Source organism: Acartia tonsa, chromosome 3, assembly GCF_053477335.1.
Source record: "Acartia tonsa isolate MP-2025a chromosome 3, ASM5347733v1, whole genome shotgun sequence".
NCBI classification, from domain to species: domain Eukaryota; kingdom Metazoa; phylum Arthropoda; class Copepoda; order Calanoida; family Acartiidae; genus Acartia; species Acartia tonsa.
Genome location: NC_137262.1, coordinates 19,124,297 through 19,181,611, shown reverse-complemented (window position 1 = coordinate 19,181,611; position 57,315 = coordinate 19,124,297). Strand labels below are relative to the sequence as shown.

Sequence of the window (57,315 nt, the reverse complement as noted above, 5' to 3'; positions counted from 1 at the left end):
TTTAAATGACGTTATTACATAGTTAATCTCTCTGTCTGTAGATATGTTTGTACCCAAAAGGTCTCGATTTGAAGCTTTTCTACATTGATTTTGAGTCGGTCCATCCAAGATGGATTGCTTTGATCGATTATTTTAGCCATTTTAACCTATCAATATCTAACTTAATGTATGATTATTACAGTAACAATTTTTGTACAATTGAGAAAGCATACCTAGCAACTCTACTATCATTACTAAAAAGTCTAGATTTTATATAGATGATTTAGCTTATCTGACAACAATTTTAATGTGCATCCAACTGATTTTATTTAATTTTTGGAATAAAAAATTCTCTATAATTAAGACTTAGGATGTAATTGTAGTCCGTTATTGCATTCAGTATTTTTGTAATCAGTCTAAAAAATAAAAGTCTGACTTTAAAAGGGGGGAGGCGGTTGTGATACTTTTTCAAACCAAAACTAAAAGTCAAAGGAACTCACATAGAAAAAAAGAGTTACAGCAATGAAATTTTGTAGGTACCTATGGTAGTTGCTTTAAAGAGATACAATGTGGAACTGTTAAGAAACGGCGGCGGAACCGCCGCCATCGCCGAATTGTTTTTAGGCGGAAAACGGCGGTAGCAGCGGTTTCACTAAATATTCTTTTAGTGCTGTAACTCTTTTATAAGTTGAATTCCTGTCAGGGGTGTATATTCATGGGATCCCCTGCTCAGGGAGGGGGGGGGGGGGGAAATAAAAAATAAGTGGTTGGAGGGGAAAAAATGTAAAAATTAAGAAAACTGAAAACATTTTTTCCATTTCCCCCCCCTCCTTGGTGAAAAAAACTTTTAAAAATGTGTGGTAGGAGGGATAAAATAAATAAAATATATAGTTCTTTAAATATTTTTCAATTTTCCCCCTACTTGGTGAGAAAAAACTAGGGGGGGAAGAAAAATAAAAAATTTTGTAGCAGGGGAAAAAAAATAAATCTTGTGCAGAATATACACCCCTGATTCCTGTAGTTTTGGTTTCAAAAAGTGTCACAACCGCCCCCTCCCTATATTCTGCTATGTTGATGTGACTTTATAATTTATTAAGATTCATTTTCATCTTTGTTGAGCATAGCTTTTATGAACGATGTTAAGTTTTACCTACATAATTTTTTAAAAATTACGTGTTGAAGGAACGGAAAACCTCCAGCTGTCTTGAGGCCAAGGGCAGTGCCCAGGAGGCTTAGGGTATGAACACTATTTCTATTTAGCTTTTGATTTCTAATACAATAAATCTTTTCTAGAACCCCCCTCATTAATGGTTTGAACGAATCGTTAAAATAAAGTTTAATCTAAGCTGTCTGAAATTCTGACATTTTAATCATAACATTCAATAGGTTGGGAATTTTAATATGCAAAATATTTGTAGGTACTCAAAATACATGCTTAATTATTTCGAAACATTTTTTCATCAGAAATGCATTTAATCTAAACTATTGCATTGAATTAAGTTTGTACTTATTAATATTTTAGTTATGAAATTGTCTAGGATATGTTTAATAAATTCAAAACAGAAATTTCTTAATAAATAAAATTATCATAATTTGCAATTATTAGTAGGTATTCATTGATTACTAGACTTATTTAATGATATTGATAAGTATGAAAAATACTTTTTACATGATTATTTTTCTTAAAAACTTGTACGTGCCTTTTTTTGGAATGGAAAAAAGGTTGCTATTCTTTCCTGTGTATACAAATATAAACCCGATAATCATAATTGCAGAGAACGAATGAAATCTATTAACCGGTATTGCATCGAAACCGATTCATAAACAATGGATAAGAACTGGTTCAAAACGTTAAATATGTTGAAAATTGAATGCGTTTGATACAATTTCCATAGGTATGAAATATCTATAGAAGATACATTTTCATTTTTATTAAACTCTGAAAATAATAATGATCATAATAAAGGTTTTTGTCACAGTTTTTAATAAAAACTGGTTTTACAGCGACATAATAAGAAAAGAATGTATTCTACATGCAGTTGAATTTCAAATAGGTTGGTGATAAAAACTAGTTTATTTTTATATAACATTCATTTTATGGTTGTTGTTCAATGGTTGAGATCAATACTTGAATCTGTCTAGTCTGGCCTGGATATCTCGGAATCTGGTCAAAGGTAACATTACAAACACATTAGTAAAATTTTCATTTAGTTACATTTTAGTCAAGCAGCTATTTTCTGATTTGATTACATCCGTATGTCAATATAAGATCTTTTTGAATCTCGATTTATTTAAGTAAAACCTGTAACAATAAGATTTGACCATTTTGGTGTACATATATCAATCCTTATACTAAAGTAACAGGATGTTTGTTTGTCTATGTGTGTATCTGTGTATCTGTACCGAAGGATCTCGCTAACCGCTGAACCGATCGGGTTCTCCTTAACAGGGTAGCTTCTCATAGGTCCCGGGAAGGTTTATAACTATTTTTTTTGGAGGGGGGGGGACACCCCAAACCTCCCCAAAAAATGAAAAATCCCCCCCCCCAAAAAAAAATTTAATTTTTTTAATTAAAATGAAAATGAGGGGGGAGGCAAACCCCCCCCCAAAAAAAAAAAATTTTCGCCCCCACAAAATTTTTTTCACTTGTTCTTTTAAAATTTACAATAAGAAATTGGGTTATTAAATTTGACTCTCTCCTCCTCAAGTGCCCCCTAGAGGCCTCTAGTGTTGTAGCCGCTAGTAAGTATATATAAGAAGTAAGTTTTATAAAAGTATTTAATCTAACTTAGGGATAATAGAGTAGCTTCGCTACTAAAAAAAAATTTATAAAAACGCTTTCTAATGCGTTGGCTTTAAAACTTTGAGTACTTTTATTACTTGATTGATTGGTTTAAAATAGCAGTCACAATTGGGGATGTAAACATAAATTTCGCATTCATTGTCTTATCCCTAGCCTTAAGATCCTTGTCAAATGTTAAGTGTTTGCAATGTATCCTTTCCTACTAATCATAATGGCAGTATCTTCTGATTGTTTCATATACAGTTCTCCCAAATAAGCTGATACAGCATCCTAAAATGGATAATCAACATAAAGTTATAGCTCATAAACTAACGACTTAGGGTGAAAAGTGTTCTCCATTAAATATAAAATAGTTCTGAATTGAAAGTATCATAACAGCCGTTAAAATTGCCATGATGTAATATTTCTTTCTGACGAACAACAGTAAACTGGCATTTATGAGGATATACTTGAGGGAGCGTTTACACTGTCATCTGTCAGCATTAAAGGTTACATTAGTGGAAGCATCCATAAAAAAGGATAGGATATTTTACCTGACAAACAACTGTAAACTGTCTTCTATCAGCACTGGAGGTAACACTAAGAGGAGCGTCCACAAACATGGACAGAATGGCGGCCAATACGTGCAGGATGTGCAGCTCGTTACCAGCGGTCAACCATACTGCGTCCTAAAAAAGAAAATAAAGATTTTAAAAAAAGTGTTAACTAATCTATTCTAAAATATCTTTAAACTTTTCCTACATCTATCTTTCAACATAGTGAATTTCCTAACTTTTATCTATGTATTTAGTAGGGTTGGCAATCCATATCCGAATCCGGGATCCGGAATCCGCCTAATTTTTAGCCAATTTTGGAATCCGAATCCGGAATCCGATTTTTTATAGCGGATTCGGATTCTTAATTGGTAGGCTAAAATTAGCGTCTTGGGTTTTTTCTTTCAACTCTGCCTTTTTGAAGGCAAAGATTATCATCATTGTATATAATATCTTTTAAAATTTGGTTCGATTCTCGGAAGTGAATTATAGAGAACACCAAGAACATTAATTTTTAGGACAAATGTAGCACTTAAATTTTTTAATTTAAAAAAAAGCCTTTAAAAATATTGCTAAAATCCGGAATCCGAATCCGGAATCCGCCTTTTTTTGGACGGATTCTTGTAAGAATCCGAATCCGGTCCAAAAATTTGACGGATTGTTGTCCCTAGTATTTAGGGCACTTTAAAAACAAAAAAAAAAAATTAAGTTATCTCACCTTAGCCAAATATATTCTGTTGTAAACATCCAGCAATCTTGGCAGGTCAACTCCAATTTTCTATAAATTTAATTTACAAAATAATAAAAATACAATCTATTGCATAATTCTGACGTTTTTCTTTACCATTGCTTGCATTAATCGTAGTTTACTATATCATATTTACCTACTGTACACTTTCTTTAATTGTAAATATCTATTCCAGTAATCTGGTTTGAAATGTTTTAATTCTTTGAAATATGATACTTGAAATAAAATAATAATGTATTATGTATATTTTCTGTAAAATTAGACTAGGCAGATAAAACTGAAGTTATTCTAATGAAATGAAGGCTAGTTCATTAGAATAATCTCAGAAATATTACTTTTGGATAATATATTTACCAGATTTACTTGAAAATCTCTAAGAATAGAAACACAATGTTAAGATGCCTACGCTTTAATTCCCAGATGTTCCAGAGATACATGGAATAGACCACTTTCCGTGGACATTAAACTGTTTTTAACCTATTTTTTAATCATATATCAAAAATATACTATGACACCAGTAGAATCAGACTGCAGAGCCCAAATTTGAATTAAGTCCCCAATAAACTTTTTTGGGCGGATTTAAAAATTAATTTTATATGTTGCTGTGATCATTTTGACGGGAGCAAAAGCAACTTTTAGTTTGGGGTTAAATTGTTTCTTACAGAACAATTTTATATGATTCAGTTTATATCAATACAATAATAAAAAAACTCTACTCTGTTCGATGGAAATAATTTTTTTTCTAAAACAATCAATTTCAGTAAAAAATTTAACATAATACAATAAAACACATAATGCTAAAGTTAAACCAATAAGATTTCTTGTTTCATTTCAATTATTATAATTTTTCGAAAAAGTGTTTTCACAAAGTGACTTATTTACAATGTAGTTAAATAATTTTTATTTAATTAAAATGAAAAGAATGAAAACTATACACATAAAAGATACATACTTTTTAAAAATATTTAAAAAAAAATAAGTTTGAATAATCTTTTTTTATATCATATTTGTATATATGTCAAAAATAATTTTGTTGTATTGCATAAACATTTGTTGACATCATGTCATCTTGTCATCAAATTTAACCCTTTACAGCCAATTTTTATGTGTTTAAAATAGGTGAACGAACACAAACATATTAATGTTAATTCATTGGTATATTGTAAAGATTGAACTTTTTAGTGAATTTTTATAGTAAAATCATAAGGCCTAATTTTACTCTATACCAGAATACAATATTTATGAAGCAAAACACTCTAAAAGCTACGAATTTTACCCAAATAAAAAAAAGACCTTTTGCTTTGGTAAAAATGACCACGGCAACAGTAAAAATTAATATTTAAATCCCCCCAAAAAATTTTATTGGGGACTTAATTAAAATTAAGGCTCTGCAGTCTGATTTTACTGGTGTCATAGTATATTTTTTATATACGTTTTAAAAATAGGTTAAAAACAGTTTAAAGAGAAAAATCATAAAATTAGAACAAGTTTTGTTAAGCTTCAAGGGGACCAAGCTCGGACTTACAAATCTGAATTGAGAATTTAATTCTAGTAATCGTAGTAAATTGTCTGTAATACGATGCTATTAATGATTTTTCAGTATTACTGAGAACCAGCTCTAATTAAGCGTATTTTAATCGGTTTTGAAGCCAAAAAATAGTTATTATCTCTACCTAATTCGGTACAAGACATTAATAAGTAAGAGTAAGGGAATTGTCTTGAGTTTAAAAAACAAGAACAAATAAATACCATGCATTCTCACAAACGTTATTGGGCAGAAGCTTAAAGGGTTAGACTGAAACAATATTCCTACCTGCAGACAAAGTGGAACCCAGATATATTCTCCGCCTCCCTCCCTGCAGGAAAATAGCTCCAGCTTTCTCACCAGAAACTCCAAGGGAAAATATTTACTTGAAGAACTGTACAGCCGACCTAGGCTCTCGATTTTGCAGCTAAAAAAATAACAGGATATACTTTACCAAGCTTTGAGGGTATTTAACTTTGCTAATGAACCTCTTTGAAAATTGTTCAGATACATTTTTTTTATTATTTTAAGTAAAAAATAAAAGGCATAAAATAAGGGAGAATCTTAAAATGCTGAAGTAGGTTTTATACAAGAATGTAAAGGGAGACATCCTTTTCTAGACAAACAAACACCAGTTACTTTTAGGTTTATATAGATTTCTTACCTTATTCCTCTTTTCTTAGTGCCGACATCAGAGGTGGCTAATCTGTCTAATTCTCTATCAATAATGTTGGTCCAAATTGACTGCAAAAAACCAACAGTTCAATTCGTGTTTTTGATTATGATATGATAGGAAATAGGATAAGCCTTTAAAATAATTTATCACTATAAAAAAATGTTATGTCTTTACTTTACCTCCCATTTTCTTCCACTCCATAATAAATTTTGTTTAAATGAAATGAAATACTTAGGTACTTATTTAGATGTTAGCAAAGGTACAAAATATTTAAAGAATTAAGTTAGAGGCCAAACAGTTTTTACAAACATTTATCAAAAAATGAAACTGTTTGTTTTCCTGGATGAGAAGAGGATCTTGGTGTCCGGCAGTGGCTAAAATGGCAAGTTTACACTCCCACAGCTCATATGGTTCGGCCCAATCCTAAAATTTATACAACGTTGTATTGCCAGAATAATGTTTTTTTTTGTACTTTTAAAATTACATCTACAATAAACTATTTTGAAATTGTTATTCCCTACATAAAATTGTATTAACCCTGAAAGTTTGTAACCTGGTATAGTGTAGTAATATCAAGAAGGTCACTGTTAAGTCTGGTCAGGGAAGCAGAGGCTGATGGAATGTTGGAGGCAGCTTCCAGAACCATTAATTGTACTCTGGCCACCTAAACAAAATAAAAAAAGGTTGTATAAATTTGTACAAACACTACCTACTTCATTTTTACAAACTCCATCTTATTCTCAATTTCATCACCCAGTCTATATTATCATTTTTTTTAAAATTTCGGAGCAACCACCAAATCAAAATTACCTCCATTTTCTCCTCCAGTTCGGTGAGCAGCTGTCCCACGCCCCTGCTGCCCTCTCCCTCCACGCTCTTGACACACATGATAGCTCTGCTTAGGTACTCAACACGGCTCTTCAGATTCAACTCAGTGCTAGAAATTTTTTTATTTTTAAAGATCGTGATTTCATATATCATAGAAACTTTTTTATTCAATCATTTTCTTATGATAATATTGATCAATCAAATTAGTTTTCAGTATGGCTTCGAAACCAATTAATATCCGCTAAATTAGAACAGGTTCTAAGCCATACTGAAAAATCATGTATCGTATCGTATATATCCAGTTTTCTACAAATATAAAAATGTACAATTAAAAAATTAAAACTAGTTTTGTTAGCCTCGAGATGTCGAAAGCACAAAAAGCTGTTTATAATACGATGCGATAAATAACTATTTATTTACCTGTGTCTTCCAGATAGTTTATCCAGAATCTTGGCAGCCAACAAATATTGCCCATTCTTCTCATAATATTTCCAGATTATATCAAACAGGTGCAACCTTTCTGGATTCTGCGCAATGCCGCGTTTTAGATAACTTTCCAGATAGGGTGACTTGATGCTCAGTAGCCTGTCTGTATGCCTACAAAAATTAAAGTTATAGAAAATATTTTCTTCTCAAGATATTATGTAGCCGTATTTAAAGATCTCAAAGTAAAAATACTACAAACTTGTTGGTTGCCTTCAACTTAACTGGCGAAAATGTTGAAATCTTATTATATTGAAGTAAAAAATTGTTAGGTACTAATAAAAAAATAAAATATAAAGCAGCCTACCTATGATCAATGAGCCACTGATAGAGAGTTGCATGTAGAATTTCATCCTCTGAAGCAACCATGAGCTGGAATACCTCTTCAGCCCACTCTCCAGCCTGGGCAGGCTGCAGCTGAGATGGGTCTGCTGGAGGCGCAGGTCCAGGTATCCTAAAATTATAATAGTTTATTAAAAAATTTACAAAACCATCATAGAAATATGCAACAATTTTAAAAAAAATACCCAGTTATTAAAAAATGTCTTGATATGACAGAGTGAACCCTTTTTTATGCTTATTTGAGTTTTGATTGTGCCACAAAGAACGGTAATACAAGTGCCTCGCATTGATAGAGGACCAAAGCTTTTTTGGGCAATAATTTCTGACATTACTCAAAAGAATCATTACAAATTAGAAAATTAATCATCAGCTCAGATTATAGAAGGAACTGCCTAAAGAATTTTTAGTGTTTAAAAGCAAGATCTTACTTTGGAACACTGGGAGAGGTCTGAACATTACTGCTAGAGGACAACAAAGTTTCAAACATTCTTGTGCAGTGCCTGTAGCATTCTGTCCTTGCAGCATAGGCTGCAGAGCCAGCAGTATCATCCAGGTTTTCTCCATGCTGGTAGAAATGCACAGCCAAACCTTGTGGATCCTTTTTGGCAGCTGCTGCTAAACATATCTCAACAACAGCTTTGTAAGCATGTACAGCTGTTAGATGGGAGACAAGAACGTCCAGCCGAATGCTACCAGCAATACCCTTAGCTATGTCAACTGCTTCCTGATAAAAGATTTTAACTATTAGATAAAAATAATATATCTAGTAGTTGTAATTAATACGCTAAGACAAAAGTTTAAAATAAGACTTTAGAATGAAATAATTTGCATACCTGAATCATGCGATTTCTTTCTGAAGGTTTATTGCTTTGTGCGGCCGCTAGGAGGAGCTCATGTGCCTTGCTACTGGCTGCATCTTCAACTCTGTACAAACTTGGGCACACCTTGGGAGTAAAAATTAAACTCTAAGTAGCAAAATATGAAACCATTTGTCTTGAAAAGTTTTAAATTAAAATTTTATTTTCTCTTTAGGTTTTTTATTCTATTTAAGACAGAGGTAGAACAAATAATGGATTTGAGTTAACAAATTCTGCTTTTTGTAGCTTTTAAGATTTCGAGTGAAAACGGGTTGTAGTTAATAAAATCATTTCTACTTTAATCTTTTTATTCAAAATATCCTAGTATCATAATCTAATTAAAACGATACCTCTCTAAGCTTACTGCTAATAGCATCAGTGTTGGCAGAATCCCCCAAATATCTCTGAATAAGACCCTGTACCAGGCTTACACAAATATCTCTGCCAGCTGATGTTACAACAATATCCCTTAATAAGATAATATTTTAATAAATAAAATTGATAGGATATTTTGGCTAGAAAAAAAATATAAAAATGCAATCTCAATAACAACTTTACAAAAGACAGAACAAAAATATCTAGGCAAATCGAATTCTATGATTGTTATCCAAAAGGTTAGAATTTAGGAAACTTAACGGTTAATCTTACTGTGAATAATCTTAATTAAGCAAGTTATAGTTTAGGGGGAAAAAAATTTTATGTGCCTATTTCTGTAGGACTTAAAACTAGAATGATATAGGTATAGATAAAAAAAGTAAAAAAAATTACAAATATTTAATAAATTTTCACCTCAATACTAACTGTCTGAGAAGGTTATTGTTATCATTACTGATACCCTTCAGAACCTGTTCTACTTCATGATCGACCACAACCATCCACAGACCCAAAACCTGAATTTTTTATTCAAATTAGGTATGTTTTTTTCTAATCGGTTGGTAGGACACCTGTCATACTCTAGACAAATCAATCAAGAAACAAAAATATTTCCAGGATCAAAACAATGAATATTAACCTGCAAAGAATGTAAGACCAGCTGTCTGACCAGCATAAGAGACTGTTTCTCTCTGAGCAGAGCATCCTGGTGGCCACGCTGCTGCTGTCCAGCCATCTGTTGCGCCCTATAGACACATCAAGATATATCAGATAACATAAAGTTTAAAAGAGCATATTTAAACAATTTTCATTTTTCATAAGAATTTTAGGACCAACATTTATGGAAACTAAGAAAAAACTAAGAATGTAAACTAGGTAGGTAGGCAGTTTTTATAAATCATAAATTTCACAATACTATTGATCCATATATATTATATATCCTACCTGCTTCCATAATGTCCATACATACTTTGATCTGCTCCAGCCATCAGCGTTGTATTTCCACTCATTCCTCCAATCAGATTTGTATACTGCTCCAGGAACAGTTTGATATTGTGCAGACGAGAAATTATAAATTCAACTTCAGTGCCAGAAACTATTGAAGTTGGCTTGTCGCCCGGTCCTTAAAAATAACGATTTTTTAAAATCACACTTTAGTTAGATACAAAAGCTGATTTTTAAGGTTTTTTCACAAGCAAAAATGCAAGAAGTCAACCCTTTTAATAGTACGTGATTACATTTGTATTTTTCATTGACATATGTATCCTGTATGCATCATTGAAAATGGAATTTTTAGTGCATGTATGGAAAAAGAAAAATCGTGGTCATGGTTTATTTTCTTTCAGAAAACCGTTAATTTCTATATTATGGTTATTTTGTGTATTACTAAAAACTCAGTCATACCTGAAACTAAAGGTTGGGTCCAGAGTGGTCGCAGGACACGAGAAATGTACAGGTACAGGCCATTGTGACGAGCAGAAAACTGGAATTCAATAATTTATATTTTTTTCAAAAAGCAAGCAGTGTTTCATTGAGACAAACATCAGATTTGAAACAACGGAAGAAAGGGAGTGGGCCGGTGTGACAATTTTGAAACCAAAACAAAGTCACAAGAACTCAACTTAAAAAAAAATAGTTACAGTACTTTAATTTGGCATGGCAGTTGCTTTAAAGTCACATCCGCCCTACAAAACGTTAAGATAAACGAAAATAATCGGATCTACTGCAGTTCACGGTAAAATATTGCTGGTAACAAATATTGCTAAAAAATTATGAATTTTAAAGGCTGCTAACTGCCAAACGGCTGAACGTACAGATCATGCCCGCACATAGTTTTAAGCGGCATAAAAAGGCCTACAAATAATCTGGAATAGCCATTAATCAATAATGCATAATTATCTTGCAGTGCAGAGAAATGCGCGAAAAAGACCTATTTTACGCGGTATTTCTTCAGTGAAGCCTTCCCTGTGCATCATTGGATCTTGGCCATTCCAGATTATTTGTAGGCCTCCTTATGCCGCTTAAAATAGTGTGCGGGTATGATCTGTACGTTCAGCCGTTTGGCAGCTAGCAGCCTTTAAAATAATAATTTTTTAGCAATATTCGTTACCAGCAATATTTTACCGTGAACTGCAGTAGATCCAAATAATCTAATAAAAAAATCATTACACTATTCCTAATAAGGTAGGATTTTGCATTTACACCAAATCGAAAGAAAAAGTAAGATATTATTCCTGAAGTTCTGGCATAGGATGGTATCCAGGGGCTCCAGGACCAGCAGGAGGCTGACCTCCAGGTGATTGAGGATGGTGGTGATAGCCACTATATCCAGATGTATTCACCTGAAATCAAAGTAGCCAATAAAATTGAAAAATAATCAGGGACAAAAATAAAAAAAATAATTTAATTGTCAGTCAGTCACAAATGATCTTTTTATGAAAAAATATAATTTTATTTCTTCATGTAGGTACAATATTCTCTCCTGACTTTTATCGAACCAATAGATTTTAAAATATAGTTTAATGTTTAAACTTTTCATCCAATGACTATTTTATCCAAATATATTTATCATAACACTCTTTACCTGTGGTGTAGAAATAAGATTAGGATTGAAACCAGAGGGGCTGGAGACAAAGCTAGGTGAGCCTATCTGATACTGCATGGGGTACCCAGTTGTGTTACCTCCCTGGTAACCACCACCAGGAGAGGTCATGTACCCCGGCTGGAAGGATACCTGCCCGGCACCTTAATTTAATACAATAGGTAATAAAATACATGTTTAATATTATACCTACTTAAATCTTTATAAAAAAAATTTTTATATTTTATGTCATAAGGACAATGTAACAGAAATTCATCATTAGCTTAAAAACTATCACTCAGAAATTCATCATTAGCTTAAAAAACTATGACTATATAAAATTATCTTTCATATGCTAACTATGTACCTATAAACTATGGTAAATTTAAAATTTCAGAATTATTTTTATCCAGAATTTTTTCCAACATTTAGGTAGTTAGTTTCACAGTCTAATATCTATATAAATGAATGCAAAATAATACATAATCAAAAGCACAAAAACTTTACATTTTTAAAAATTAAAATAGCTTTAATATTTTCATCGAAAATGTAAGTTCGAGGCAATTTTACACTCATGAATGTTAGTCTCTTCACCTGGGAAGCCTGGAGCACCATATTGTGCAGGATACACCAGCTTTGGCTCTCCACCATACAGCAACAATGCTTTGGCCGACCATTCAGCAACCTGACGATCAACCAGAGCCTGGCTAGTGGCCAGGATTAGGGCAGTGGCGGATGCCTGTTCAGGTCCCAGCAAGGTGAAGTACGATTTAACAGCTTCGGCCTCGGGACCACCGCAATCAATTAAAAGTTGCCTAAAATAAATTTAAATCAAATGATTTTTTATACCTATATATTTCTTGAACCTGATTTATTTACCTGGTATCTTTTGTAATATGACTTTTAAATTCAAAAGATTATTGGAAGAGAAACTAAAACACCTTTCTATTTTTGTATATAATTCCTTAACTCGATATAAACATATGCAAGCTTATCAAAAACCCTACCTGAGACAATCTACTGGTCTGAGAATGCTGACCAGAATGGAACCTTGTGCGGACAGCAGGATGATCTGTCTGGGGTCAGCAAAGTGTTGGACTACTGCAGGTGGAGGTTCTCGTCCGTTGTAGGAGTTTCTAAAGTATAAGTACTCATGTTATTAACACTTTTTATAAGCATCTCAAAATCGCCTTATTCTTAAGTTACCATGACATTCAAAGAAAAACTAAAAAGAATTTTAACTAAGTAGGCATGGTTTTTCCCTTAGATCAGGTAGTGTACTCTAATTAGGAATACAAGCAAAGTAAAAAAAAACATACATACCTGAATAAGCTGAGAAGCTTAGAGGTCTGTGAGACTTCAGCAAGGGCCCATGTGTGTCCTTCTACAGGTACAACTGTATGTGTCTCCATAAGATTACCTAGTATAAATAACAATGTTACAAAAAGACATCATAATAAGCAAAAAAAAAGATAATATTTGTTGAAATTAATATATTACTCTAGATCTTCTTACAAAAACAAATAATGATGTCCAAAAAAACTTAATACTTCAATTTAAAATATTAAAGATTACAGCAAACTATAAATTTTAGTGTTAAGTAGTGGTATCTTTCGTTGTCATTTTTAATCTAAATTGTTATCAGATATTGTAAAAAAAAATCTAACAATCTACCTCCAGCCTGTGGCAGACAACCGTTCCAGATGAGCCAGAGAACGTCAGCAGCCTCTGCAGGGCTTGAGGCCAGCAGGGTTAGTCCAGATTTATAGTATCCATTGTGAACCTACATTTTTTTATGAATTATATATCTATTTTTATTGATATTAGGAAATATGTTCATGAATGTATTAAGAATTACCCTTTTTATACCTATGTATTTGCCAGTGTGAGCCAAAAAGAATCAGTAAAAATGTACTCTTTATTGTGTTAACTATTATGTCATAGTGAAGTGAGGTGAGTTTCATCCACAGAAATACCACATCATATAATTTACCTTAGTAGGTTTTTGAGTAGGACCGGATGGGGCAAAACCCGGTGGTAGTCTGATAAAAACCAGCCGTAGGCATTGTGGACGGGCACTAGGATTATTCTCTGTGTTGCTGCGGGTGGACAGGTAAAGTCTGGAGCCGCCGCCGGTTAGCGCCACGAGGTGCAGCCGGTCGTCCTCTGAACCCTAATAATATAACTATTTTAAAGGCCGCATAGCAAACAGAATATGTGATAATATTATATTTTACTATGTATCATCAATTTAAGCCTATTCAATCATATTTTTTCTGACAAGTACCCAGTTATCTAAGTATACAAGTTAGAAATTATAATCTTTAACGGATGCAATAATTTCTTGTCTTTTATTGGCCAAATCAGCATTCCAGCCAATTTAGTCGTGCCTTACTTTGTAAACATATTTCCATCTAATTTATGCTAACTGTATTTTTCTTCTGAAATAGTAACTGTATGTATCATTGTATAATGTATACCTACCCAGTGTATAGGTTATTGAAAAAATTTAAAGTGTTAGTCTAAATAACCTATTATACAATAAAAAGACATTAGGACACGAGTAAATTTACTTGAATAGGAGCAATGTGAACTATGGGTTTGAGATTACTGGTCTCCACAGTGGAGGCAACACGGCTACAGTCCTCAAATATTCTCTGCGCAGAAAGTGAAACAACTTTTTCCAATTCTTCACCGTTAACTCCAAGGTCGTATACCTAAAACAAACACATTTCAAAAAGCTAGAAAATACATTTATTCAAGAAAATTCAAGGATGATTGCGTCTTAGGATTTGTAAAGGGTTTAAATCCTATAATATAAAGAAGTAAGCTTTTTTTGTCTGTATCGAAGGATCTCACTAACCGCTGAACCGATATGGTTCTTTTTACAACGAAGCTTTTTAAAGTCAATTAAGGTAAGACAAGAAAACTTTTTCAATCCCAAACTAAAAGATAATCTAAATTAAAGTTTTTATTGCATTTTAAACAAATAGTTTTGTTTTGTTTAATTGACCAAAATCTCTTACCGTAACAGTTCCCTTTTCTGATCTTGTATAAAGGATGTTTCTAGAATTGTCTACTTCAATTTGAAGAATTGGGTCCTCTTCAGCGAATCCAAGTAAGGACGGCATTATCCAGCTAAAATTAAATTAAATATTTAATAATAATCTAGTACCTAGTGATTTAGAGTACAAAAAATTAGCAACCTTTAAAGAATCCAACGTTACCACAAGTTAAAAATATTGTTTTTAATCTTAATTGCGCTTATAAGTTGCATAAGTTGATATAACATTACCTAAGAGCTCCGCTTGAGTGATTAATCTTCGCTGTTTTCTTTCCAAACCATCCTTGTTGAGATTGGTAACCAAACTCGTACAAACATCCATCCTTTCCTCCCATGAATATTCTGAAGATAATAAATAAACTTTTATTTCAGAATAGCTTGAAACTGACTATGGGATAGTTTAAGCATAACGTGAAAGGACATTTGTAGTTATATTTTAGGTCCATGTAAGTAAAAAACAAAAGAGGACTATCCACGAACAAGAGCAAGTGATTCTAATCATCTTCCAGCATTGACCCATAGTATTTTTTTAGTGAATATTCTAGGTTTATGTTTAATATTTGCTTTATCGTCTAAAAAGTTAGGTTTCACCATGGTTTTATATGACAAAAACTTTGAAATGTAAAGCAATTTTTAAAGCAATATCATCAAATGCTTTGTTGAGTTCAAAGGACAAAATAAAATAACACTGCAGAAAAGCATCAAATGTTGTAAATTGCAAAAGTACATTAATTAAACTGTTTACAAGTTACCAACCCTTTTTCTAAATATACATTTTTATTCACAATAATTTATTTTGTGTCAAAGCTTTTAAAAAACAGTTTGAACTCATCAAAACATTCGATGATATTGCACCAAACAATGCTTAACATTTCAAAGTTTTTTTTCATATAAAACCATGGTGAAACCTAACTTTTTAGTCGATAAAGCAAATATTTAACATAAACCTAGTATATCTACTAAAAAAAATACTAAGGGTCAATGCGAAAGATGCTTAGAATCACATGCTATTGTTCGTGGATAGTCCTCTTTACCTGCCAATTCCTGTTCCCTGAAGGGATTTTGTAACGAGCTGTTCACACTGGAGGGTAAACAACGGTTCAGGTAGCAAATGGAGTTCTTCACTGGGTGCTGAAATATAAATTTTAGACTTAAAAAATGTAAAATACTTTTAAAACTAGGTAGGTAAAAATTGTTAGGTATCACTTAATTACTGAAGAACTATAGGTATCTAATAAGGAAATCTAGACGAAAGAATTAAATAGTTACCTCCTTGCGGTGTGGTAAAACTCACTCCCAATAGGACAATTTCAGCTGGAGTTGACAAGCATAACAGGTACTGAAATAATATAATGTGTAAGTAAGGTCTTAAAAACCTAACTTAGATTTTAAAAGCATATGATAAACTCCAAAAACGGTTTAGACAATAAGTTAATACCTATTTCAAATGGAGTTACATGTCTAACTGTAAACTTGAGACTTCAATGAACGAATCCTACCAAACTAATACTGCAGACAGAACGAATACCTTTTTTCCTTATTTAAAACTTCTTATTTAAACTTTACATACCTATGCTATCAAGTAGAAAAATCTACCAATATTTCAACATTAAACCTGGCTCTAAACAGAATCTTGGAAAAAGCTTATGGTGCAATATAATACATACCTTGATATGTGACTGAAGAATACCAGGTTTAGGGGTGACAAGGCAAACATTTAGGATGGTGTCTGTGAGACCGTCAAAGAAAGCCAAATCACCCCCGTCCTCGTATCTCCACAAGTATATGTCACTGTCGATGGTTAACCAAGCTCGTGATACCTTAAATGTTTCAATATTACGTGTCAGTCAATAACATTTTTGTAATAAAATTTAAGTTTTACTTTACTCTTAAAAGATATCTACCTAGATATATAATTTCAAAAGTTAAAGGGATAGTTCTACGAAGTGTATTTAAAGAGTTAAGGTACTTAGAGTAGTGAACTTTTATATGTCTTAGTAGAATATATTAGGCATTGGATAGATATGATTATATGTTAAAAAATTTTTAACATTGACCAGACCAAACTTTTTTTATTTGACAATATCTAAAAAAGTTTAAGTGATTTGTCACATGATAAATTACATGAGAATGGTCTATTTTTTTCCAAATATGTATAGGCAAAACACCAATATCAGAGAATCTTTTTCCACATATTTCACAAGAGTTATAAAAAAATTGAACAGGGGTTCCCCTTGGGACAAGTTACTTAGAAAACATAAAAAATAACGTCCGGTTCATTATAGGACAGGTTTTAAAGAGATTCTTTTAAAAAAAATAAAGAAAACCGTCCGGTTTACTTACAATATACACATTATCTCACGCGGAAATACCAACTAACCATACAACACATATATATAGGTCAATGTTAAAAATTCTTTATCACAATCATAACTATCCAATGCCTTATATATTCTACTAAGACATATAAAATGATCACTACCCTAAGTACTATACTAAATATTTTATTGGTCATTCTTTGTTGTTATGTGTATTTTGTTGCATAAAAAGTTTGAAGTTCTATCAACTAGTAAATGCTATCTAAAGTTGTATTTATGACAAAAAAAAGTTTTTGCCATATATAACATGCAACGAAGTTGAAAATAAAAATTAAAAACTCTTTTTTTAAGGAAAATCCCTGGTCAAATCTTTTAATTTTAATCAATAACTTTATATTATGCACTACTACGTTATTTAAAATAGAAAAAACTTACAGTTCACTATTTTTTTTAAATGCACTTCGTGAAACTATCCCTTTATCTTTTCTAATAATTCAAATGATCAAATACAAGTAACTTTTTTTGTGTTTTTCATAGAGAAAAAAAGATTATATCCCATTTTATATATCTTCGTAAAAATTAAAACATGAAATGGGCAAAATGTTAAGAATTACCTGAGGGAAAATGCCCATATTACAGTTACACTGCATGTGACCAAAATGTTCGATTAATTCTGCAGGCAGCGGAACTCTTCTAACTCGAGTGAACTGCTTTAAAGCAGAGGCTTCTGGGCCTAAATAAAATATGTTAATTAATTATAAAAGAAAACAACAAACAGTATAGAAAAGATTCCTTGTAAAGTTAATTACCCTCTAATAGTTCTATATTATTAAGTATTAACTTGTTTTTATATTTTATTTTTACATATTAACTTTTCCAATTTGCGATACTTGCTAAATGCACTCCAAGTAACTATTCTTTAAACAAAGTAGATTTGATACCTGTCTGAGAAGCCAAAGGATAATCTCTGTCCTGGAGGCCAGACAGGCCGCTGCCAGCCATGTTACCACCGCCAGCACTCAGTTTGTCACACAGGGTTGTCAGGATACTGTCACTGTTCAACATCTTGTCAACATGGCGAGCTAAACATAATAAGTATATCAATATCAATCTATCCTTATTTATAACTGGAAAGGGTTAACAAGAAAAAAAGTAAGTTTGATTGTTATAAGCGAAACGGCAAGAGTAAGGGTTGGTGGGATGTCTTAGGCTATTATCAGATTAGGTTATTTAACAAAAGTTGGTAAATTAAATAATTTCATACCAAGTAAACATTTCAAATAGTTAAGTTAAAGAGGTAAAAGAGAAAACAATATTAAAGGTGTCTTGGTCTGAAGCACTAACACTTTCAGAATAACGAACGCATAATCTAGGGATTAATAAACAGAAGCCATGCTAATAAAGTAATAAAGTGTTTACCGGCCAAGTCCAGAGAATCTGGCGAAGCCGCTAGGGTGGTGTCTCCAACCTCGTGCATTGTTATGCTTCCACCAATAGTCATACGATTTTCTGAAATTATGCAAAATTTTGTTTCATATTTTCAACAATGACTAGAAATACATAATCAAAACAAATATAGATTCTATGAGTAGCACAGCAACAATACCTAAGCATAAATAAAAAACTAATAGGTGAAAGACACCAATTAAACTATTTCTGCGCTACTAATAATTCTATACATTAAACCATGATTTATTCTGAATGAATATTAATATTTGTGACTAATAATGCTCGTTAAACATCATCTAAATTTATTTCTAATTTCCATCTTCACAAAGGTTTTGATCATTGGATCCTGAGAAAAAATCAAATAAGAAATCGAAATTAAAATAGTTATTATAATGTTGTGCAGAAATATAGAATTCAAAAAATCGCATTTTCTTATATTGTAACATTTATAACCCGATAATGTGCAATACGAGGCAGCAAATCAACAAGTACAGGGACGTATAAGCTTTTTTTTTTGAGGGAGGTAAAATGAGAGGTTTCAAAGGTTTATGGTTGTATTTTTCTAAATTTTAATTTGGGCGTAAAATAATGGGTTTTAAAGTTTGAGGGGAGTATACATCCCTTCGTCTATGAAAAAGTGTTTCTCATTATTAATCATTTAACTGGTAGGAAAGTCTTTATTTATTATAATTTTTATGTCATTTTCCTCCCAGTTTGTTTTTCTAAAAAATTAAATTAACAGCACGTTAGGTGATATCTTCAAAGTTTTTCTATATTTGATTCCTGAATGTTAGCATCAACTTCTTGTAACAACTGTTGTGCAGATAATTGTTCAGATTTATGTTCATAATACTTGATGACTTGGTCAGCATAATCTAACCAGACACAAGAAGCACACCCAGACTGACAACATGTACTAGGTACCTACAAGAAATATATATTAGAAATAACAAAATATTTACTTTGTGTAAATTTGACTTATTAGTTTTTTTTAAATAATAAAGGGTATGTACTTAGCTAGCCATTGAAAGATAAAACCTATTCTGTCCCTTTAACTACGTGAAAATCATGGAGAATGAAAAAAAAATGGCTTTAAGACGTTTATGATCAATCTATGTGGCGATAGCACTTAGGCCGCGGGCTACTGCATATATGTCCCCCAAATATTGATTCTTTTATTATTTCTCTGAGCTAATGAATACAAATTATTTACCTCAGGAGGTAGTTGGGGTTCATTAGTAGCATTTTTTGTTTCATCAAGATTATTGTTTGTTGACTTGTCATTTGAAATATCTTGTTCGTTACAATAACTTTGTTTTGATATCGTCGTTTGCGACTTGTGTGTACCTAATTAGTTGCAAATCATGATGAAAGCAAGTAAATGACGTATAGTAATAGCAAGAACAAACAGCTAAATATTCTTATAAAGTGTATTAATTCAATACAAGGTTAATATACAATAATAACATTAATATTAAGACACTGTTCACTTTATGTTCGTATCCTGTTGCAGAGCAATGACTTGCTCCGAAACCGTGGATACCAGAACTAAAATGCTAAACTATAAAATACATGTATTGCTCTTAAAATCAGGAAGAAAGGGACTATACATCACATTTCTCCCTGACTTAAACATGAACCTCGGTTTCAAACTGTAATATTACAGATTAAGTATAACAATAGGTTTTTACATGTTAATTATCATAGATATTATAAGTAGCGTTGAACGCTTACAAAATAGATAATAGTGGATCTGGTATGACACCTGCCATATTTTTTTATTTTTTTTTATATTTTTATTCCAGATCTTTAAACACTTCGTATGCATTTTTTTTATTTATTTTGGTTCCTTAGAACTCTTTTGTGTTTTTTTTTATATTTTCCTTTTTTCTTTATGTGTTTTTTTTTTCTTTTTTAATATTTTCTTTAAGAAAAAAACATTGATTAACATATAATCATTGAAGAATGCATTGATTTACACCTAATGCATTAATTACATAGTTATCATAAATACATGATATAAAAATAACATTGGTTAACATATAACCATCAGATTTAAGCATGGTATTATAGAGCATTAATATGAAACATGAATTTTAAACTTTTTTTGAGACTACTACTGCCTCAACAAATATTAAATACATAAAATAAAATAAAATATGAATTAATACACATAACTATAATTATTACTTTCTTTTTCCAGATGTTCTTTTCCTGCCAGGTTCTTCAATATCCATGGGCATAATAGCTTCCTCATCATTTACTCCAAGTTTTGCGGTCTCATCACACAAGCCGTCTTGAGACATCCTTGCCTCAGTATCACCAAGCATATGAAGACATCTTTCAAATCCGTTATTGACCGCAACCGAAATCGAGGTTGCAACGGTATCAACCTCCTCCTGATTATCCAAAATCTTTTGATGCTTACGACTAACCTCTTCTCCAAATTTATCAAGCATCATCAATATTCCAGGCGTGTGTTCCAACCTCATTTCCTCCCTCACTTGTTCATCAACACGCCATTGCTGATTTGACATTTCAAGGTCCAAACAAACAGGAATGTTCGGATTTAAGGGCTGATCCATCTGAACACAAGCAGGATCCCCAAACCGAGTAACCAATTTGAAATCACCCTCGAACCACTCATTTACTTTGTGTTCAGGATTAAACTTCCACTCAATATTGGTTGTCAACAAATTTGTATAAACGTTTCCATCCAACTCCAATTTGATTTCCTTCACTACATTCTCCAAAGTGGTATTTGGATCACATAACAATATCTGCTTGGCTAGAGTCGGACGAAGACGCTTGCAGCGCATCTGCATTTGCCAGGTCAAAATTCTTGCGTCTACTTTATCATTCATCAGACTACCTGCATATGTGGCACTCACCAGGTTATCAATTATGTCTCTTTGACCATCCAATCTAACATAACGTATCTCAGCAGGCATCTCTCCACTGGTGATTAGACTCACCGAATTCACGTTTATAATACGTGGAATGTAGACTGATAAGTTCATGTATTCATTCACCTGAATGGAGTCAATAAACACTTTAGCACTCAAATCCTGTTCAGACTTTCCATCAAGCCAATCTTTCTGTAACTCTAACAAAGTTGTGGATGGCATTTGCTTCAGAATAAAGCTTACTTTATTCACGACATCTTTCCAATGTGCCAGGAGCCGGACAGCTGACACAACCTGCGTCTTCAACCTCGGATCAACGCTATTACCCACCACCGTTCTCAACACCGTCTGAAGGCTCATTCTACCATCTGCAGGTATGACGTCAATTTTTGAAAGTTGAAGCCAATCCTCAAGTTCCCCCATATGTTTGATTATGGGTAACAATTCGCCCAACGTTTGACAGCTTTTTCTCTCATCTCCATCCAGGTATTCAATCTTAGCAAGCAATACCAAACTTGGTAAATTTTCGCAAACAAGCTTAGAGAGAAATATGGTCGCACTCAACTTATTCAGACTAGTTGTCTCGTTCCATGCCAACTTTTTATTTATAGCTTTAGAATGCTCACCAGCCGCCATCAGGTTGAGGTATCTTGAATTCTGGCTGGTAAAGACAGGGATCCTGTCCACAGGCCAGTCTATGGAGTGGATGCATCTTCCCATCTCCAACTGCACTGATAACATGTTTATCAAATTCAACTTAAACCTTGGTTCATTATCAATAAGACGAGCTAAATCTGCCAGTGGCATGTCTTCACTGCTCAAAAATATGTTCCTTGTCGCCCTGCCCACACTCAACGTGGGCAGCTCAACGCGCGACATTACCAACACCAGCCGGGATGCAGAGTTGCTGATCAATGCAGATACTGGTAAACCAGGTTTGACTTGATTTCCTTCATTGGCAGATTGTTTGTGGCGACCATCTTCTTCATTGCTCAATAACTTTTGATTCATTGTTGCCGCCGTAACCAAACTGCAAAAATACAATATAATTAAATTTCAGCATAAAAAATTTAAGATCTAGCATTAAATTCCTCCTCAGTAAACCTTTTTTTATGACACCATGAACAACAACAATACAACAATATCAACATAGGAATTATACCTAACAACAACATTAACACAATCAAAACAAACTTGGCAAACAATGGTAATATATCTTTGAACAAATGTTCTAGACCAAACCAAGGACCTGTAACCTGTTCGAAAAATGACAACTTATGATCAACAAAATCCAATTTAGAAGCTTGTCCATTAAAATCCTCAAAATCCTCTAATCCCTGATATTTAATAGTCTTATTAAAATCAGCAATAAACACCTTTTCATCGTTCAGAAAAATCTTTTGTCCCACGTGTTCTGATTTTTCATTGGCAATATGCAAAAGTTTGAGTCCCTGCCCCTGATTCCCAAGGAACAAATTAGCTGTCAACTTCAAAAATACCGGACTTTGCGAACAATTTAACAAGTTTATATCCTCTACTGCTACAATCATTCTACTATATTCTTGTATTCCAACTGTTTCACCTTTATAATCCACCATTAAGTGTCCTACTGCACATCCATAATCCACACCTAACTTTACTGGAATTTCAACCGCTGTACACTTTTCATACTTAGCAATTTCTCCCAGGTATATAATTCTGAACCCATGATGCATCTGTACATTTGACCTAACTTCTGTTTGAGCACATCTAGAAATACTAAAAAGGTCCATCATCCTCTCGTTTCTTTCTCTACTAGCCAAAAACATAGCATTCAAATCAAATCTAGCTTCCTGTTTTAACAAATCCCCAAAATAACTTCTAACAGCCGCCTTCGGTTCCTCTAAAAACTTGATACCCTCTAATTCTGTTACAAAAATGTTGAAATCCAGATGCTGCAAATTAAGTTTCTCTGTTCCCATAATTTTAACTAAAATATTCCTTTCCAAGTTAGAAACAAAAAGTTGTTCATTCCAAGTAGTTAAATTGAATGTATCTTGAAAAACTACCTTAAAATTACTAGCCGGTTTTCGTACTACATACGGAAAATATGGAGAAGTTGATGTTGCCCACAAATGATTATCTTCAAAATTCGCCACAATCGTCTTTTTATCATAATCCATAACAACATTTCCCTTGATCAAAACGGGTGTATTTTTTACTAAAATATGCAAAGTCCCAACAGCAAAACCTAAATTGAACCACATATTGTGCGCGTATATTCCCAGGGTCTTGCATTGAATATTTTCACCACCAACATCCAAAAAAGGTGACAATGTTCCATTAACTGTGAAACTGTGAACAGTTGGCAAATCTATATTTACTTTAAAACTAATTCCATCATGCTGATACTTGCCAGAATGAAAAACCCTCCTACATTCGTCCATACTCAACTCTACCTGTTTTTCATGTGGCACGTCTAGTACGTGCACATGACTCGCGGTACCGCAAAACCAGCGCTCCAATTTTAGTCTAACCTCACAACTAATAGCTTCTGACAATATAAAATCGGTTTCTGCTAACCCCAACAATTCCACAGATCTGACCGGTTCCATCCTATCATGCAAACAGGCAGCTGATCTAAGTTCAACATTACTTATTTGAGAACAATCATAAGCTGCTAACCGTGGATCCTGTGACGTATACATACCACCAACAACAATCAAACAATAAAACTGCATCACAACAACAAATAACAAAATATCCAAGTACCTGACTCCTCTTTCATCCTTGGATTTCTTCACAGGTACTGGTCCAACACGTCCACTCTTTGAACTACAAGCGTCCGGTGACCTCTTGCGCATACCACGATCTCCACGATCTCCACGATCTCCACGATCTCCACGATGTCTATCACCACCGCCGCTTCCTCTCTTGTCATCACGCTCTCTACGGTTCTCGTGGTAATCTCTTCTCCTGCAAATATTATACAAATTATTACAAATATTATTTTTTAATCAATTTTGCGAGGTTCCTAGTTACTACATCGGCTACTGAATAACGTTCTAATCTGTCCTTTTCTCTGTTTTGTCTATCCTCTTCTAATTTTTGTAATTGCATTTCATTTGTAGAACCTTTAGGACGACCCTTCACAGGAATAGTCTCAGACATTTTTTGCAATTTTGCATTATCTAACGATCTATCTAATTCATCCTCCTCAACATCTCTACCTCGTTTAACACTTCCCCTTCGTTGTTCCAAGTTTACAATTTTACTTTGCAATTTTGGAAAAGTGTCCTCTAAAATACTCATCCGAGACTCTAACTCTCTAGCAGATTCCATGTTAACATCCTCTACACCCAAACTGTTGTCTACTAAGCTATTATCAGAGGCATAATCCCCATGAAAAACACTATCCTTACTAATAGTAGAATATGTAGAGTCTAACTTAGTTTTGTCAGTCATATCATTTGAATCTACACTATCAGAAATATGAGTACTTTCCAAAGTATCACTAAGATCCTCAACTAAATCATCTAAATTTTCATTATTCTGAGATACATTTGACCTTTGCTGTGACAACCCAACACCCAAAAAAGATTTCTCCAAAAATTCTGGTGTTACCTGTCCATCCTTCCGCCTTCCAACCACCTCTGAACTAGCGCCACAACTATTCTCCTCTTCAGAAACGCCTGAACAAGTTAAATTTCTCAAAGTATTGGGAAAGTCATAGTTTACTTTCAAGGTATTATCCACAGAGAAACATTCATCTGTAATAACTAAGTCAATTTTTTCATCTGGAGTCAAGTCTAAAGTACTCTCAATAACATATATTTTATCTCTTGGTACAATTCTCACCCCTTTATCTTTCAATCTACACTTTTCAAGAGGCTGAACCTCGAATAAACTATCAGAAATTGCTTTTGTCACTAAACACGGACCCACCCATAACGAGCAGAGTTTACGAGCTACACCAATCGTTGTGACGTCATAAAAAATGTAACAATAGGAATTTATAGCTACCGGCCTACCTATCCTTTCTGTATTTTCTACCTGCAAATACTTCTCAGTTCTTTCTTGTCCAGTCCTCCAATTCTTGTCAAGGCACTCTAATAACTCTGAAAAATTCATATGTTTAATTTTCGAGCGTGTTAACGGGTCAAATGAGTCAAGTGGCAGCTTAGGGTTTCTTAGGAACATCTTAAAATATGGGGAACACCCTAACCTCCGATTGAAAGAAGTGTTCATACAAAATTGTGTAGCTTTAAGTTTATAAGCCCAATCACCATCTTGAAAACGTAAATCAGTCTTAAGAAACGAATACACCGATTGGTTGTATCTTTCACTGTAATTCGAATTTGCTGATCTTGGAGGGATAAAAATTTGTTCAATTCCCAACCTTAAACAAACTTCCCTAAAAACTTTTGATTTGAAGCTTTGTGCATTGTCAGTCCTAATTCGCTCGCAGAGTCCCCAAACAGAAAATAAATTAAATTTCAGACATTCAATAATTGTTTCAGCTTTAACATCCTCAATAGCAAACAACCACACATATCTAGTACAACTGTCAACTACTATTAAAATGTGCCTACAAATGACTCCATTATATTCACACTCATTCAAAGGACCTAAAGCATCTATGGCCAACTCTGCCATAGCTTCCCCAGCCAAAGGAGAAAATTCTATATTATGATTATGTTTAGGTTTTTTACGTCTATTTAAACAAATGACACAATTTGCAACTGCCGCCGCTACATATTTAGATACATAGGGAACAATGAAGTGACGATTAATCCTGCTCAAAGTTTCCAAATAACCCCTATGCCCCGCTGTAACATCTGCATGAGCTAACAAGAAAACTTTATTGTACATTCCAATAGGTACCACTACCCGTTCAATAAATTGAAATTCTTTCTGAAGTCGCATAGGTGAAGTCAGGATAATTAAACCATCCTTATAACTCAGATGTTCAAAAAATCTTAATATTTGTTTACCACGATAAGGCATTTGAGACAATTCTCTGGACGTAGGTTTGACATTATTTACAATAAATTTCCTCACCTCAACTAAAACAGGATCCTTCTCCAGGCTACGACTAAATTCTCTCGCCTTCAATCTGGATGATATTTGACTGGCCGTCTCTGCTCCAATTCCTGCAATAAGACATAATTTAGGATCTTCCAATTGATATACAGTATCTAATATTAACTCTCCTTGTTCGTCTGTCGATAATTTAGATATCCTATCTTTACTATCCTTTAATGTAGTACGTGACAATATATCAACATTAGTATGCATCTTGCCCTGCCTATGTACAACCTCATAACTGAAGGTGGATAAAAAATTTATCCACCTTATGGTGAGACCAACAAAATATCCGTTCTGCCTCCAAGTAGATAGATGTTTCAGTGCAGCTGAATCAGTTCTCACGATAAACTTCTTGTGTCTCAAATAACATTCAAATCTTTCAACAGCATTTACTAATGCACATAATTCTCCTTTATGTGCTGCATAATTGGCTTCATGAGTTGAACAAACACGTGACCAACACGATATCATCTTCTCTTGTCCATTTTGTTTTTGACTTAACACCGCTGACATAGCTGTAGATGACCAATCTGTATCCAACACAAATGGTTCAGCCTCCATTCTCCAATCCGGGAACGATTTACTTATTTCATCACAGAACAATTCTCTAGTCTTTGTAAAAGCTTCCATACTTTTTTCATCCCATTCTATTTTACTACTGTTTCTAAATTTGTTCAATGGTGCTGTAATATCAGAAAAATTCTTGAAATATGAACCATAATAATTTATGAAACCAGTAAATCTTTGAATATCTTTACCCGTTTCAGGTACTGGCCAATTCTTAATCTTTTCAATATATGCTTTGTCCATAAATATGCCTTCTTCATTTATAATATGACCCAGAAATTTCACTTCCTCTGCAAACAATGTACATTTTCCAAGATTAATCTTGAGGCCTGCTTCACAGAATGTTCGTAGTAGAATATTCAAATGTTCCAGATGTTCCTCCACATTCATACTATATACAAGAACATCGTCCAGGTAAACTAGGCAAAATGCCCTCAATTCAGGACTCAAATCCATTACTCTATCCATCAACTTAACAAATGCACTTGGAGCATTGGTCAATCCAAACGGAAGCCTCTTGAAGCAATATTGCCGTCCATTAGAACAAAATGCTGTATATTTCCTGACAGATTCCTTCAAATGCATTGAATTATATGCTGAAGTTAGGTCAATAGACGTAAAAATCTTCTTTCCTCCAAGTTTGTCAAACAGCTCACCAATGTTAGGCAAAGGGTAACAGATCTTCTCAGTTATCTCATTTAATGAGCGGTAGTCCAGGACAAAACGGACTTTCACCTCGTTAGTATTTCCAACTTTCTTCTTAACAGCAAAAATTCCAGAATTAAACGGTGAATTACATTCTTCTATCACATCTGTCTCCAACCATAAATCAATCTGTTCTTTTAGTTTTTCTGCATGATGAGGATTGAGTCTAATCATCCTATTCTTGAAAGGCTGAGCTCCAGGAACCAACTGAATATCATACTCCTCCAAAGTACAAGATCCAATATCCGTAGGATCAATCGATAATGCCTTGAAGTTCTTTAAAAACAACCCAACTATCCTTCCTTTCAAAGAAACATTATCCTTTAAAAACGGAACTTTATCCAACTTCAATTTATCTTTAATAAAACGAATTTTCTTTAATGTTGTTGACACATCTTCTTTAACCCTGTTCTCTTGCAGCATTGCTATCTTCTCCGCCACAAACAAATTTCCAACCAAAGTACCAGCAGGAACAGATTTCATAACAGTTTCAAAATTCGTGATTTTAGTCATAATTTTACCGTTCTTTCCCACTTCAGTAATTCCTTCGTTTATCAACAAGTTGTTTCGGCTACAGTAACCTTGTCTAGGAGCTATATAACATAACTGTCCTTCAGGCATATTTCCTTTAGTTGAAACTTCTACCACCACTGTACTCAATGCAGGAATTTCTATTCGATTTTTCAATGAACAAATCCATTTTTGGTCTTGTAACTCAGCTACATTCACCTCAGGTTTCTTAGTTCTTGCTTTCTCCATTTTCTCCAAAACTGTATGAACCAAATTCTTCACTACAATTTTCCGCTTAGCTACTAAATTCACACTGATCCCATGCATCTCAATCCTGTTGCCGTCTTTGGCAAATATCGTCTTCACGTTATTTTTGTTCAGCCAATAACTGCCTAGGTTCATAGGTACAGTCATGCCGGAAATAACAAAACAATCTTCTTGAAAACTGTGACCTCCAATCTGAAATTCAACATTCCGAACAACACCATCAATCTTGATGCTGGAACCCTGCACGCCTGTGGCTTTCGAATCCGTTTCTTCAATCACACAATCAAGCTTTCTAGCCAGCACTTGAGATATCAGGCAGCCTCTTGCATTGCCGCTATCAATTAAAGTCAGGATTTCCATGCCACCAATCTTTGTTGGAACATAGACTTCAGCCGCTCCAGCCGCCATCTCAGAATCTTCATGAAACTTATAAAACAGCTATCTAACTCACACCAACAGTTATGAGGTTGTAACTATCCAATGGTCTATCAAATAACTATCTATCTGTCTACAACAAATAACAAAAAAACTGAATAAAACAATTCACTCACCGACAATATTTCATCCACCAACAGAAACGTCCAAAAATATCTCCTAATCCACAATCAACAACAGAAATTCTCCGGCCAACAGAAACTCCACAAACTGTTAATCCACAATCTAAAATATTACAAAATTTTAGATGTCAATTGATGGAAAATCACTGTACATAAGAATTAATATTGATATTAATATATATAACAAATTTACAAGACTGTTTTTCGAACAGCAATATATATAATGGTAATCAAATGGTAACAACATCAAATCATAACAACTCACCATCAAATAAAATAATGATGACAGTATCTCCCAATCACCAAAAAACACCTTTCTCAGCCAATCTAAAATAAATACAATGATTTTAGATGCCATAAATAAATGTTTCACTGAACCAATAACTTGTAACACAATAAAAGAAGTTGTATTAAGAAATATGACATGATCAAACATTATCAATCATCAAGCAGATTAATCTTTCCAAATACCATAAGTTCAATTTTTTTAAATTCAATAAAATATTACCTAACAAAACTATTATTGTCAGATTAAACTAAGATGTATAAAAGGTTTAAAAGTCGAAATTCAACTAACTATATATCTCAATACCTGAGAGCACTTTCTTGCGCAGCTTTGCTTCTCTGTGCAGCCCAACTTTCTGCGCATGGCGCGCTCCACGCTCGATAATCATTTCAGCTACCTCTATACACCGCCCCATATTGCGCATACCAGCTCCGAGAGACAGTGCAAATTTCTTTGCAAATATGGTCACTCCCCCTCTCTCTCAAACAAAAGAGACAGCTCCCCCATATCTGCGCATACCAACTCTGAGAGGTAGTGCAATAATCGTTGCAAATATGTTCACTCCCCCTTTCTCTTCCAACAAAAGAGACAGCTCCACCATATTTGTGCATACCAGCCCCTCCCTTCCTTCATAGAAAGAGACTTCTCCACGATTATATCTAATGCATTATAACAATTTTGCTTCATGAAATTCTAAACTTCATTAAAAATTTTGCTGAATCAACATCACTAAATCGCAATATAATTGTTTTAAAATCGAATACTTTAAATCACAATAACTGACTCATCTTTAAAAACAATTTTCCACATTTCATCAAAATTTAATACTTTTCAAATATCTAATTTCATATTTTTATCAAATTTAATTCAATTTAAAATTCAATTTAATATTTTTCAATAGCAATTTTACAAAATTGTATTCCTAATTCGTTTTTCATTTTCACTTTTTTATTATTCTTATCTCTGTTAGACTCCACAACAGTCTGAAACAAAAATGAATTTCAACAAAACATAATCAAAATAAATTAATTATTGATTTCCATTATAACATAATCTCATAATTTCATATAGGCTTTTAAACAATATGTTATTTTTTCATAATCCAAATAAATCATCAAAATAAATTATCACAAAATTAGAGTTGCTTCGTTCACTCTTTACCATTAATTTTGTTTTGTTGTTGTTTATTTACAATGCGCATAAATCAAAACAATGCCGCGTAACAAGTAGAAAATGAAATAAGGTTTTATGATTATAATACATTCAAAACATTAAAACCATAAAATGTCATCTATAATAGCATTATTCCATGCCTCGACTTCCGCTACAAGATCGTCTTCATAATCGCTTGCCCCTAAACCATCGACATGTGCCACTTCCTTCGTGTCTTCCCCTTCTTTCACCTCTCCTTCAATTTCACCAACCAATTTCTTTTTATCCATACTATTTTCATTCTTTTTAAAACTCTTTTGCCCCGTCTTATAAGGAACAAAAGGCTTGTTTCCCCACCGCAAAAAGTATTTTCCTTTAGGATTAGGCAACTTTTTATCTCTAATATCAAAACAATCCCTCATCATGTGACCCTTTTTGTTGCAATAATAACAAATAAATCCACCTTGAATTGCGCCAATTAAAGGAATAAGTTCAGCTGGTCCACCAAATTCATCAGCTAAATCAATTTCACATTGATTTATTTCAAATGACAAATTATCTTCATCACTAACCTGATCAATAGTTACAGGATTTGACTTGGAACCAACGCCACCAACCATCGTCTTAGCCAAAGCCATCTGGTTTGTTGTACATCCTCTAGCCATTGACCCTGAAATTTGATTAAATTGTAACCCTTTAACAATCAATTGTGCTTTAACTATTAACTCTGTCCGAAACTTCGTTATCATTCGCACTTGTCCGTCACGTTCCAAATCCAATGCAAATTGACGCATCTGATTAGCCAAAAGTGGAGACAAAACCACATTACACACTTGAGAATAGAAATCCATAAACATATCATCAGTTGGTTTCGGATACGCACGTTTCCAGAAAGATAGTATCTTATCAAAAAATGCATCAATCTTATCATTCTCATGTTGCTTAACACTCAAATACGCATCTTTACACACATTTTTCATGTCGGGCGGTAAAAATGTCTCCCGCATCTTACACAAATACCCCTTTAATGTTAATTGTCTATTCTCCATATCAGCAGGTTTTAGTGTATAACCACAAGCGGTTCTTACACCCACACATTTATCAAACAAAATTTCCTTACACACTTGATGATTAGTCATATGATAACGTCTAGTAGTCATCCAAAATCTCTCCAAATAATCATCAAAGAAAATCACATCATCGTCAACTGCAAATTCAGGCGCATTTTTTCTGAACTGATCATCAAGTTTAGCACACGTTTCATTGTACCTATGCACATTCTCCTCCCCCTGCGAAACATACAGAGATCTATCTGGTACATAAACAAGAGATTTACACCAACTAACCTGCGAATCACTCAGACCGGCTTCAAAAAAATTGAGCGTATTAAAATCCACCGCATCAACCTCAGAAAGGGCTGGCCACCACATGAGAACTCCATTATAGATATTATCCACAGCATCAACTCTAGACAATTCCCAAAGTTTTATGATCTTATCTTCATTTCCTTGCATACCACCAAAAATAGGTCGAGAACCACCAGCAAACAATTTAGGCTTCTCTTCTGATCCTCCAAATCCTCCAGATCCACCAGCCGTTCTCTGCCACGGCATAGAGATATTTAAACCATTCTGCTGGTTATTCGACCCATTCTGCTGGGTATTCTGCTGGTTATTCGACCCATTCTGCTGGGTATTTGAACCATTCTGCTGGTCATTCAAACTATTCTGCTGGGCAATCTTTTCAAGAATTCGCTGCTGGCCAGTCATAAACTCATTCTCAACGGTCACATCCTCAGTCTTGATATCATTATCAACACTAGGCTTCACCACCTTATTAAGACGATCTTCCAAATCGTCCATCCGAGTAGCCAGTCCAGTAACCGCAGCAACATTAGTATCAACATTATCCGTCAATTCCTGAACTTTTGCCTCCAGCGGCGCCATCCTTCCAGTAAGATTATCCAGCTTATCCCCATTGGAATGAATATCACCCTGCAGCGAGGCCAACAATTGGAGCATATACTCCTCCTTCTCCGCCGGGGACAACTTCTTGTAATAATCAATGTCCACCTTCATGGCGTCCAAAAATTCCTGAACAAAACTAAAGCAAAGAAATAATACAATTAAAAGAAAATCTGAGCCGTAGATTCGTACTACACTACTGCGCCAAAATGACGTATAGTAATAGCAAGAACAAACAGCTAAATATTCTTATAAAGTGTATTAATTCAATACAAGGTTAATATACAATAATAACATTAATATTAAGACACTGTTCACTTTATGTTCGTATCCTGTTGCAGAGCAATGACTTGCTCCGAAACCGTGGATACCAGAACTAAAATGCTAAACTATAAAATACATGTATTGCTCTTAAAATCAGGAAGAAAGGGACTATACATCACATAAACAAGAGGGGAAACTCGATCTCTATATGACAAAATTAATTATATAGAAGTACAATAATGTTAAATTAGTTTTGAATATAATGTAATAATTTACTCAAGCTTTTAAACCTGTAAATAAATATTCAAATTTATACATTGTAAAGTTTATGAACCCTTGGAATTAATATTTAGAATAAAAAAGTAATTTTAAACGCTTACATTGTAGCAGTCTTTTCCAAGTCGTTTGTGCTGATAATTTTAACATTTTCTTCTCTTAAAAGCCTCTACCATTTTTTATTCTATGTAAATAATGTATTTTTAGCTGAAGTTACACAGTTAGGGAGTTGAATCCATTTTTATAGAAGCAGAAATATAATCTATGATTATGGTTTGGACCCTCTAAAACTGTAATCTACCTTTCCACTTTCCCCTCTCTTGGTGAAGATATCTTCAACGGCGATACGATTTTTGAAATGTAAGATTCCACTTTTGCCTCTCTTGGTGAAGATATCTTCAACGCCGATACGATTTTTGAAATGTAAGATTCCACTTTCCCCTCTCTTGGTGAAGATATCTTCAACGTCGATACGATTTTTGAAATTTAAGATTCCACTTTTGCCTCTCTTGGTGAAGATATCTTCAACAAGAGAGACAAAAGTGGAATCTTAAATTTCAAAAATCGTATCGGCGTTGAAGATATCTTCACCAAGAGAGGGGAAAGTGGAAGGGTAGATTACAGTTTTAGAGGGTCCAAACCATAATCATATATTATATTTCTGCTTCTATAAAAATGGATTCAACTCCCTAACTGTTACACAACTTTAATTTAATGTTTCACTTTTTATTTTACTTTAAAAATCAAATTTACTAAAGCTGTTATATTCAAAATACACACAAAATATAGTATTTTCCCCTTTATGTGCAATAATTCTCATTCTCTCGGGCCCGCTGCTTGCAGCAACAGTGTAAATCGGATCCACAGGGTTAAATTAAAATTCTATTGGTTGTTACTTATTTTCTTCGCATTTTAATTGGTTAGAGAATTTTGCGTATTTTAAGATTGGTCTATTAACTTTGTGAAACCGGATATTCAGAAATTCTTGATTCTCATTGGTTGAGACAAGATTATTTCGCGTAAAAACAATAACAAAGGGACTAAAACTATATTAAATATTTTCCCCCTGTAAGAATTACTTTTTCATTTAATTGAAAACTCTAAAGTAATTATCTTTTTAAAATTCTAATTCATGTTTTAAAAAACTCAATAGTTTTTTTTTGATGTATAGAAAATAAAATTCTATTTTATGTTGCTTGTATTATTTGGAAACGAAAATATACATTTTTTCTCTAGACATGATAATTGACAAAGCCGAAAAAAATAATAAAATGATTCTTACGTTATCCTTTCAGGATTTTTTTTCAATTTTGTTCACCTTGAAAGCTTTAAAAATATCACCATACATTATTAATAGATATAATATCATTATTTGACAATTTACTTTTGCTTTTGAAATGAGATTTTGAATTGTTTTTATTTATATAGGTTGTAAAATAATTATCCTATTCAACATTTGTAAAATAATGTTTGCATGTTGAATAATATGTACGTTTATTGCATAAATATATATATGAATATGATTATTATTTCTGCTGCTTTCATCAAAAGATAGATGTTAACCTTGACAATATGTATATGGTCTAACTTTTACTTGACCAGTCTTTCATTTTACATAAAAAGTAAGGTGTAATTACTAAAATTACTATAGCTACAATGTAACTCCACTTCTAAAATATCTTGTGAAGATTTTTCTTGACCCAAATGCATTTTCTCTAGAACACATTTATCCATCTGGCATAATGTAAGGAAACGTTAACTCTTTTGGGGAATATGTGGTTTACAGTTTACTTACACGTAGCTGCAATATGAGTTAAGGTCCTGACAATGACAATGACTGATAATTTTATGAACATCCCCAATGATGATACACAAAATTAACCCTTCTGTAGGTTACAATTGGTGGTTGTAACGTTTTTACACTGAACTCAATGAAACAACCAATCAATAAAAGTCCCCAAAGTTGTTGAGCCAACGAATAAGAAAATGTTATTATAAAACTTTGGGAGCCATGGATGTTGTTGTCCTCGTTTATCCCAAATTTCCACTTTCTGCATATTTAGCCTTTTTTTTGAAAGATGAAAATCTGCATTGATTTTATTGTTTTTATTTTAAAAAGTCTATTAAATTGTATGCTTAATTGAATAGATATTTTTTCAGTAGTCTGTTAAGAATGCGATAAAAAATCTCACAGCTTGAAATTCAAACATTTAAATAAAAAGAAGAAATAAAATTTCAATAAATCCAATTTAAATAATTGCATAGCACCCTTGGTGTAGATTATGGATTGGGCATTTTTTTATAAGTAGCTAAGCTAATCTATAACTCACTTTGTATGTCTTTTCGTATGTCCGTCTGTCCTAAAGTCTTTGTCTGTTTACCTTAATCTGTTATGCTCTGTTTGTTTTGGATATTATCTTGGGGATAATTTTTTATCAATAAAATCCACGAACATATTTTCTTTTCTTGAAAGGGTTTGGTTCTTTATTCACCTATGCAATTGAATTTATAGGAATTTTATTCAAATACATTTGTAAAGGCATAGCTTTTCTCATATAAGGGTTGTCGACAGTTTGTTCATAGTTTTTATTTAAATACCTTATTTTCAGTCTTTTTTTTAGTTTTTGGTAATCAGAAGGTTACCTAGTGTCCATTCATGATACTGAATTTTAATATTATTAAGATTTATTTTCTTTGTGATTTCTAGAACCAGTAGACACGATGTTTTAGCGAAGCAACTCTATGAATATGTCTCCAGAGTAAAGTATGTTTTGTTTATAGTAATATTTTTCATTTAATTAAATTTAGCTTTGCTTTAACGGATTTTGTTATCCTTGTTCTACACATGTATCATACTAGGATTTTTGCATAAAGATTTTTATTGCCCAAAATGTTTTAAGGGACATTCAAATAATTAATTGAAAAATATAAGCTAGTGTTTGATAATAATAAAAACAAGGATAAAATGTTCCGAAGAATGAAGAAGGAGAACTAACTCACCGCAAGTATTTCTTGTCAAGTGAACAGATCTTTAGTATAGATGTATATACAGACAACTACCTCCCTTAATTTTTCAAAGACCTCTTTCGTCTGCTTCAAAATCATTTTCTGCTACTTGGCTGTGTGATATAAGCGATACCATTTTGGTTGATTTTCAATGACCCAATAGAAAGGTTGCACAAGACGGTTGCGATGGGGAGATACAGTTATTTAACCCTTTCTCCCTCTAGTGTTTTAATATTTACTTTAATGTCAAGTGAACTTTCATATATTTTAAGTGTCTTTCTTTTCATAATGAAATTTTTCCCATCCTATGTTTCTAAATTACAATATAAAGACATACATAAAGATGGCTTCTCTTAATAAAAGAAAACCTCAAAAATGTAACCTAAAATACCAATAATAACCATTAATAAAAAGCTAATCTTAGTCAGTCCATCATTTGGTTTGCAAAAAAAAATATTTTCAGATATGATTGTCAGATTGATACGTTATAGATATTATCCTCCGATCAGATAATAGTTGTTTCACATTGTACGATAGACCGCATACCGCCGAATTCCGTGGGTAACAAAACTTGCGAATTCAATTTTATTGTTTATATTTTCATTATTCATGGAAAATTGTCTTTAATGCGATGCTATACATGCTTAACCCCCCCCCCCCCCCCCCCTCCACTGAGCGTCCTTGATTGAGCGGATATTAATCGGTTTCAAAGCCATACTTGATTATAATTATCAATGACGCCGTGCAGTTGCATTTTAAATAATTAGGCTAGTGTACTTAATTTCATGTCTACAATCTATAATAATAATTAAATGTATATGAATAAAAAGGAACCTCCCTTCCAATCAATTTGCATAAATTCAAATTTTTGCATAATTCATATTTGCAAAAATGCAACTAAAAACGCAATTAATAGAATAATTATCCTTATTTGATACAATTTTTATGAGTTTTTACATGAAAATTAAAGTATAACTTCGTACTTTATTAGTTTTTTAGTTACATAATTGTACAAATAATTGATCTTTTTCAACAGAAAATAAAACCTTGGAACCTTTTTTTCACTTGTTATAAAACCAAAGCTATCAAACCATTGCAATCGATGAAGTCAGTTATTCACAACTAAAACATAGATATAGTATAGATCAGATTGAAGTTATACCATTATACTAGAAAATAAAGCTTTTGCACTATGCTATGAGATGCATAATCAAATGCCCCTCAAAATGCAGGGGTCTGAAGTGATAAGACAATAAATGCATGGCATATATAATTATACCCTTAATTACTCTTCTGTAGATTTAAAGTTATAAAACTAAATATTTGTACACATCAATCAAGATTTAAAAAAGGTACCCAAGGTTTTCTAAGCCAACCAGTGAAAACATGTTTTAAAACTTTGGGACTAGCATAATTTACAGTATATGTTCCCTCAGTTCCTTCTCCGATTGATGGATATATCGACAAACACATTGATATATATGTAGAGTATCTACGCTTCCAAAAGTGACCCAGACATGAAGATGATTAAAGTCCCTCCACAGATTATGACGTCATACAATAAACAATGATGGCCAGCATAAATTTTACCATAGGTCAATTTTAGTGTATACTGACCTCTCATTGGCTATTCTATCGTATGACGTCAAAATCTGTGGAGGGACTTTAATCATCTTCCTCAGACATACTTTAAAATGGACACAAACAAAATAGACGAACTTTGTTTGAATTTAAATCTAGTTAATGGCAGGAATAGTTAATGGGTTGGAATGATAACTTAAAGTTTCACTAACATGCAACTTACTTAGAATAAATAAGCATAGAAAATAAAGTATTGTTTTGTACAATCTTATTTGAATTTTTCTATAGAAGAGCTAGTGCGAGTGAGATTTCATCTGAAGACAAAAAATCTTTTTTTTGGTTTGTTAAATTTATTCATTGTAAAGGCAATATTTATTCTTTTTCAATATAATGACAAAAAACTCAAATAAATGTAAAAGGAAGTAAAATGTACCTTCTTTGTAAATTTTTATTTTTTGTTAATCTGATGTAAAATTGAAGAAAATGCTAATATTCAGAAGGATTTATAGAGATGCTACACTTAGAACATTATCCCAATAGTCTTAGGATTCATCATATCATAACACGTCTGAAATAAATGTGAGGGCTTTCTTGTATAGAGTTAAAAGGTTTGAATTCTATAGGACGATTTTAGGATGCTTTAAACAACAATCCTAGCTATTCGTTACAGACGTACCGACCAACACTAGCATAAGAAAACCCCGCAGTTAAAATGAAGAAATGCACAAGTTCTAATGATTCTATTATAATTAATCTATGTGAAAACTAAACAGGGAAAACAGTTGCAGCGACAAAAATGGTTTACTTCTACACCCACACACACATTCGCTTAAAGACCTTAGAATTGGTTCATTCTCTAGTAAAGAAACCTTACCCTAAAATATAAACCTCTAAGTAAAGGTTTCAGAAGGGAGGGAGGGGACAATGGGACACTCGTCCCCAAAGTTTTAAAATAACGCTTTATTATTCAATGGCTAAACAAAGTTGGGACTAATTTGAGTTTTGATTGGTTAGTTCATGAAGTTGATTTGCAACAACTACGAATTGTAATGCACAGAAGGGGTTATTTTGTGTATCATCATTTTAATGTACACCAATTTATATGCAATTGTCTTATCCCTTTAGATCCCTGTTAGAGACTATTCGTTAGGTGTCCAATTATTGAAGGTCCTCTCCTACACAGACAAACAGGGTATTAATTTTGGAACCTTTTTCTTACATTAGAAACCATTAGATGACTAAATAGAAAGAAGTGAAGAGTAAAAAACTATATCCTAAAGCATCTTTTAAATATTAACAAAATACTTAAAGATAATAAAAAGTAGTGGTAATTAATTAAATCTAATTAACTTCAATATATGTTTTCTTCACGGCTCGAAATTTGATTTATTTCCGTGGGACGCAAACCCATCAAAAAATGGATAAATTTCTTTTTTTTCTTATCTGAGGTTAATAATACTAGAAAATATTGTTCGGCGGTTTCCCTTAAAGTTGCTAGTCAAGCAAAGAACCCCCCTTCTCATTTAAAAAATAAATTGAAAATGACAGGAGGGGGAGGGGGGTTACCAATGCTCGATTGACACATTTAAAGCACATATTACTTTAGTAAAAGTTGTATCGAGTTTTCGAGTTTTATAATCCTATACATTCCTCGGATACGGCAAGGGGACAAATATTAAATATAGAAAAGCTTTGCTGTTAATAATGATAAAAAGCTTCTGGGTTACACAAGAAATTATATTTTGACATGTGAGAAATTGTTACTCTTCACTTTGACAATTGGACAATAACAGTTCAATTTAGATTATCTAATACACATCTTGGGGATTTAACTTCTTTATCAAAAGCACTGCTTTTCTATAATCAGGGTCTTTACGTCCCTATAAGTCAGTGCATTAGGTACAGTTGGTTTTATCATATTTTTAGACATGAACTATTCTATATACTAGAGTTTTTTTGTCTAAAGTTTAAGATTTTAATAAATACTGAACTGATTGAGTTTTCCTTTATACAGAAGCTACTTGGAAGGTTTAAGGCCATTTTGATTTTAGATTTAATTCTTGGAATACCCCTTTAATACAAAGTCTCTAGAACTCGCAAACTTGAAGTCCTCCTTTGGCTTAATAATTTGTGAGCTTCGCTTTTACAAATGCTATCATCCTTGTTTATAATATGATACAAATTGTATATTATAGTATTATATATTAAAAGATATATTTCTTTTTCTTGTAGGTTAAGGTTTATCCTTAATCTACAATCTTAATGCATAATATAATTTTAAATTAAACTTTTTGATAATTCAATTTGTAAAAAAAAAATGAATATAAAACATGTCATTTATTATAATAATGTAATCTAATTCTAATTATTGTCATAGTTTTATGTTTATATAAATAACAACACAAATTATAAACAGGATCTTATTTTATAAAGTAGTTTAAGCAAGAGCAAAAGATCTAGATTATCGATTTAGAAAATCCATTGGAGGCTAAGATCGAAGCAGCTATTTTATTCAAATAGGGATATAAATTTAATATATGAAAAATCACAAAACCTTTCAAAGATTTTTCCTCGCATCAATTTATTATATAAGAAAATTTGTTTTAAATTTTTATGTTTTTTATTTTACTTTTGAATATAGTGGCGTGCACCGGGTTTTACCAGGGTGGTGTAAAAGTTTTAGGAGATGAGAAAGAAAAATGAAGTTCTTCCTTATATCTTGTTTTAGGTGAGAATGGAGGGGGGGGGGGGGGGGGGTTAATAAAACCTCTTCTGCACGCTTATTTTTACATATATTTTAAAATCTATAACTTTTATGTGTTGAAATTATTCGTATATTGTTTTTTTAGAAAAAATACTAAAATCAATAAATATAGTACATTTAAATGTTTAAAGCACCAACTAAAAAGGGCAGATGTTCCTAAAAATGGTTCTTATTGACAAATTATCAATATTCATATCGTTTAACCATTAGTTATACATATGTTACTTATGTATCATGCATAGTTACACTAAAAACCACCCACACATACTTACACACACACACACTTTTTTCTACCGATTAAAAATCCTCAATTCTGTCAAAGATAGACTGTTCAAAAAATTAAATCTATTACTTTTCAAGATTATTATTAATAAAAAAAAACTTTATTTTCCTGCTATTGTGCAAATGCATACTTTGTAAGAAGCCTTTATTTTGTATGGCAGAAATGTTGATCTTTATAAATTTTTCTTACTTTTGATAAGCCTAAAATTATTAAGGGAAAGTTGGGATCATGAAAATCCTTATTTAAAAGTAACAGGATGTCGTTAGTAGAAAATTAAGTAACATTCTTCAAACTTTTACCTGATAGATTTTATCATTAGAGTATTTTATATGATATTTATTTGAGGAGGGATAGTTTAACTTATTTTCCATTGACATATCACTGTATCCCTGAATAGTAAGTTTATGCCCCAGTTAATTAATTTTCTATAACCAGATCAGCCTATCTTTACATCCCAGGGATAGAGGGATTGGGAAATGAAAATATATATATTATTTAATTCTAATATTCCAGCTACTTTCAAACAATCCTGATAAGTCACTAAAGGATTTTATAGATGATTTACTCCAACTATTTTAGAAAAAAAATTTAAAAAGCTGAAAAAACTAAAGATCCTTAATGAACGAAATTGTCATATTCAGTAATTTATTTATGATACCCCAAGAAATTTTGTCTGTGCGTTTGCAGCGATTCTACTAAGACAGAACATGAGAAGTTCAAAGTTGATTAATTTAGCTGTACTTGACCTAACCCTAACTCCCTGATTTGGGCAATATCAGGCAAACAGACAAAACATATGGAAAAAAGTTCCCCGTTTTAGAATGCGCCTAGCAGGTGAGTTAGGAAATTTTAACATCCAATAATTATAAGTTTTGGTTATAAATATTATTTTTTTGTTAACAATAGAAAAGGATAAAATTAATAATTATTCGTTTTAATTGGTGGAATATTCAAGACAAAACAGTTTTCACAACAAATACCAAAGGGCTCATAATAAATCTAAAAAAATTTAATTCTTAGCTTATTCTTAAGAAAGCAGCATGAGCTGTCCCAAGTAACCTGAATTATTTGGACAAATTGAATATTCACAAGTCATGATATATTTTATAGAACCAGAGGGGATACAGCATACCAAAAAAGGACTGGGATACTGCACCTCAAGAAAAACTATGTTGCTTCCAAATTTAAAGTAAAAATTAGATACAACATGTACTTTTCCCGTATTCATTTGAATCCGGTGGATAGGAACCGGTTCTCATGAATACGAAAAAACTATGTCTAGCATCGTATTATATCCTGTTTTCTACAAATATAGAAATGTACAATCATAAGATTAAAACTAGTTTTTTTAGCCGGTGCCTATCTTATAATTGTACATTCTATATCCGTGGAAAACCGTTTATAATACGATACGAGAAATAACTATTCTCGTATTCATTCGAATCCGGTGGATAGGAACCGGTTCTCATCCATACGAAAAAACTATGTCTATTATCGCATTATATCCATCTTTCTACGAATAGAAAAATGTACAATCATAAGATTAAAACCAGTTTTTTTTAGCCCGTGCCTTGTACATTCTATATCCGCGGAAAGCCGTTTATAATACGATGAAAGAAATAACTATTTTCACACTATTTTTAAAAATATTTGAAAGAAACTATTTTTACTTGCAGAAATTATTTTTTACAATTTTACAAAACATCTATGATTGAACTGTAAAACAAGAAACAAAATAATTAACGTAGGGAATTTAAATTAATTAAATGTTTGTTTAATCTGTGAAAGAAATAGAATAATAACAAGGATGACAACATCCATAAGTAGCGAAGCACAAAAAATCGTAGATGGGAATACGTACAGGTAGATTTAAAAGGTTTTTACTAAAATCAAGAATAGATTTATTGGATAAAATAAATATGAAACCTTGTTTTATTTTGTATGATGACGATGGTCAAAGTAAATTATATTAAAGATGCTCATAACAATGGGAAAAATTATTTTGATACTGATATCCTATAAAAGTTTGAAAATTGGATCAAAATAAACAAAGATATTGGGAAATATGTAAAACATATAAAAATAGCCAAAAACCTGATAAAAGGCAGTCTGGCCGCTATGGTTGTTTTCTTAAAACGACAAAAAATTTAATTTTTAAATCCTTAAAAACTTTAAAAATTCGGAAAATCGGACCATATACACTGAAGATATGGAAAAAAGTGTTAAATATATTTATAAATAGCCTAAAACCTGCCAAAAAGGCAGTCTGGCTGTCATGGTTATTTCCTTTAAAGACGGGAAATTTAATTTTGATATCTACAACTGAAAAAATTTTGAAAATCGGACTATAAACACTAAAGATATGGAGAAAAATGTTAAAAATATTTTTAAAAAAAAACAGCCTAAAACCTGCTGAAGAGGCAGTCTGGCCGTCATGGTTGTCATCTTTAAAAGACGGGAAATTTAATTTTGATATCTATAACTGAAAAAATTTTGAAAATCGGACCATACACTGAAGATATGGAGAAAAATGTGAAAAATATAAAAATAGCCTAAAACCTGCTAAAAAGGCAGTCTGGCCTTCATGATTGTTTCTTTAAACGACAGGAAATTTAATTTTGATAGCTGTAACTGAAAAAATTTTGAAAATCGGACCATAAACACTGAAGATATGGAGAAAAATGTGAAAAATATAAAAATAGCCTAAAACCTGCTAAAAATCGGTCCGGCCGCAAATGATGTTTTATAGTCAATTGTGCTCCTTAATAATGGGAATGTTGTCAAAAAATTTCAGCATTCTATCTTTTATAGGAGCTGAGTAAATCCCATTTCCCCCATAGCGTTACGGACTGACTGACGGACTGACGGACGGACAAAGTGAATTATAGAGTAGCTTCGCTACTAAAAAAGTAACTAACTTTTAAACTTGAGTATGTTTCATAATTTTTTCTCCCTAAATACTATATTTTTAAATTGAATTTTTTTATTTTTTCCCAATTAATATTCTGATCTCTATCTTTACTTCATTTCCGATATTTTGTATTTCACCGTATTATATAGGTACTTTTTTATCCATAATGAACCAAAAATAGCATATGTTTTTTTTTAAGTAAGGCTCTCTGGGGATTTGTTTTCTTTCTAGTCCTTATCTTTATGCCCTTTTAATACAGTGCAGTGCGGAAGTTGACTTTGCTTTTGTTCCCTTGTGCAACTAAATTACTTTTGTTTTAGTTTAGAAAAAGTTTTATTTGTTTCTTTTTCGCCTTTTTACGAAAAGATTCCCTCCGTTATTCCGTATGTCAATTCGTTAAAGTTGACAATACTATGTATTATAGTAGTAGTAAGGTTTTTCTGTCTTTAGCTTAAGATTTCGATAACTATTGAACAGATTGAGTTCTACTTAGGGAAGCTTAACATATGAGCTGGCATGGTTTTAGGCTATTTAATGCCCTTTTGAAGACAGAGTCCCTAGATGCCAGTGGCGCTTCCGCTGGATCAATGATAAATAAACTCAAAAGTATGAATGGGGTATTAACAAATCAAGATATACAGATAACTCGTACAAGCGACCAATATCTACTCAAATTTCCTACTGAAGTGTAATACCATGGTCACGAGAATACTATTTAGATAATTGAAAAAAACAAACAAACATATGGGTTTAGTGTATCATTAGATGTTAGCATAACAATTCCTTAATCAGGAATTCTTATTTTTCAGGAATAGAGAGATAAAAATTAACATGAAAAGAAGGACTTTTTTTGTCTGACGCTAAAGATTTCAGTGACTGGGTCCCTCCCAGTGATCTTAAGGGATAGTACAATAGACGATAAATAGATACCCAATGTTGATAATTAAAGATGAATATAAAACTTTGGGTACAAGTTTAATGATAGTCAACTGTCCCTTCCCAAGTTTTATAAGAAAAATATCTCGGTTGTAGGGGCGAATCCGCTAGTACTAATTTTAAATAAACAAGGATGACAACATCCATAAAAGTGAAGCTCTGAAACGGTAGGACAAACAGAAATTAACACTTGTATAATGTCAGAACTGAATAATCAGAATGCGAATGTTTAAGAGTCAAAGCAAAATTGTAAGTAAATTTGTTGAAAAACTGCTTGATACAGGATAATGATTATGGACATACTTACATTTTTAGGATTTGATTATAGAGTTGCTTCGCTTATAATATTGTACTTTGTTGTCTCAGGAATCAGTATACCAAAAATCAGACCAATCGGATAATTAGGTCACATACAAATTTGTTGTTAAAAATGTAAAAAAAATCAACATGTTTAAAATGGACGTACGGACATTCTGGTAATGATTATAGAGTTGCTACTCTTACTAACTCGTACCTAACTACTAAAGGAATCACCATGCAAAATTTGAAATCGATACGACAATTCTAACATGCCTAAATTAACGAGAAAAAAAAACTATTTAAAAAAGTAAAAAAATCAACATATTTCAAATGGACGTACGGACATTTTGGTAATGATTATAGAGTTGCTACGCTTTCTAAATCGTACCTAACTACTAAAGGAATCACCATGCAAAATTTGAAATCGATAGGACAATTCTAACATGCCTAAATTAACGAAAAAAACTAATTAAAAATTTTTAAAAAATCAACATGTTTAAAATGGACGTACGGACATTTTGGTAATGATTATAGAGTTGCTACGCTTTCTAAATCGTACCTAACTACTAAAGGAATCACCATGCAAAATTTGAAATCGATAGGACAATTCTAACATGTCTAAATTAACGAAAAAAGCTATCCGTTACGGACGGACGGACGTACGGACGGACCGACCCTAATTATAGAAAAGCTTCGCTTTTAATAAATTTTAGATAGTTAGAGAGAAATAAAGAGAGGATTAAGAAAAGGGAGACAAAGACAATAAAGAAGATGATTAAAGTCCCACCATAGATTGCCCGTGTGACGTCATAGAATAGAATGTGTAGATAGTATTAGGATTTTTAAGAATTAAAGAGAGACAAATTGATAAATAGATAGTTCTGAAGGAAAGGAGAGAGGGGATGTTAAAACATGTATTATAAATATTTGAAGATAAATAGAAAATGAGGTAAAGAGAGAAAAAGTAGGACAATAGTTCAAGACAAAGATAGTATTTTTTTAATTTGACAAAAAATCTCTAAAAAAATGTTCTAAAACAAAGCTTTTTCCATAAGATGTAACCTAAGATGGTTGTGTGTTACAAAAATGAAAAAGCTACCGACTTGAATTTAATAACCCTTGTTGAATTTCAGATAACTAGTGGATATGGATAATGATAATAGATAAACATTATGCAAACATTTCAATTAAAATAAGTTGGCTTTAAATATGATATAAAGACAATTTATTATATTATTTAATGTAACTTTAGGTAAAATAGGTTTCAAAAAATCATAAAAAATTATCCAAGAACTAAAAAGATTTCTTTATCTTAAAGCAAAATTCTTATTTGCATTTTGAGTCAGACTATTATGACCACACGTTTTTTCAAAGATTTTTATTTTCATGAAAGCTTTTCCCTGTCTCATATTATGTTCCCTGGCCAATTTGATAGATTACAACCAAAGATAGGTTTTTGGTTTCTGGAAAAAATTAATTTTCATGATTTGGACAATTTTAAGTTTTTGAAAACAATTTCTATATTGTTTAATATTGACTATTTTATAAAGCCCCTTTTTATGTTTACTTAACGTAATATATCTAATCAAAATAACTTGTCTCTTTTTTTAAACACTATTGTAGCTTATGCCTCTTATTGTACATTAAGATAATTACTTTTATTGATCAATTAATACATTAAATCTATCAGGAGAAAAAATTGTGTCTTTGTTTTTTTTTTTATTTCCTGAATGAAAAGGGATACATGTCAAATCTTAAGAATATTTCTTGAATGGTTAAATTATATTTCCGTGGGAGTAGTGCGAACATTGACTTCAAGATGGTCGAACACAGGGAGGGAGGGGACAATGGCACTTGAATTAGTGAACAAGTTCGTCTTTACTCTAACTTTTACAAGCTCAGGTGTTAAATATTAAATCTTAGTAAGAGTATTCTAAAAAGGATGTGAGGTAGTATAACACATAAACATGAGGGTGAATAAATTTATCATTCATCGTCCCTTCCCTGCTTTATGGTATATATCTGATTAAACTTATTTGATATCCCTAATTTAGGCTTTATCATCCTTTCTCATGGGATAGATAATTTTAATATTTGCACATCTTTTTTTCATAGCAAAGCTGCCATATCTATAATACAATATGAATGATGTCTGTCCGTCCGTTCGTCTGTCTTTTCCTTAAGATCTCGGTAACCACTGAACCGATCGGATTCTACTCTTCAGGGAATATACCTACTGGTCCTGTGGTGGTTTTAGGATATTTTCTTGGGGCATGGGACACCCCCAACCCCCCCCCCCCCCCCCCAAAAAAAAAAAAAAAAATTTCCCCTCATTTTTTTTGGAAGATGCAGAGCCAGGTCCTCAATTTTTTTTGATGATTCAAATGATGAAGATAAAGATCCACCCCACGTACTACATTTTTAAAAAATCACTTCTTGGGGCAAAGCCCCTAGAGGCTAGGGGCGAAGCCGCTAGTAATTATACATAGTGTGAGTCCGACTGCCCGTACGTTAAAGAAGTAAGATGTTTGCTCACTACAAGATTTCTGATATCTTAGTATCTTAATGGATTAGGCAATGGACGATACATTTTTGTACATTCACTAAGATAAAATTGACCCTTCTGTAGATTAAAATAGTAGGTTGATAAGTTTGAACACCGCTAGTTTGCACCGACCAATCAAGAGTTAATAAAAGTACCTAAAGTTTTAGAACCAACCAATGGGAGTTTGTATTTATATGACATTGGATACCAGCATAACTCACAGTTTAATGTCCAAATCCCTCCCTGAATGAATGTTAAGAGTTGACTTCTTATATGTTACCTTCAAGGATAAGACAATTGATGATGAATTTGTCTTTCCATCATCCTTAACTATGTAATTCTGCTTTTGATAATTTATTAATATTGAGGGACAAAAAAGTTTTATATTAATTTAACCGCCATTGTCCTCTCCCTGCCTGGTTATCTTGGCTAAACTTAATTACTTATCTGAACAGTATCAGAGTATCAGTAAACATAAATTGACACTTAATCAGATGCTTACACAATACAACTGACAAAAATGGCTTCAATGCCTTAACCTACAAACAGATGAATCTCAATACTTAGTAAGGACTCAATGACGTGGATCATGCAATCCATATAATCTAATAAAATTAAGTTTATTAGATGAAAACAAGAATAATATTTCTCTCTAATATTTTGTTTTTGTTGTTTCGTATGTGGATATTTAATGAGCCACCTAGATATTCTGTTTTAATTCAGAGAGGGAGATGACTGTGACGATTTTATTAATATACAACCCTTTTACCTCTTTAAATGTTTACAAGCTACTAATGAAATAATTTTATTTACAACGTTAGTTAGAGGAAGATTAATTTATTGATTTAGCTATCCCTGTATCCTTGGTTTTAATTATTTTTCTCTATCTCAACCTTGGATCAAATCGTATTAGAGTAGAGATATCAATCATCAAGACAGGGAATTTAAAGAATAAGACAATGGACGATAAATTTATAAATAAAGTTACCCTCTGTATGGATTGAAATTTTGGTGCATGAGTTTGGATAAATCAATCAAGATTTGATAACCACCCAATTGTTTTAAGCCAACGATTAACAGAACGAGTTTACAAACTTTGTGTTAAGTCTGATTGCCAGTCCAATTTCCCCTCCCCTTGATTTAAGACGGTAGCTAGGATTCAATTACAATATCCAGATTCCAGATAAAGTGATTTCACAATTTACAATTGCTTTTTATTTTGTCAGAAAATTTCATTATTAGAATTTCATTAGCGCTGCTTACGCTAAAAGTTGAACTTAATGTCGATGTAAATATGAGACAAATTAGCTTTGAAAACAAGATACCAATAATAAGGTTTTTTTCATGTAAATTAAACGATTTCTTATTAGAGGAAAGGTAACGATAAGGATATAGTGAATTTCATGAATAAAGCTCCTGATTTAATATCTGGCACCAGAATCTAACTATACACTGATATATGTAAATATATATATTCACAAGGATGACAATATTTGTAAGAAGTGCAGCATTATACAAATTACATTCTGACCAAGCATGTTTCAGTGTAGATTCTCCTCTATCAAGTGTTGAAAAAGAGGGTTAATGAAGGCACAGACAACGAAATAAAAGAACATCATTATTCCTTACAACAATTGAATGGCTTGGTTGATTTTTTAATTTATGAATAGACGTACAAACATAATCTAAAGAAAAACTTTGCTACTACTAATGTTTAATAATGTTTATTTCAGACATTTTAATATAAATTTGAGAGTAACTTTGCTCCCACAAGTGTTGAAAAGCAGGGTTTAATTGGAGATCTGATAATTCTTACCTACACTCATTTACAGGGGCAACTAATTTTGCACATTTTTTTTGTTACTTTTTTGAGAAATGCCATATTTTAGTATGAAGATATCCCTATATATGTGGTAAATAGGAATAAACCTGCAAGTTGTGATTTCGATTAGGGATAAAACCCGCGGGGACAGTGCATTGCAAGTTGCGTCAGTTTAATAAAATATAATCTAGAAAAATTATCTTCTTAAAGAAGAATACATAAATATTAATGATCAACTCTTCATTGGTAAATATCGTAAATGTTGTTCGAAAAAAAGTTTGTTGCCCCTTTCATTCATAGAATAGAAGAACCTATTATTTTGAATTTATAGCCTTTAAAATATATATAAACACATTCTAAACACACTAAAATAAAACTTTTTATACTCTACATCATTAATTATCTATACAATTAAGAAAAAATCACCTTTTCAACACTTTTTGGGCCATTTCTTAAAATCTAATTTATTTCAGTTTTAAACCCTTCAATTCATATCTTAACCTAAAATTTAACAATTTCAGTTATATCTTAATTTAAATTTTAAATAGTACTACTATTATTTACAATACTTGTGGCTTTGCCCCATCACTCCAGGGATGGAGCTCTTGATGTTTATTAGATGAAATCTAATGAGGAAAATCGTCAATAAATGGCCGAGAACCCATGAAAGACAGTTTTTTTTCAATAATATTTTTTCATATTATAGGGGAGAAACACGAAGGAAGTAAGGAAAAGGGTTAAATTTTTAAAAGCTATAATATCTTAAACAAGAAAGATCCTTCACCAGACAGACAGACAAATAAACATCCAGTTACTTTCATATGTGGATACACAAATTTACCATTAATTCAACCGAACTTTCATGGACTTTGCCTAGTTCTGACATACGGACACACACTAACAATAAAATAGCTATGCACCAAAAGTATCAAAAAGTTTCAAACTGGGACATAAAATCCACAAAAATATAATGAAGCTACTTGACTCTTGAGCACACTATGAATTTCACCAATAAAAATGTCCAACAGAAAGGAGTCGGCAGATGTAAAAGAGCTTTAAAGAAGACATTTATTGTTATGCTAAAAAAGATGTCATCCCCTTCACTTTTATTACTGGGAGATTAACATGTTTTATAAAAAAAATTTTAATGCGAGAATGGATAACTTTTTAGTAGCAGTTACTCTGAAATTAGGGCATTTTCAACCGACCAGCCGTCAACAATTGTTTTGTAGAGTTTCAGATTATTTTGAACATCTTCTTTATTTTTTTAAATACTGTACTGTTCTTTTTCTTAATATCACTTAAGTGTTGAATAATTTTTTTAGAATACAAATCTCTCTCTTAGATTCTTAAGAAAATAAATTTTATATTTTTGTGGTCAAGAGACAAGTTGCTCACGCTCTAAATTTCAGGTAGGGATAAAAACTGAAAAACTAAAAAAAAAATTAACTACATAATTGTCCGTATTCCGTTCATAAGAATCATTATTAATAATTTTATACAGATTGCCAATTTGTAAAAATTATGACAATTAAAATGATAAATTATCCCCTTCTGTAAAAATTTACACATTAAATTATATGGACAATTTTATGCTGAAATCAAAGGGTTAGAAAAAAAATTATATTGAAATTATTGATAAAAGATTATGTAGATTATAAAAATATAGTGTATGTATGATGAACAATTACATCTAATGCATTATTAGTTAGTTATCAAATGTTATTTTAGGTTAGGTTATTTTAAGTAAAGTTTTTAATACCCTATCAGACTCGCAAGGGTTAGAAGTAAGTGATTACTGAAAAGTACGGGAGGATCCCCATCTGTCAGTGTCAAGAAATTGGTTTTGTTAAAGCACCGAATTTTGAAATGACAATTGACATCGAGTTAGATGGATTGAAGGAAAGATATTAAATTACAAGAAATACAGACAAACGGTTAGCATGTATGGTTAGCAACCCTGCCCCCTGCCCCCACATAAAAAGATTTTTTTCTTTTCTAAACTTATAAAAATATGGGTGAGAGGGTCAAATTCAACCCCGATGAGTGGTTTTGGACTATTTTTTATATAATTTAATTCTTGGGATCGTTATCTTTATGTTTCATCTTACCCTTAGATGCTAGGAGCTTAGCCACTATTAGATACATGTATATTTAGTGTAAATAGAAGGATGGCAAGCTAGATGGATAGATAGATAAAGGTATTAAAAATACTAGTAGCATCATGAATTTAGATTGGAATCCATAAAATCTATTTCATATGCGCTCTAAATTGTTCTCATAACACAGGGATTGGTTTTCTAAAGAAAAAAAGTCTATATTTTTTTGGCACCAATAAGATGATAGTTTACCTCCACCTCTAAACAGTAAACATTTTTTTCATAAGGCATAGTTCTCGTTGTTGAACTATCAGATGATTAAAAATTAATCTGGTGGAAAATGTAATAATTTTCATAGAGTTTAATACTTCTTTTCTTGTTATCAATTAAGAAAAAGAATTATTTAAGAGGAAACGTATAAAAAGTTTTTTTCTTTAGATGAAACATCTTATCATTCCTGATTTTTAGCTGATATTGATATTTAAACTACCATAACACATTTTTGCAGTCATAATAGTATTGCTACACCTTTTAAAAATAACTCAGCGAGAAAGAGATAGATAAATTCAAACATTGCTTTCTTACATAAATTTCAGAGATATTTCAGATTGAAATACAAAGAAAAAAGAAAATATAAGGATACGATTTTCAAGTCATTATAGAACTCCTGTTATATCGACATAAATTATTAAAAATGAGTTGACCTAATAATAAATTAGATCACATTATAACAGGTTTAAAACATTGATTTGAATGAAACACGATGTTTTAAAATTAACGTTTAAAAGCATTATATTTTTTTGTCGTAAAATTTTTGAAACAGCTTATAGTGCCTATAAAAAAATTAGATGCTGCGCAAAATGGTACAAAAAAAATTGACGTCATATGATAAAGTAACCAATGAGAGGCGAGTATATATTTTACCATTGGTCAATTACAATGTATACTGTCCTCTCATTGGACAACTTTATAGTATGACGTCATTTTTTTTGTACCATTTTGCGCAGCATCAAAAATTACGACATAAATACAAATGACCAATGATAGGCCAGTTTACATTTTAACTAAACAATGGTAAAATTTTAAATGTAAGTATTTGTAAAATTTTAAAATTTCTTTATCCTTACAAAATGTGTGCACATCAACATATGATCAATGAAAATTCTTTAGCAAATAGAAACAGCGGGATTCCTGTCATTAAATAATAATTTTAAACTTTCATATGATGGGTAATAACCAGAAATACACAAGTTTTAAAAAAATTTATTCGCTATATGGCCTAGTGGAGCACAGAACCCCTAACCTTAGTTCAAAATAAATTGAAAATAAGAAGAGGGTAAGTGTTTTACCCTAGGTTTTGTTATATTGAGTAAAGGATAGCTCCGCAGGTTAGACCTAAAGAAAAAACGGGTATAGTCCTTTCCACGACATCCCTCCATAAGGGGCGATTCTTCGTATTTTTCACAGTAAGTTTTCTCCTATTTCTAGCACATGCGGGGGGCTCTAACCCTGCGGGGCCAATTACCTAACCCTGTGGGGCAATCACCTAACCCAATATAACCTAACCTAACCTAAAATAACCTATAAAAAGCCATTTTCAAAATACTACAAATCGCCCCTTATGGAGGGATGTCGTGGAAAGGACTATACCCGAAAAAACTTATCACACACAACCCTTATTTTAATCTATGAAAAAAAATAAGTGTTTGGTTTAATAGAATAATGTTTCTGCATAGATATTTTCCTTAGCTTATTTGCTAATGCTAATGTCGTATGGGTGAGTTGCACCTGGACTGAACAGTCAACTTGTCAACTCAAGGCCAGACTCTTGGTCCTTCACCTCATACCCGTGGTACAGTACATTACAGACAACCAACTCTCTGTGATGCACGACCTTTGTCTGAGAAGTCCTAACTGTGCATGGTAACGAGTTGCGCCTGTTTTGGGCCAAGGCATTCCCCCCACTCTAACTATTTACGTCACGCATCTGACATAGTAGCAGTGGGAACCATTTTTAACGTCTTTAGTTATGACGCGCTGTCGGATTGAGATTCGAACCTAACACCTTCCCGACGACGAACGGATGCGCTACATGTTGAGCCACGGTCGCGGGTTCCTTAGCTTATTTAAATAGATTATTATTTTTGGCATGGACCAGTCAAAAAAAAGAACTTTTAAACGATGCTTCTTTTAGTTGCAATACATTTATTAGCTTACTATTGTCGAACAAATGAGTTAAAATCCGCGAGTGTGGCATGAACTGTAATTACTAGGTTCGAATCTCGGCCCAACACCACGTCATAACCAAAGAGATACATATTGTACATGTACATACCTCTTCTATGTAAAGTGCGCGACATAACTTAGTTAGAATCTTGGGAAATTCAAAACTAACTAATCTTGGACAAAGAAACCAAGAGACGCATACGTTTAGCATTTGAACATTTGCTTCATATCTTATGAAAGAAGTCGTCTGAATGCCCTCTTTTTAATGTCCTACTGTTTGACAGGTCTTAAGTCTCAGTTTCACAAAGTTGTAAATCTATTCATTCATTCTCTTCACAAACAATTTCATATTCACTTGTTTTGGGAAGTCAGTTTCACCCCACAAAAGATTTATTTATTTCCATTTTTTTACTTCTAAAGTCTAAATTTTTCACTTTTCTTTCCTTTTCTTTTCTCCCTCTTTCTTTCTCTCTCTCTTAGAATCTACTTTGTTTTTTAGTAGCGAAGCTACTCTATAATTCACTTTGTCCGTCCGTCAGTCAGTCCGTCAGTCAGTCCGTAACGCTATGGGGGAAATGGGATTTACTCAGCTCCTATAAAAGATAGAATGCTGAAATTTTTTGACAACATTCCCATCATTAAGGAGCACAATTGACTATAAAACATCATTGGCGTTCGGACCGATTTTTAGCAGGTTTTAAGCTATTTTTATATTTTTCACATTTTCTCCATATCTTCAGTGTTTATGGTCCGATTTTAAAAATTTTTTCAGTTACAGATATCAAAATTAAATTTCCCGTCGTTTAAAGGAACAACCATGAAGGCCAGACTGCCTTTTCAGCAGGTTTTAGGCTATTTTTATATTTTTCACATTTTTCTCCATATCTTCAGTGTTTATGGTCCGATTTTCAAAATTTTTTCAGTTATAGATATCAAAATTAAATTTTCCGTCTTTTAAAGAAAACAACTATGACGGCCAGACTGCCTTTTTAGCAGGTTTTAGGCTGTTTTTTTATATATTTAACATTTTTCTCCATATCTTCAGTGTTTATAGTCCGATTTTCAAAATTTTTCAGTTATATATATGAAAATTAAATTTCCCGTCTTTTAAACAAAATAACCATGACGGCCAGACTGCCTTTTTAGCAGATTTTAGGCTACTTTTATATATTTAACACTTTTTTCCATATCTTCATTGTATAATGTCCGATTTTCCAAATTTTTTAAGTTAAGGATTTAAAAATTAATTTTTTTTGTCGTTTTAATAAAACAACCATGACAGCCAGACTGCCTTTTATCAGGTTTTTGGCTATTTTTATATGTTTTACATAATTCCCCATATCTTTGTATATTTTGATGCAATTTTCAAACTTTTATGGGATATCTGTATCAAAATAATTTTTCCCATTGTTATGAGCATCTTTAATATAATTTACTTTGACCATCGTCATCATGCAAAATAAAACAAGGTTTCATGTTTATTTTATCCAATAAATCTATTCTTGATTTTAGTAAAAACCTTTTAAATCTACGTATTCCAATCGACGATTTTTTGTGCTTCGCTACTTATGGATGTTGTCATCCTTGTTTTTTACAGAATAGCTTTGAATCTTTTAATCTCTCCTACTTGCTATTTCTTTCTACTAGCAGCAGGGCCCCTTGTATCAAGTGCGCTGTATTCTAAGTAATATGATAAGGAAGGAAAATAGCCTAAAACCATCCCAGGAATTAAAATCTTCATATAAATGGACAAAAACCATCTCCTAACCTATGTGAAGCTTTCCAAATGGGTAGAACTCAATTGGTTCAGCGGTTATCGAAATCCTTCGCTACAAACAAAAAAGCTTAATATAATAGGATATCCTTTTCATTCTCTGCTTCTTTTCTCTCTTTATTATTATTTATCTTATTTATTTCTTTAGCTCTAATTTTCTCACTTATTTTTCTATTTTCTTAGCATAATATATCTTTGTAACTCTTTATCTTTACTTTTATCTCTCTCATTTTTTCTCTCTTCCGCTTTCTTTTTGTTTTCGTTTTTTAAACAAGGAGGTACACATAAACTACCCAAGAAATTAGATTGCCATTTTCTTATTTGTTTATACCCCACCACTATTGTTTAAAGACACCATAAAAAAGTTTCACCTAAAAGTTGAAATATAGAATGAACCCCAGAGAATCAGAGACAGGACAATAGATGACAAATTTAACTCTTGCCTGTCTTAATCTGTTTAACCTTATTAACACAGGACTAAATAACTATATTATTTTTATAACAGTATTACATGGTCGATATATGTATAACCCAGCAATAAAGACCAATAATTCCTGTATTTACCTTAGTTTGCAACCATTTTAAAACTATCCTGGCAAGACACCCACAAACCTTAAAGCAGTAAAATATTTATTTGTTTTTCACTGTCATATAAGATATGAGTGGCAAGCAGGGTGTCTTACAATCCTTGTATTTTTGCAGATTTATTGAGTTGAAATGCATTGCAAAGGAAGGATGTTAAGTCACGCTTAGGTTATATATTGGTCAATAGATTTGTGCGCCGCCGATAAAGCACTTAAATGACACTTAGGTAACAATTACAACGTTGCCTAAGTATTACACTAGCACTACAAAATTTAAATGTTTTTTTTTATTATGAAAACAAAATATTTTCACAAGCAGCCATTTTACTTCCTCAAAAAGGCTGAATATTGAATTCGGTGACAAAGAATTACAAAAACTACGCGGTTAAATTTTCAGACATGTCTGCAACTCTCTGGATTTTGTCGGATTGATTTCCCAGTTTTTAAGTCTGATAAGCATTAGAGGACGAGCCGCATCGTAGGCCAAGGATTTTTTTAATACACGCGGCTGAAGCCGGCTGGGTGGTAGACCAAGTTGTGGATAGTTGTTTACAAGTCAACAATGTCTTTTGTGTATTTTTACAGTAACTTACACTTGGATCTTCGCATATTCATTTTCGGTGGAAAAAAACTCTCTTTTTTCACTTTTCCTTCTTTTTGTACTTTTTTATCTTTGGAGAAAAAAACTGAAAAATTCATAAATATGAAACTTAGTACACTTTTGCATGGCATGCAAGGTGGTCGGCAATTTTGTTGTTTAGTACTCGTATTTCAAAGGTTGGATGGCCACACTAAACAAACATTAAAGATAAGCTTATTCAGGTCCAATACAGTCAATATTGGTGTCCAATCAAATCTGTATATTTTTAAAACATTAAATGAAGCTATCACATAATAATAGTTTTAAATAATGATAATTTAAGCAAAAAAGGAATAATATTCACTTACAACGCATTTCAAAAACTTTTGTCCAGCCAGGTATATCAAATTATCGAGACAGAATTATGTCTAATTATGCCATATTTGTTACAAATAAAGTAAGAAAGCAAAGTTTTATTGGTTCTATTAAAATTGACTGGCGTCATTGAAAAGTTTGCATAAAATAGTTTACCTCCAGGTGGCTTATCCCTCATAATGTAAAAATATCTAATTTATTGCGAGTCATATTTATTTTATTTTTCCTAAATCTGGTTCTTATGTAGTTTTAATGGAATACTATATTTGAATGAGTATCTGAGTAGTGATTGGGAAATGGAAATCTTTATCACTCAACAAGAAAAGTTTAAATTTCAAAATACAATTTAAATTTAATAAATTTTTACAGGTAATACTAGGTAGACAGAAAATAAAATGACAGATAATGGAACTAAATTATTTTCACTGCACTGTTTCACTCATAAAAGTA

The 57,315-nt window shown here is 32.3% G+C and overlaps 4 protein-coding genes across 4 annotated transcripts; all 4 read right to left on the bottom strand.

The window, feature by feature from the left end:
• Positions 1-1,917: 1,917 nt before the first annotated feature.
• On the bottom strand, positions 1,918-18,686 carry Nup154 (nuclear pore complex protein Nup154). The gene is made up of 34 exons (XM_080153036.1): positions 18,529-18,686; positions 18,051-18,191; positions 17,724-17,842; positions 16,459-16,611; positions 16,061-16,130; positions 15,826-15,922; positions 15,023-15,133; positions 14,754-14,865; positions 14,301-14,444; positions 13,721-13,900; positions 13,402-13,510; positions 13,051-13,147; positions 12,735-12,863; positions 12,322-12,542; positions 11,731-11,891; positions 11,384-11,488; positions 10,551-10,632; positions 10,092-10,269; positions 9,787-9,892; positions 9,564-9,664; positions 9,125-9,242; positions 8,751-8,861; positions 8,346-8,641; positions 7,883-8,029; positions 7,513-7,689; positions 7,075-7,201; positions 6,818-6,928; positions 6,607-6,687; positions 6,253-6,335; positions 5,877-6,015; positions 4,034-4,093; positions 3,316-3,450; positions 2,984-3,052; positions 1,918-2,145 (listed from the first exon to the last, which is right to left on the bottom strand). Exons 1-34 carry the CDS (start codon positions 18,608-18,610, stop codon positions 2,101-2,103), a joined length of 4,197 nt encoding a protein of 1,398 aa, XP_080009162.1. The 5' UTR covers positions 18,611-18,686; the 3' UTR covers positions 1,918-2,100.
• Positions 18,615-33,911, bottom strand: LOC145313576 (oxidoreductase-like domain-containing protein 1). The gene is made up of 5 exons (XM_080153037.1): positions 33,876-33,911; positions 33,184-33,270; positions 19,772-19,905; positions 19,346-19,482; positions 18,615-18,908 (listed from the first exon to the last, which is right to left on the bottom strand). Exons 2-5 carry the CDS (start codon positions 33,227-33,229, stop codon positions 18,851-18,853), a joined length of 375 nt encoding a protein of 124 aa, XP_080009163.1. The 5' UTR covers positions 33,230-33,270; positions 33,876-33,911; the 3' UTR covers positions 18,615-18,850.
• LOC145313573 (uncharacterized) lies at positions 22,535-26,526 on the bottom strand. The gene is made up of 3 exons (XM_080153035.1): positions 25,497-26,526; positions 25,068-25,135; positions 22,535-24,419 (listed from the first exon to the last, which is right to left on the bottom strand). The coding sequence occupies exons 1-3, from the start codon at positions 26,448-26,450 to the stop codon at positions 22,535-22,537; spliced, it is 2,907 nt and encodes a 968-aa protein (XP_080009161.1). The 5' UTR covers positions 26,451-26,526.
• On the bottom strand, positions 30,838-32,876 carry LOC145313572 (uncharacterized). The gene is made up of 2 exons (XM_080153034.1): positions 31,922-32,876; positions 30,838-31,245 (listed from the first exon to the last, which is right to left on the bottom strand). Exons 1-2 carry the CDS (start codon positions 32,651-32,653, stop codon positions 31,159-31,161), a joined length of 819 nt encoding a protein of 272 aa, XP_080009160.1. The 5' UTR covers positions 32,654-32,876; the 3' UTR covers positions 30,838-31,158.
• Positions 33,912-57,315: the final 23,404 nt, after the last annotated feature.

Excerpts from the sequence above, each read along its gene's own strand:
- LOC145313573 (XM_080153035.1), bottom strand. The coding sequence starts at position 26,450 with ATGCCTTATCGTGGTAAACAAATATTAAGATTTTTTGAACATCTGAGT. Across the intron at positions 25,136-25,496 it reads GAACTGAGAAGTATTTGCAG|GCGTTTCTGAAGAGGAGAAT; the intron begins GTAGAAAATACA and ends TAACTTGTTCAG. Across the intron at positions 24,420-25,067 it reads GAAGGCGGAAGGATGGACAG|GAGAAGAGATTACCACGAGA; the intron begins GTAACACCAGAA and ends TAATATTTGCAG.
- Nup154 (XM_080153036.1), bottom strand. The coding sequence starts at position 18,610 with ATGACTATTGGTGGAAGCATAACAATGCACGAGGTTGGAGACACCACC. Across the intron at positions 8,030-8,345 it reads ACCTCTCCCAGTGTTCCAAA|GATACCTGGACCTGCGCCTC; the intron begins GTAAGATCTTGC and ends TTATAATTTTAG. Across the intron at positions 7,690-7,882 it reads CAGTGGCTCATTGATCATAG|GCATACAGACAGGCTACTGA; the intron begins GTAGGCTGCTTT and ends TAATTTTTGTAG.
- LOC145313576 (XM_080153037.1), bottom strand. The coding sequence starts at position 33,229 with ATGTTAAAATTATCAGCACAAACGACTTGGAAAAGACTGCTACAAT. Across the intron at positions 19,906-33,183 it reads TTGGAAAAGACTGCTACAAT|GTACACACAAGTCGCAAACG; the intron begins GTAAGCGTTTAA and ends GCAACTAATTAG. Across the intron at positions 18,909-19,345 it reads CAAGAAGTTGATGCTAACAT|TCAGGATCCAATGATCAAAA; the intron begins TCAGGAATCAAA and ends TTTGATTTTTTC.
- LOC145313572 (XM_080153034.1), bottom strand. The coding sequence starts at position 32,653 with ATGAAGGTGGACATTGATTATTACAAGAAGTTGTCCCCGGCGGAGAAG. Across the intron at positions 31,246-31,921 it reads CCGGTCTGAGTGATTCGCAG|GGTCAATGGCTAGAGGATGT; the intron begins GTTAGTTGGTGT and ends ATCAAATTTCAG.